The 72,089-nt window shown below is 38.7% G+C and overlaps 2 protein-coding genes across 5 annotated transcripts; both read left to right on the top strand.

Annotated features, from left to right (window-relative positions):
- The first annotated feature begins 28,496 nt into the window (after window positions 1–28,496).
- On the top strand, window positions 28,497–46,688 carry Nt5c1b (5'-nucleotidase, cytosolic IB). 4 transcript variants are annotated; one of them, XM_052186117.1, is made up of 10 exons: window positions 28,497–28,529; window positions 31,656–31,745; window positions 32,068–32,241; window positions 32,810–32,941; window positions 34,084–34,548; window positions 34,776–34,943; window positions 36,542–36,671; window positions 39,548–39,670; window positions 40,054–40,238; window positions 46,359–46,688. In XM_052186117.1, the coding sequence occupies exons 1-10, from the start codon at window positions 28,497–28,499 to the stop codon at window positions 46,686–46,688; spliced, it is 1,830 nt and encodes a 609-aa protein (XP_052042077.1). The 4 variants fall into 4 exon arrangements, with proteins under 4 accessions (XP_052042077.1, XP_052042076.1, XP_052042079.1 ...); XM_052186116.1 differs by having other exon boundaries at window positions 34,084–34,596; XM_052186119.1 differs by lacking the exon at window positions 32,068–32,241.
- A 731-nt stretch (window positions 46,689–47,419) lies between these two features.
- Window positions 47,420–52,303, top strand: Rdh14 (retinol dehydrogenase 14). The gene is made up of 2 exons (XM_052186120.1): window positions 47,420–47,866; window positions 51,290–52,303. Exons 1-2 carry the CDS (start codon window positions 47,459–47,461, stop codon window positions 51,905–51,907), a joined length of 1,026 nt encoding a protein of 341 aa, XP_052042080.1. The 5' UTR covers window positions 47,420–47,458; the 3' UTR covers window positions 51,908–52,303.
- The last annotated feature ends 19,786 nt before the right edge of the window (window positions 52,304–72,089 follow it).

Below are 72,089 nucleotides of genomic sequence, written 5' to 3'. Positions count from 1 at the left end.
GGGAACTTGTGCTTGAGAGAAGATGATTCTCCCTCTCCCAGGAGCCATTTGCAACCTAGGAGTAGAGTCTGGTGGACTTGCCCTTGTCCCCATTGACACGGTAAAGGGAATGGTTCAAGAAATTTATTTGTTGTGACTTCATGAGTACCACTTCCCTGTCATCTCTAGAAGACAATATCTTAAAGGAGGGACTCTTGACTTCTGACTCTTAAGATTTTTCTACGGCTATTCTCAATGTTTCCCTGAGCCTTAGATGATAGAAATATTTATATAGGCTCTTGGATTATCTTGAAAGTTCAATCAATCTTCACATAGCATTAGATTCAAGAGAAGATGGTTTAGTTTTTTTTTTTTAACAAAACAGTATTTATAAATAATCTATTTGCCACTCACTGTAGATTGAATACTGTAAACAGAGAGAATATTATCCCATGATTCCATCAAAAGAATATACTTGAAGCCTAAAGCTTTCTGCCTCTTAGGAAGTTCCTAGGTCAATAAGCCCATGATTTCCTCTCTGCCTATAGGCAGACCAGGTACAGTGTAAAAGAGAGGAGCTAGCCTGCTGTACTGCTCACTCAACTACTCTTTTGTTCACTACCCTTGTCCTAATCTTCACTCCTGGATCCCTGTTTTTTTTTTTTTTTTGATTTCAGATTGCCTATCTACTAACCTGATGATTTCCACATGTTATCTTTACCTTGCCTCTTGATCTTGTCAGTCTATGCTATCCTAGTATTTGACCTTGGTTTCTCTCAACAGCATTGATCCTGTTATAATGTCTCCTGTTAATAATTAGTATCCTAGAGAATTCTACAATCACCAATTATCCTTAGCTTATTCAAGTAATGAAGACAAATATTTTTATGATATTCCAGTAGCTTATGAAATGGCTTGAATATAGTTTGTCTCTTCTAAAAATCAGATTGATACATAATCCTCATTGCCAGACATTAGGAAGTGAGATGTGGTCTAGGATCTGCCTTGACTGGATTAGCTTATTCATGTTACAAAAGATCTCACGGATTTTCTCAAGGGTAAGTCTTCCACAAAATTCAGTTTGTGTGGATCTATTATTTTCCCTCTATCTAGGCTATTTTTTTCTACCAACAAGAAAGTCATCACCAGGACACCCCATTTGAAACCAATACCACAACCCTAAATCAATTGTTCTATCAGTGTGTGGTAGTGTTTTTGCAAAAGAAAAGAGACCAAGACTAGCTTATTAAGTGCTCAAGTCATGCAATGCTGCTAATCTTCCTCATTATCTGGTTATATTTTAAGTGTTAATGAAGTATACAGAGATAGAAGCATTTTCATCATCCAGGATCATCATTCATTGTTCCTGTCTTCAGTAAGTTATTATCAAATACCTACAATAGATCACACACAGAGTCAGGAGCAAGGATGCAGCGGATTAGACAGCAAACAATTTAGCAGAGATAAACATTTGACAAGTAATTATAAATTATTTGGAAACTCTGAAGGTACAAATAGTATAGAGTTGCATATTTTAAAAAGGAGACACTGCTTATCCCCAAATGCCAAAAAATAATCCAGATAATGGAGGAAGTGAGGGGAAAAGACTTAGTAGCATTTCACCTAAAGTTCAACTTACAAATCAAGCCATCTGAGACTGGCGAGAGTAACTGTCCAGCTACCCTTCGTTGGTAATGGCTAATTATCGTAAGCCTCTCTGCCTTGCCATTCACTTACTGGATGGAACTTTTCACAATTAATGGGTAAACTGGTGAACTTCAGACAAGCAATCAAAAATGGATTTATAGTATTAGATAAATATATGAGGCTACATTTTAGTGCTAACTGATAGTGAAGAAGTCTTAACTACTGCAAACAGAAACATAAGGTAGGGTGTCTCTCAGAGATTATTAAACCTTAATATATACCTAATGCCCTACCCATGCGATGGGAAAAGATTTATGCATATAGAAAATTCCAAAGAAAAATAGATTTTTACAGATATAATTAAGGACTTCAAGCAAATGAATTTTAAAAGTCAAGTTCATGCTCTGGTCTCAGTGAGATTATACTTAGTTCACGTTAATTATGTCTCTATTACTTTCTCTAACAGCAACTGAGATACTCAACTTCTAAAAAGAAAGGTTTACTATGACTCATGGTTTTAGGAGCTTCAAACCCTGGTTCGTTGGTCCTATTACTTTGTACTCTCTGGTAACATGGCCCCAACCATGGCAAAAATCTATGGTAGGACAAAAAAGCCTGCCTTATGACTGAGAAGTAGAGGACAGGAAGAAGAATGACCTGGGGTAACATTGCCCCATTCAAGAGTACAAACACAATAACCCCTAAAGACCTCCTCTTGGCCCCATCTCCCAAATATCTATCACTTCCCAATAGCATCTTGCTGAGGGTCAAATCTTTAATTTGGGGGCATTAAAGTTCCAAAACACAGCAGTGGGCTTTGCTTTGTCATAAGAGGGTTTGTTTTTTTAACTTTTTTTATTAGATATTTTCTTTATTTACATTTCAAATGTTATTCCCTTTCCTGGTTTCCCTATCCCATCCCCCTGTCCCCTGCTCACCAACCCACCCAGTCATGAAAGTTTCTTACAGTAGAGTGAATGTTTCAAATGGTCTCCTGGTGAGTATCAAAGAAAAAGTTTGACTTCTACAGCTGCAAGGGAATAAATTCCACCAACAACCACTTGGACTTAGATGAGGACTCTGCCTCTGATGTAATGATAGTTTCAGCCAGCACCTTGATTACAGTCCTTTGAGACTGGACAGAAGCTTTCAGTTGAGCTGGGCTCATACTTTTGATACATGGAAACAGACAATCAGATAAATGTTGTTTCAGTCAAAAAATATTTATAGCACTAGAAACAAACATCATATCCAGGCCTACTGTACAACCCTGCACAGGTTTATCCCCAAATAAAGAAGGCTGCTTTCTTCAAGCACATAATGACAGTGTATCAGCACAGACTGCTAGAACAAAATATTACCATTCAACTAGCTTGAACTACTGGCAATTATTTCATCATGGTTTAGGGGCAGAAAATTCCATGTGACAGTAGGGGTGGCTTGGGGCACAGTGTTTCTCAGTCACTTGCAAATGCTGACCACATTCTTCCTTCAGCTTCACCAGGGCTTGCAGTTGTGTTCAACCAAGGAAGGAAGAAAGGGTAGGGTGAAGGGGTTGGGGGGGAATCCTGTATCTTTTCTTTATTTAAAGACATAAATTTTACCAAATGCAGGCCCCACACCTGTAAAGTTATTTAGTCTAATTGCCTTCTTCAAGGTCCTATCTGCAATCCATAACTGTGATTCAATTGGAGTTTAGACATTCAGCATATGAATTTGTAAAGTGTTACATAGCAGTTTCCTACAGGATTAAAACTGGCCCACTTGGAGGGGAGTTCCTTAACACCTAAAATGTTTACAGGTGCGTGAAATAACAGGCTATTGAAAATAGAGGTAGTTAGGCTTCTTAAATAGATGTTCAAAGTACCTTCAGGAAGTTCCTCATGCTGACAGGGTTTGCTAGGCCCCTACCTCCCCCAACATACCTAACTAGTAGAAGACTTAGAAGCTGAGCTAGCTGCCTAAGGGAAGTTCAGACCATACCAGCTTCCTAGAAAAGGCAGAGATCAGTCAGGCTGCCTGTAAGAAGTAGAAACCAGCTGAACTACCTGGAGGAAACTGAAAAAAACCAAGCAGCCTAGAAGCAGCTCAGACAACTGAACTTCACGATAATCATCAACAAACCTAAGAGTCTGGTAATTATCCGAGTATGAAAGATGAGAAGAATACCAAACTGAATTTAAGGTTTTTTTTTTTAATCTTGGAGAGATTAAAAAACAGATAGGGCTGACAGAAAGTGAATTATTAATTAAGTATAATTAATTAATATTATTAATTAGTTTTCTTATCACTATGACCAAATTCATGAGATCAAAGTGAGGCAAAATTTTCTTTATGCTCATAATTTGAGGGTAGGGAATGTAATAGTTTCTTGGGCCTGGGACTGGAAGGAACTTCCTATGTCCTTGGGTTGAGACTAGAAGGAACTTCATATTGAAGATGAGGGGTGGTTACCTCATTCTCACCAGGAAGCGAAAAGGTGAGTCTAAGAAGAGATGAGGGAAAGATGGAGTCCCATGTACAGAGCTCCTGTGACATATTTTCTCCAAACAGGCAGGAAGTTTCCATACCTCTAAATAATCCATTCAAAGCTTTAATCTCTTAAAGAATAGATCCACTGTTTAAGTCTGAGTCTTCATGATCTAGAAATATCCTCAAGAACACACCCAGCACAGCACTTTGCTACTATTTGAGAGATCTCCTCACTTAGTCAGTCGACAACCAAAATTAACTATCATAGATTGGAGGGATGGCTGAATAGTTAATGTTACTTGTGGCTCTTCTAAAGGAAGCCCAGAACCTATAAGGCATGATGGGTTGATTTGCTCACATTCACCTGCAACCCCAGACAATGGATCTGACACTCTCTTTCTACCTCTGTGTGTACCTGTGAACTCCCATGCATATGTACCATACATAGAGACATGTTTTCAATAAGATAGTTGTGAAAAGATTGACTATAAATTCTTAAACAGGATATTGTACTTTATTTGGGTGAGAACTGTCTAAGAAAAGAGGGGCACAGATTTTTTTTAAATTAAGAATCAACAAGCCATACAAGAGTAGTATTCCCTGTGGGTTAGAGCAGTGGTTCTTGATCTATGGATTGTGAACCCTTTGTGGTCTATTGACTCATTCACAAGAGTCACATATCAGATACCCTGCTTATCAAATACTTACATTATGATTCCTAACAGTAGTAAAATGACAGTTATAAAGAAGCAATAAAAATAATTTTATGGTTGAGGGTACCATAAACTTGAGGCGCTATTGTGGGTTACGGCTTTAGGAAGGTTGAGAGCCACTGGGTCAAAGAGATGGCTAGAGATTAAAAGCATTTGGCGTTCTTTGAAAATTCAGTTCCCAGCACCCAAGCATAACACTTTACAACCACCTGCACTTCCAGAGATCCAATACACAGAGAGAGAGAGAGAGAGGAGAGAGAGAGAGAGAAAGAGAGAGCTTTTTAAGTTAAAAATGTAATATTTACTTGTAAAATGATGCAGACTAAAAATGCTAAGGATCACATTTGAATTTTTAAACAATTCTAAATAAATTAAATAACATTGTATACATTTAATCATTAAAATATTATTAATTACAGAAAACCTTAATTGAAACTAATGAGAAACTTTCATTTTCTACCTTTATTTTGTAAATACTTTATTGACATTAAAATGTATTTATTTGTTTATTTATTAAATGGGTTTGAAATATTTCCACATTCTGTAATGACTACAGAGTGCTAATGAGAACATGCATCCTTTCACATGTTGTACATGTAAAATGCACTCTTAAAATTTTTGAGAATACTGCACATTGTTGTTATCCATGGTCACGATACTATACAGCTGAATTTTAAAATTATGTATACATGTTTCATTTCCCAATAATCAAGCTATCTATCTTATTGCATTTAGTAGGGTTAGAGAGGCAAAAATGATATGAGTTACTAAAAGCTGAAGTATTCTGTGCATTAGTCTTCACTAAAACATTCCACAAAGAAATTGTGATAGTGAAACAGTATTACTATTCATGAGGGTGGATATGTGTGCATATGGACTATGTATGTACATACCATGTGTCTATCAATGCTCAGGGGCCCAGCAGGAGCACTGCTTTCTCTGGAGCTGGAGTTACAAACAGTTGTAAGCCTTCCTGTGATTGTACTTAGAACTGAATTCAGGTTTTCTAGAAGAGCAGCAAGCACATTTAACTGCTAAGCCATGTCTCTACCCTGTGCTTGCTAAACTGAATTGTCGACTAACAAGATTAAGACCTACCTAGGATGTTAATAAGCTCTGTGCCATATACACATATACCTCTGTGTATATGAGGGTATTTCCAGGCATGTAAAATGTAACACTTGAGAGACAGCATGGTATTAAAGGGGTTTATTTTTTGTTCTTAAAATAAGATATAAATGCACAGATCTCAATTAGAGATGTACAATATCCACGTTTAAAATCAATATAGAATGCAGAACAGCTTAGTGACATAATAAAGTACTGTTTACATAGGGGTAGGTTATTAGGAAACACACTAGTCTCACTGTCAGATCCCTGATTTCAGTCTAGGACAGTTTTAAGCTTTAACTTTTTCTCAGATAAACCGTTGGCATGGCTAAGGCATTGGTCTGAGACAGGTTAAGAAGCCAGTTCTTACATTTGTCTTCAGCTTTGTCCTTCGTCATGGTGATTAATTAGCCATTCCTACTGGAAGTTATTATTAGCTTCATTCTACATGGAGGAAATTTGGCTTTAAAAGAGTCTGCAATTGACCCTGCCCCGTTTACTGTCACAAGATGATAGATCACAATCCAGAACAGTCCAGCTCTAAAGCATGCTCCTTCCGCTACATTAAGCTTCCTTCCTGGGTCTGCAAAATCTCATATTTCATCCAGTAATCTCTGAATGTATCCAGTGATGATTTGCTTAGCATCTACATGTTCGGCTGCACTCCGTTAAAAAAAAAAAAAAAAAGAAAATGAAAGGGCACAGCTCCTACTTAGAAGAAACCTAGAGCTTTTCTGAAAAGAAAAGGGAAATAATGAATGGAAAAGCCAATGAACAGAGCAACCATATTAGTAAAGTTGGCCAAGTTGACAGACCCAATGGCAGGTTATATTATTCAGTTTTCCAGACCATCACAAAATGCTAAGATCAGCAGCCTACAGTGGGAAGAAGGTTACTTTGGCCCATAGTTTTAGATGGTCTGGTACACTGCTGCTCATCCCTATCAATTTGAGGATCATATAATGAAGGCAACATGTGTTGGGGCAACGCTATGTACCTTTTGGCCAGGAACACAAATAGGAGAAAGAGGGAAGAGCCAGTCTCAAGACACCCTTTCTTATTTCCAAAGACATGAAAATCTCTTGGTAGGTGCCACCATCTACACATTCTACTACTTAGTCGATTTGCTCTAGTGGCCAAGCCTTTAATTCATGTACCTTCAGGTGACTTTTAGAGCTTACAGAGAAGATATGTAAAGGTATGCAGAAAGAGACAGTGTGAAAACATGACAAGTGTGACTATGCAGGTGACATTCTACAATCTTCCACCTGAAAATTACAGACCCAGGAAAGACACCAGTATAGTTTTAGTAAAATCTTAAATGTCTGAGAACCAGACAAGACAATGTTAAGGAAAGTAGCCTGACTGTGATTCTGTACCAGCATCTCTGATGTGCATGTGTAGGAGAAAGATGAATGTAGTAGCTCGAGTAGACAGAAATAATGTCTTTATTCTTTGTCTAATGTCTTCTATCATTGTGTTCTATTTAGGTCTTCACCAGATTGATGGGAGTAGAGTTTTTAAATTGATCTACCAAATTCTATGCTAATCTCCCAGAAATACCATCTGTAATTTCCAAAGATATTGTTCTATCAGATATATTGGCTTCCTTTCACCAAGCAAAATTAAGACAGAATTATTCATCACTAAAGGAAATAAAGGATATATATCCATTATTTTGTATAATATATATTATATAAGTATATACATGTATATAAATGTATATATACATGTGTAAATGTAGTTTAGCAATCCTGAGATTGTCAGTGAAATATCCAGTTACAAAGATAGAGACCTCCATTGGTAACAGAGTAGGATGTCTTGAAAATATGAGCATGAGTGTATTTGTGGAGAAAATGGAAGTGATACTTGGCCCGACACTTAAGAAGGAGACAGTGTAACCACAAGTATTTTCTTCTATTCCTACCACTATGTTCTAGGGGTGGACCCTCTATATGGCATATCTTCTGAAGAACTGATGTTGAAATTTCCCTAAGCAGAAAGCCCTAGTCTTGTGCTTTGAACATTCTGGATGTCAAACTCTGAGGACCCCATTATTTGGAGAATGATATAGAGTATTTTCCTGCACTGGGGTAAACTATGGTATAAGGAAGGACAGAGAGAGACATTTTGTTCTCACTAATTTTATACCTTACTGATAGTGTGGTTACTGATGGTCAAAGTCGGCTTTCTAAAATAGAGTCGTTTTTTTTTTGGTCACAGGCAGGCAGAAGTCCGTTGACAATGTTTGGGGTAAGAGGGAAGACAGAGGGAGACAGGAGAGCATTATTGACAGAGGGAACTAAATAAGCAAAATATGTGTGGGGAGGGGGAAGGACAGCATAGAGAACCATCAAGTACAAAGCAACTCAAAGTTTATTAGAAGCAGAAGTCTTATGTGCTTAGATTTTTTTTCTATTCTCCCTGTGGTCTCTGCTTCACCTAAAACTTAGCTGCTATTGGTTGAGTTGTACCTCCACCCACTGCTTATATTCTAGCTCCAAGTACATTAAGATGTGATGTCATTTGAGAAATAAGATAGCTACAGAAGGGCATAGTCAGATCATATGGGGTTCATAGTAGCGAAAAGAAAGCCTTATCTCCAAGATGGCTTCATCCATGAAAGCCAGAACTTAGACATGGACATATGAACACAAGGAGGACACCATTCAATGATAAAAAACAAATTGGCTAGTTTTTACATGCCAACAAGTAGCAAAATCTGACAGAAAACCACCAGAAGTTAGGTAAGAATGACAGAAGAGCCCTCAGAAAGAACCAGTCTAATGATACCATGTATTACATTGTTTGCTGTTGTAAAAAAAAAATATATATATATATACCCAATAGAAGCAACTTACAGGAAAAAAAGTTTATCTTTTATACCCTATAGTTTAGGATATACAGTCTACCAGGTGAGGAAAGATATGGTGACAGAAACAAGAAGTAGCTGGTCATCCTATGTCTGGAGATAAGAGAGCTGAGGGTGGGCTTTATGCAGTCCAGGTTCCAAGCCCATGGTAACCCATATTTAGTGTGGGTCTTTTCACCTCAGTTAACCTAAGTCATCTTTCAAGGGCATGTTCAGGGATTTGTCTTCTTAGACTCTAGATTTTGTGAAGTTAAAGGTCAGTATCAACCATCATGCAACCCGTTTATATGTAGCGTCCAGAAGGTGAAGCAGTACATCTCCATCTTGAAGACACTCAACTGTGAGACTGCTATGACCCTCTGTTATGAACTTCCTGCTCATCTTCCCTTGTTACCTTTCCCAGGAAGCAATTCTTTTAAAAACAATTTCATATTTAAGTAGAGCTCATTTTTATCATGTCCACCTTTTCTTCTTCCCCTTACAACAGCTCCCCTGTGCCTCCCAACAGTCCTTTCTCAAATTTCTTTGTCTCTGACTCATCTAAATTATTATTGCTGTTAGTATTGTACATATGCACATGGATGTCACACTGAAGTATTTTTCTTTCTATCCCTTGAAAACCTTAGTCTTGTCTTTTCTTCTTTGAACTCTTAAAATAGTGTCTTGTTCCAACTATTTTTCAAGGAGACATGGAGTTCACTGTGCTATAGTTCTTCCTGTATTTATCTTCCTCCCTGACATACTGGAAGCTCCAACTTCAATCAGAGAGATAATTTTGAAACCTGATACACGATAGAAACTCAAATCATATTTTTTGGCTAGAAGTGGCCTAAAAAAAGAAGCTATATAAAGCAAACTGTGAGACTATAGTCTCAGCTAATGCCATTTTTTCTTTGCATTGGGTGTTGCCTTGAAGTTCCATTTTGTTTGTTTGTTTGTTTGTTTGTTTTCTGTTGACAAATTCTAAAATTGTCTCTCATGATGCAAAGATGAGTTAGACATAGTCCATGACTGTAAGGATTTACTGTCCAGTAAAGAAATCTTTTAATAAGTTATCCATGGTATTTTCTAGTAAGTAGTAAATGAGAATTATATGCAGGTTTAATATTCTGGGAAACTCAAAGTAGACAAGTCTAACCAATGTATGAGGGTGGATGCTTTGATAAGGCATCAGTAACATTGGAGCCTAGATGAGAAAAGTGGTTCTCCCTGCTTTCTTTTGGAGGTGATGGGGTGTCTGCTAACACACAGGCTTACATTGTTGATCTTAGCATTTCCTGCAGTGTTTATTTGGACAGTTCAGGATTTCACTGAGCAGCAGGTGATTAAGCATGGATTTACTGAAAAAGGATCAGTAGGTGGCAGTTAGAAAATAACCACCACCTGTAGTCAGTGCTTACCCCTAGCAGGACTAAGAGCTGGAAAATCAGCAGGGGGAACTGCTCCAATGAGTTTCAAACAGATTGGAATGTAGGTCCTCAAAGTGCAGTTTCAGGGGCAAGCAGCTGCCACTGTGAGCCGCTCACATGGCTTCCACCCAGTTCTTCAGTTGGGGCTCCCAGGGACACAGTGTTCTGCAGGCTTCTGGCATGCAGAGGAAAACTAGCTCATTTTTTCAATCTTGGAAGCCATTCAATTTAGTATGCAATTGTACCACGAGACAACGACCCCTCCTTCTCCCTCTATCCAAGATTTCAAGAGTTGCCAGAGCAAGCACCACAGAATTGTTGGCGTGAAAATCAGAGGTTTATTTTCATTTCCCCATAATTGAGGAGACCAAGCTGTAGAGCATCAGCAAAGGTGGCTTCTTCTAAGGTATCTCTTTGGCTTCTGAATATCCAACCTTTGTATGTGTTCACACGTTCTTCCCTCTATGTTCTCAGAGGTCCTAATCTTTCCTTTGCATGTACAATTAACTATGAATTTGAACTGATGATATCAGGTCATACAGATTGCATTTTGAAAGGTTGTACTAATATACAACCTTCTAATTTTTTTCTTTAAAAAAATGAATAGGTGATTTTCCTGCATTTTATCTGTGCACCTCATGTATACAGTGCCCATTGTTGTTAAAAGAAGATATCAGATCACTTAGGACCAGAGTTATAGTTTTAAGTGACATGCGGGTGCTGGGAATTGAACCCAGGTCCCTTAGAAGAGCAGCACATGCTCTTAACTGCTGAACCATCTTTCTAGCCTTCTATGTATAATATTGTTGTGAGTTCCTGAAAGGATTTTTAAGGCATGAATTTGAAGAGGACAATAGTCCCCAAACATCCACTTCTGTATCATGAAGTTCTCTATCTGCTAAAATAAGTTTTTACATTATACATTTGCTATATTATACCAATTTACAAATTTCAATATTATTGGTGTACCTGAAAATGTCAGTAAGTTGTGGTCCTGCTCCCAATGTGGTGCTATTGGGAATTGGTAGAAAGCCACCCACTAACTCTCTTAGTTCTTCTCCATCAATACCTGTCTATCTTTATGTCTCCACATGGTGTGAGATCAGGGAATTTTGCTCTGACACACATTTCCACCATGATGTGCCACCATCCTTAGAAGAGAGGCACTGAAGGCACTATGTCTGTAAACCTCTAAGACTTTGAACAGTGCCCTCACATTCTTTGTTGCAGTGATGTGAAACTATCCAATACAATGAAGGCTTTCACAATTGTGTGGGGAAGGTGATCTTGCAATATGTTTTACCATCTCTTCCAAAAACCTAAACACTCTCTGAAGAAAAAGAGCCTGAAAGGTTAGCTACTGAAGAAGGAAGAGGTAGAGGCACGAACTCAAGAATGTTCCATGAAGACAGACAAGAAAGATATCAACAGGAAGTGTGCCTGAGAAAGCATTTTCTGGAAATTGCCAAGAAGTTTCAGAAAAAAAAAAGACAGACTTCCAAGCTTCTCCTGGGGTATGGGTATTATCTCAGTGGTGGCATCCCTTAAGAAAGCTGACTATTCCTCACTTGGCAACCACCAATTGCCAATATCTCCCTGTCTCAGACTGAAACTTCATGAGTGACACCCCAACCCATGCTTGATTTTATACAAGTCTTATGGGTGCAGTGCCTCGTGCTGTGATGCTCTGTGTACAACAGCCCTGCCAGGTTCCATTGCAGTATACTGGGCTCTTATAATCTTACTGCATAATCGTTCTTGAGCCTTGGTGGGGGCAAAGTATGAAATATATGTGCCATTTAGAGCTGACTACTGCACAGTATGTTATTCTCCGCATGTCAGCTGGTTGTAGGTGTTTAGTATATAGACATCTATTGAAAAGAAGAAGCCTCTCCTCGGAGGGCCGAGAGATGCACTAATCTATTAGTATAAAGATAAGGACTTGTAGGGAAGTTCATCACTATTTCAACTTAAAAAAATGAATTATCTCCTCTAGGGATTATAACCCAGCAAAACACAAGGTTTTGGCCCAGTTGAGAGTATCAAGCATGTGTTCAATCTTATTGTGTGGGCCTTAAACTCAATCATAAAATAATTGGTTAATCTCAAAATTTTCCTGCTTGCTATTGCTCAAGTGTGCATAACTTCTCACAGTACTTTTTCCTGTAGTTTTCAGAGTTCATGGCTGGGTAAGACTGTTAAATATGCTTCTGTTCTAACACTGTATACCATCTTCTACTACTGTAAACATAGCCAATAAGGATCTTTCAGTTGATACCTTTCAGGTTTGTACTGGTTTGAATTTTCCATGTTCTTAGATTCAAGAACAGGGTGTTGTATCACACCTAATTTTGTGTTATCCTAAGTTCGAAGTCCTTGAAAATTTAGATCTGCTGTACAATTTAAACAAGTAATGACTTTCCTTCCTTCTTTCTCTCCTTCCTTCCTTCCATCCTTTTTCTGTCCTTCCTGCTTTCCTTTTTCATTCTTTCTGTCTTCCTACCTTTGATAGCTAGGATAATAAAGAATCTGAAAATCTAGGATGACTCTTCAAAGTCACAAGCACTCAAAACTCAGACAAGATAAAGTTGAGATTTATGGCACTCAAGTAAAATGTGGTTTGTCTTAGGAGTTACTCAGGATTGAACTAATAGAATCCACTCACATGTTAGTGAGGCCTTGGTGTGTTCTGCTCAACATGGAAGTTGGCCATATTTATAGTGTTCTCTCTAACCTATAGTCCATGCCCCTAAAGCAGAGAAAGTTAAACTGGAGAAATAAACCAATAGTAATCCTCATATAGACTGATTCCAAAACCATCTTTTCAAGAACTAAGTGACTCTATTCCCAGAAAAAGTATTCATTTCTCAACTAAGCCACAACTTCATAGAAAGGATGAAAGCATGATACAGGGGACATTGAAATATGTATCTAGCAAGTTTGCACAATTCACACAAGTTGGTAACCTAGTTGTTCAGTGTTGACCATTCACACTGTCAACCTTAAGTTCAAGGTCCACAGTTTCTATACAATAAGCACTCTAATGAAATCTCACTCTCTTTATTATGTTACATAATTTGGTCTCTAAATCCCAGTCTCTCTGATTACAACTCAATTATTCCTTGACAAGCAAGCACATATTTGGTGGGTTGAGTTGCAATAGCTAATGATAGCTTGGCTATCCATTTGGATTTGGGATGGGTTGAAAATTAAGTGAGGATGACTTTAGAAAAATAAATACCAAACTTTCGGTATATTACTTAAAATCAGAACAATGAGACAACACCTGCCTGTGGTCCTAAGACTTGAAAAGAAGAGGCAAGAAGATCATCACAAGGTGGGCTGGTTATATAGCAATCTCCAGGTTAACCAGAATTACCAGAATTCTCTTCATTTCTTCATTTCTGTTCTCTCTCTCTCTCTCTCTCTCTCTCTCTCTCTCTCTCTCTCTCTAGATGATAAACATGTGCTGCATGATAGTTAGATAAGATAGATAGATAGATAGATAGATAGATAGATAGATAGATAGATAGATGATAGATATACAATAGTACATACAATGAGTTAGATGAATGGTTTCAATGAAACGTTTCATATACCTTTCAATCCCCAATTTATTCATTAGCAAAAGAAAAAACAAATAGCTTTGGGTATGCCCAGTAGAAGAGAGAGAGAGAGAGAGAGAGAGAGAGAGAGAGAGAGGAGAGAGAGAGAGAGAGAGAGAGAGAGAGAGAGAGAGATTCAGTAATACTTTAGTCCCATCTAAACAAATATAACATGGGAAGAATTGGACAAATTTTCTTGCTCCAGATTTATGCACTAAATAATCCCCATGTACCCCAAGGGAAGGAGAGAATAGAGACAGAGAAAGAAAATCCACAAGCATGCTCCTTCCAGCACAAAACAGGAATGAGAAGTTTAGGGAACGTGGATTGTCAAGTACTGGTATTAAAGACTAATGACACCATCAAGAGATTTTCAATTTTATAACTAACTACATTTTCTGAAATACATTTAGAGAAAGCTAGTCTATACAAATAGATATGGAGTAATACACTAATTTTAATAGTAGGACAGGAAAATAACAAAGTAGTTAGAGAAAAGGTATATTAAATGCTCTCTGGCATGACTTATAAATGTTTCTAGTGAAAAAGAAACTGAGACTGCAAAGGTGATTATTTTAAAGGCACCAAAATTGGATTACAACATAATCCCAACAAACTATTTAAAGGTTTGTAAAAGCATAGACTCTAAAAAGTTCACTTGCATTTTTTATGACATATCTTCAAAATATTCTGCAATAAATGTAATCATCAATGAAGTAATGAAAGTCTTACTTTTTGCTGATCCTTTAACTTTTCCAATTCAAATAATTGAATTCATTCTTTATCTTATATTCTAATTTAATAAAATGAAAATTGCTCATACTCAAGTATCATTCTTTAATATATTAAATTAAAACAAAGCAAACCTTGTAAGCCTATACAGCATATTATTATATACATAAAAGTAAATGTTCACATCGGTATAGACATACCCAATAATTTTATATCAGTGAGAAAGTAAATATTATCCCACTGTAATTTATCTACAAAATTGAGATGAATGTCTAAAATACCTACTGCTTCTATAGACTATTACCAATTGCTTCTGAAAGATATAGCACTATTAACTCTTAATTATTCAGAAAGAATATAGTGGGCTCAATCAGATTTGAAATTCAGATTTGAAACATTTAACTTGTTTTCTTCCTTTGTCTCTCTTCATTCTTTCCTCCTTCCCCCTTTTTCCTCCCTTCTTCCCTCTCTTCTCCCTTTGTTTCTTCCTTCCTTCCTTTATTTCTTCCTCTCTCTCTCCATCCCCCTCTCTCCCTCACTCTTTTTCCCTCCCTGACTTTCTTCTTTTTCCCCTTCCTTCCTTCCTTCCTTCCTTCCTTCCTTCCTTCCTTCCTTCCTTCCTTCCTTCCTTCCTCCCTCCCTCCCTCCCTCCACTCCTCCCTTCATCCCTTCCTTCTTTCTTCTCTCCTTCCTTCCCTCCAGTCCTTCTTTCCTTCTTTTCTTTTTTATAATCCAACCAAGCAGTTTGAGGAATGCTAGAAAATTGTTTTACCACAAACTTAAACTTACAGTCCACAGTATTTTTTAAACCATTTGGGAACTAACTGTTCTATGAAAGTTTTCCTATTTATCTGGCACATTAATTTAGCCACTGTCATGTGTGTGTGTGTGTGTGTGTGTGTGTGTGTGTGTGTGTGTGTCTGTGTGTGTGTGTGTGAGAGAGAGAGAGAGAGAGAGAGAGAGAGTGTGTTGACATATAAAGGCAAATATTCTACCACTAAGCTATATTCCAACCCTATCATCCTAAATTTTTAAGTATTAATCTGGCAACCTTATTCATAATTTCCTTTCAAAACTACATTCTCTGCTCTGAATATTCAACACTTAAGTTCCTGCAGAGGACAGAACAATTGAATTAACCAGAAACCAGTTCATCAAGATAAAACTAGAGCTTTCTAATTCAAATAGAAACTCCCAGAGAGGATACTTAAAGTGACTCCATGCTTGTAAAACTTACAGTGTTTGCCACACTGTAATTGCTTTTGTGGGCCTCTCCCAGCTCCCATCCCTGTTGCACAGTCTCAGATAAACCAAGAGCAGCAGGGAATCCAAGTGTCCTGATTTCCAACTAATCCTAAAAGGGATGTCTCCAGTCCCTTGTTTGAGACCAGCCCCAGCTGCACTGCTCTATCAATGGATCAATGAAAGTCGTCAAAAGACACTAGGAACATGGCTTACCAGAACAGGGAAACAAGCAAAAACAAAGTATTTGGATTGTGACATTGTTTGCAGTGGATAGTAGGATGTATACAGGAGAGGCAGTAGCCAGAGAGCAGACACTGTAGAATGTGCAAAGGCCACATTTATGCTAAGTATCAAGATCATTCACAGAAGAGCTGAGGGCCAAGGAAAGTCACAGAATCATTTGTGTCTTAGTAATATGGGGCAAGTGTACAATTAAAAATCAGTGAGATCAGAGGTTGACAGTAAATCCAAGCAGAAAAACAGGAACAAAGAAGGATAAGAGTGAGCAAAACTCTGAGTACAGTCTAATTGTAGAGATTCCTTAACTTGTAATCCCGTGGAAAGACATGGACTAGGAGGGTAACTTCTTATTGAGCTTAGGGCTAGTACTTACTACAATATGGAGAAGAACCAAGGTCAAGGGCTAGTGCAAAATACTTTTCCTCATAATGCAGTACAAACGAAACCTGCCTTCTCAGACCACCAAAAGTTCTCAGAACAGAGAAAAGTCAGCTCCAGAAGACTCTTCTTGAAGCAAGAGCAAAAGTTGTGACTTGAAAGTAATGCTTTTATCTTGAAACAAGCATTTTAACAATGTGTTAAAGGCACCAAACAGATATGTTACACTGACAAAAAGATACCATGCTGGTATTTTCAGTTTGTTTATTTTATATTTCTTCTAAGGAAGAACACAGTTCCCCTCTCCGTAAAAGCCCCTTCCAATCAATAATGTGGTTAGCTTCAATTTTAAGGAGGTTTTTAAATTAACACAGGATTCTCCAGTTCATTTGTCCCAGAGAAGTCCCACAGAGTGACTTTCTAAATATTGCTTTTGTCTGGGCCGAGTCAACTTGCCATGCCAGAAGGACATTACCACGAGGCTGCATCATGAGACAGCACCATCATAACAAAGCAGTGCACAGCAGAGCGCGTTTTTATTAATAACAGCAGAATGTAATTTCGTTGGCTTTAATTTACCATTTTCACATTTTACTATGACATTATCCAGATATAAACTGTTATGATGAGAAGCCATTCACTAGGGACCAAAAAAAGTTACAACTCTGCTTTTGAGAAAAAGACTTTGCATATATCAGTGAAGGACAAACTAATAAAGATTGTTCTGGAACTCCTCTCTTTATGACGATTGACTTATCAGCAATAGTTCTTGCAGCACAGTTGGAAATTAAATAATTGCCAGAAACTGTAGATATTTGACTTGGCAAAAACCCTAGGTTTATCTGATTTATTTTTGTTAGAATTGGGCCCTGTGGATATTTAGAAATGTTTCATGAAAGAACAGTAGAATATAAATGAAACAAGCAAAAATCCTCTTTCAAAGGCTGCCTTTAACTCCATCCTCACTGTTGTGATAACACAAATAAACCAAGACAAACCTTTGGTGATGGTGTTGGGTAAAAACACTACTCTAAATTAAAACATTATGGGTTACCGACATCTGGATATTTTCTCCCTCTGCGTAATCATTCTCACCCACTCGATGTGTGCTCTTTGTCAGTGGGCACTATGGAATGACACGGAGCCTTGGAACACATGCCTGGTATACAAGGCTACAAAACAGGAAGAGCCTTACCCTGGTAGGCTAGCTTTCCTGACCTTTGAATGCACTCTGAGACAAAGCCATCCATTGTCTACTGAGTGCAGGAGACAAGTACTCTGCTAAGATCCTGGCTCACTTTAGTAAGGATGAAGGCTTATAGTTTTAAGTTTTGAAATTTTGTGCCTTAAAGTAGATGCTGGGGCATACAATGTCCTAAGCACTGTGGGAAATTCAAGGACATGAAGATTCTTGGGATTCTACAGTTTTTTTTTGAAAAGAGAAAAATCTTGTAGACATTTGTTAGTATTATGGCTAAGTTTGGAATACAGTTATACTCTCTATGAAGCATGTAACTCATGTTTAAGTCTTCAACAATAACTTCTCCCTGATAGTGTTTAATTTGTACATTTTTAAAAGATTTATGAATATTTTATGGGTGCATGTGAGTGCCTACATTAATGTATCCATGTTATGTATGTACCTGGTACTATTGAGGCCAAAGAGGGAGTCACAGGTGGTTGTAAACTGTCATATGGATGATGGGAAATAAACTCAGGTATCTGCAAAGGCATCAAGGGTACTTAACCTCTCTAGCACTGAATTTAGTAACATTTTGAGGACTTTTCTTCACATTCCTAAAAACCACTATGATGTACCCTAGAACGCCATGAGACAAAAGGATCTTGGCATGAGAGTAACCTCAGGAAACTGATTCTGACCAGTCATAGATCCACATTTACTCAGATATTCCATTGTATTCTTCTGGGCAATTTAAGAACTGTATCTAGAATTTTAAAAAGTCACATCATTTAAGAATATAATGATATATATGATAAGAATATAAGGTATTGGGCTAAAGGTATAGGGTACTACCCCTGCTTCCCATGAACCTTTATTCTACTCAAAAGTCTGATGAACATGCTCTATTTCATTAGAAGGCACTAAGAAAAACAATCCAAGCAGAAGTTGCTAAGAGCCATGGAAGCCAGGAGCAAGTAATATTTGATCTTCCTGGAATATACTGCTAAAGATTCCCAAAGCAGGTAATAATAGAACTATTATTTGGGGGATGAGTACATTATATCAGATAGAAGCAAGTAATAGTTTCCTTGAAATTGAAAAATGGTGGAAAGAAAATAATTTAAGGGAAGGGAGAACATGCATGAGTCATTTGCCCATGTACATTTTGAACAATGGGTACTCATTGTGGGTTATTCAGAAAGGGTGGGAATTCTCCTACCCTCAATGCCTAAGTAAGAAAAGGGAGCAGAAAGCTTATATTTTGTTAGCAGAGGACCATCACTATGATAAAAGACGTGGAGTGTTTTTAAACAGGTGAGTTACAATGGCAAAACTGAAAGGTTGTTTTGGCATGTATGTGAAGGTAAAACATTGGGAAATATATATTAGAGGCAGTGAGAGATGAGTGAGTGTTCTTAGCTTACTCAAAAACATCTCATGGTACAGACATATTTATCTCATGTGTGCCTTTGGAGTAAAGCCAAAAGAAGGGAATTATAAATATAGAAGCAAGGAATATTTTAGTAAACCCTGGATAGCTGAACTTCAACAGGAGATATAAGTATAAAGTCGTGGCTTTTAATGCCACAAACTAGTAAGTACACAAGAAAATATAGAAATAACAAGATTTGCTCTCATTCTCCATGTGTACGTGTGCATATGTGTGTATATGTGTTTTATCAGAAAAAATACTATTGTTTATATATCCACCTACCAATACATCTACCTCAGAATAATTATAGATTTAATAGGATAAAGTATAAACAATAAATTACATAAAAATCTCTGAGTTCTGTTTTTTTTTTTTTGGTAGTTTCAAATGTGCACGTATGGAATTTCTTGTTCACAATAGCTCATGGTCATAAAAAGAGTAAGACATTTAAATAAATATCTAAGACATAAGGTGTCAATGAAATTTTATTCGCACCACATTAGCCACCTCAAATAATCTGCTTGTGAAGTCTGCTCCCAAGGTAGAAGTCTCTGTTGATGTGATGAAACCCTCCTGTCCCTGCTCAGGGTTCCCTAAGACAACAAACATAGAACAAAGAGGTCTTTGGGGCCCCAAGATAAATCCATTTGGACCACACCAATTTTTAGATATCTTCAGTCATGATGCAAGCTCATCCTTAAATTTCTTGAGGATTCTGCAATTCTGAGACCACTAATCAATTATTGAAGATGTTTTGGCTGACAGTTAAAAATGTACAAATGGGCAAATAATAATAAAATAAGATTGAAGTCTTTTTTTTTCAGGTCTGGAAAGTCCCTCCTCAAACATTCTTCTGCTCTCTGACCAGATTTTCAAGTGAGAGGCATAATACTTTATATTTATTTTTTAAAAACAGATTTTCTATAGGTATCCCATGCTAGGATTCTAGGCATGCACTGACATATTCTCCTATTTTTTTATTACTTTGGGAAATAATTACATGAAACATTGTATCATAGGCATTTGGGGATGCAAAGACAGACATCCTGGAGGCTCTATCCTCCAAATCTGAAAACAAAACAATCAGGATAAGTTATTCTAATCTGGCAAATTTATAGCTTATTGTAGACATTGCCTAGGATAACACGAAAGGGCCCATATGTGACACTGGATATGCAATGGGTGGTATATGGCTGGTTTCAATGAACATCACATAAACAAGACCAAAGATAGCTACTAAATATCAAAGAGAAATATTCAGGAGTCTAAAGTCAATCCAGGGACTGTGCCATCTACAGAAACCAAGCAAAAGGGAAGCAGTGGTGCCTTTTACAGGGGAGAAAGTGGTAGGAACTCAAAGGCATTAACTGGAAAAGAGAGGGAAGCTGTTTATGTCAAAGCCAAAAAACTAAACCATCTCAAAGCCAGAAACTAAACCATTTCACTAAAGCTCTGTTTGCCCATTTGCAACACCAAAGTGCAAAATCCGAGCAGGACCCTCTTTGGGACTCTAGCCTAAGATACACTGTAGTCAGAAGCATTCATCACAGATGGACACTTTGTAGTTATGTCAGTGGGTAGTAAGGTGACCTCAAGAGTAAGCTGCTGGCTCCTCAAATAGCAAACACACATATTTTCTCACCATGGAGGGGGCTGTTGCTAGGAAATCACACAGACCAAGAATTAAAAACAGGCCAAAGAAAAACAGAGAGAGCATATTCCCTGTCTTTTGTCCATAGGTTACTCCAGTTCAGAGCAGGGCCCTCTGTAGGTGGCCTTGGGATCCAGAGGAAAATCCAGCCACAGCCCCTGAAACATATTCACACTTCTCTTGTCCCCTTTGCCTTCTGCTGTCAGGATCATTATCATTCCTATTTTATAAAGGAGAAAATGAGAGGTGAGAGTGAGAACTTACCAAGACACATAGCAAGAAACAGCCTATGACCCCAAGCTATAATGTTGCTTCATTCCTTAGCAACATATCACTCAAGGAGGAGAGCAGTGTCACCTAGGAGGTCAGTCTTCCTAGAAGTAAGGACTACTACCATGAAGAAACTAACATAGTGAAAGTGAAGACACAGCATAATGGGCCCTGACCATGGACTGATGACTCAAATTCTCTGCTTCTTTCTCTGAAAGATGTCTAATATAGAAATCATCTTGCCGCCCACCCCAATTCCTTCTTAGACCTTAGGTCTCCTTAGCAAGTCAGTAAAGTACCAATTTGTCCTTAGCCAGAAGGCATTGTCCTACATTGTTTTACTAAAAGCTTGGCTTTGAAAACCGAAGCATTAGGTGTTACGCAGAATGGGTCTACACAGAGACCAACTCAAGAACACATATCTCTATGTCTCTATATACTGTATTTCCATGTATAACTGCTGCCGCACCATGTAGATCCATAAGACCCATTTAGCACTTGCCTCAGATGACCAGACTGAGCAGGAAACCCCCAACCCTGGAAGAGGCATATAGCAAGGTGATTAATGATGTGAGGTAGAACTGGCTGAGGAGGGAAGTTCTTCGCATGCTTTTTTGAAGAGAGCTCTAGCTGGTATGAGGAAAGAAAGGTGTGCTTTCTAAGTAGGAGGTGGCAGGCAGCACTTAATTAGGGTTTGGTTAAGGCTGTTGGGTGTTGAAAATTCCTGCTAATGGCTGTTACTAATGGGAGAAATGGGATCATTTGTTAATTTTACTTATGAGAGTGGGGATTGAAGGCAAGATAGAAAGGGGGAAAAAGGTGACTATGGACCATTTGGGTTAAACTGAATGTAAAGTGGAAAAAACAAGTCAGGAGTTTTGCAAAAGAAGCAAGACACCAATTTCACATAGGGACCAAGCTATCTTGTTTTTATATAAACATAGTCATTGAGTTCTATATAGCCAGGCAGATTTTCAAGCCCTTTGGCTGTCTTCCAGTTGATCTATAGATAGATTTTAAATACTGCTTGTCTTGGAGGTATGTGTTATTAAGAATGTCTGAGCTAGGGATATAGGCCATTGATAGGATGTTTGTTTAATATTTGACTCTTGAACAGATATTCTGCCACTGGTTAAAAAAAATCTATGAACTTCCTATGTACTTTTACTGCCATGACTACATTAGCTATTAGAGTGGTGTGTGTGTGTGTGTGTGTGTGTGTGTGTGTGTGAGAGAGAGAGAGAGAGAGAGAGAGAGAGAGAGAGAGAGAGAGAGAGAGAGAGAAAGAGAGAATGAGAGAGAGAGAGAAAGTCAGAGAGAATGGGAGTTTAGTTTCTATTTTACAAGTGAGAGGATTATGAATATATTTTTGAAAGTTTTATATTTTATAGAACATCTTTACATTTGAGATCTCCCCTTAGGTAGAATATTTTCAAATTACCAGTGTTTTGCAATAAATATATAAATAAATAAATGAGTAAATAAACAAACAAATAACCTTTTCTAGTCCATTAAAGGCATGCTATCTCAGTGTTCCTAGCAAGAGTTATTTGGCTCTCTGACTCCATGGTAACTCCTGAATGTATGAATAACCAGTATAGACTGAATCAAGAACTGTGAGCTTCAAAGACAACTTATTGTTCACTTGGGATTTCGGAAGAGCACACTCACCTTTCTGGATAGGCTCCTTAGAACTTATGTTCCATAGCCTTGGCCAACATAAGTGTCAAGCTGATGTCACCATGATTTAAGAAGAGACTGGTATAGACACATTGGCCTTCAGTCAAAGTTTTAGACAAGGAATTTCCACTTACCAGCCTTTGGCAAGAATATTCTGCAAATGTGCTGAAGCAGGGACCACATGAGAGGCTTCTCCTTAATAGTACCATGAGATTGGAGAGACATAGCAACACTGGGGAAACTTGGAAACTGCAAATAGGTCTAATTCAATTCTTTAGTCTCTGTAAGTACACTGGATTTCACATGCCTTAGCATGATGACTGATGTAGAAGACAAATATACTGGAGAAGAGAAAGGATGGTTAAAAATGATACCCATTATAAGTATTAGAGGCCTTTAGGGCAGAAATAGAATCCTGACTCTACCAATTGTCACTTTGGAACTTAAGGCAAATTGTGTTGCTCTATCCTACTTGGTATTATTTTTAAATGGAAAACAGTATGAGCTATATACAACACATCTTCATATGTTTAAGAGTTCTTGTGCTCATTGTATTTTCTCAGCCATGAATATTTCAACCCAAACTCAGAGTAACAACATTCCCTGAGGTTAAAGCACTCAAGTACTTGCTGTGAACCCCTAAGATCCTCAAGGAACTTTGATAATTCACACCCTAGAGGCACGTCGAACTGGACATAATAATGACCCTTTGATAGAACACAAACAAAACTCCTAGATTAACCATGTAGATAGTAGCCTGGTTTTGTTTGTTTGTTTGTATCTTTGTTTTGTTTTGTTTCTTTTTTTCCTCAGAACCATTAGATTTAAAGTGACATAATATTAAATTAGATAAACTGGGCTTGGTGGTATAGGCCTATTATCCTGCATATCCGAATAGGAGTCAGGAGGATAGGGAAACTGAGGCTAACCTGTTCACATAGTGAGACCCTTTCTCAAAAGGCAGAGTGCAGGGTTTCAGATATTCTTTGACAGCAACCATGAGAGACACCCCCATTAATACAGAAATCAACTAATAAGAACATATAATTTTTATTTTTATATTTAATTTTGGAAATATTTAAAATCTGTCTTTTCTATATAAATTAGGTAAAAAGAATTCCTTTAGGTGTAAAGAAACATTAGACCTATTTATTTCCAGTTTGGAAAATAATGACCTCAGAGGAGACAGAAGACAAGAGAAGACATACAAATAAAATAATCTAAAGGTCTTAAGTATGTAATCCAAAACTTAGGTACATATTTCCTTTCTCAGGCCATTTCTTAAAAAGCAGGACTTATCTTCAAATCAAGTACCCAGAATTATTTCTATTTACTGAATGAAAAGTGATCATCATTGATTTCATCTCTAAGCATTTTTTAAGTAGTTTTCTACTTTAAAAGCTTGAAAGGGTAAAGTCAATTAAAGAAGTATGTGGTAACATCTTGGAACAGTGTGCAGCAATACCACAGCCAGGATACTGACATTGATAGAATCAAGGTACCAGAACAGATCTTCTATGTTATTTGGTTATAGCTACATCCACTTGCCCTGACTCACTTTTGAACCCTAGCAACTATAAGTCTGTTCTCCATTTCTACTACTTGACTTGTTAAAAACAGTATTCAAATGTAACCACACAGTCTATTACTTTTGAAGATTTATTTTGTCTCTAGAAAGCCATCTAAGTTACTGGCTGTATTGGTAGTTTGCTCTTTTAATTGTTGACTAATATTCCATGGATAGATACATCATAGTTAAACTATTAATTAACATATAGCAATCTTATTTTATAGGCTCTCCAGTTTAACTCTGATGCCTTCTCTAGTATGATAATGAGAAGTCTCTGGATAGCTTGCTTATAAAAGTAAGTGAGAAACAGAAATATAGTTAAGTGTAGTAGAAGAGGCAGATACAGGAGGACCACAAGATCAAGGACAGCCTGGACTATATACCATGTGGGAGCCAGAGAAATTTTCTCAGTGGTTAAGATCAAAGGACCCGAGTTTGATTTCTCACACTCATGTTATACAACTCATAAGCAATTATAATTCAAGATACATGGAGATCCAATAGAGGCCACAGCAAAGGGAAACAGATGGGGGGAAGGAAGTTGAGGGGAGAGGTGGGACTATGTTGGGTAGAGGGGCATATACATGGAGGCAGGGGGAGGGAGGAAGGGTAGGGAATCGTTTGGGAGGGGGGCTTTTGGGAGGGGGGAATTGGGAAAGGTTTTACCATAGGCAATGTAAAAAAAGATACAGGGAGATCTGATACCTCTGACCTCTGGGTGTCTCTCTCTCTCTCTCTCTCTCTCTCTCTCTCTCTCTCTCTCTCTGTCTGTCTTTCTCTCTCTCTCTGTCTCTCTCTGTCTCTTTCTCTCTCTCTGTTTCTGCCATCTTCTGCTACATATGTGTCAAGAGCCATGGGTCCCTCCATGTGTACTCTTTGGTTAGTAGTTTAGTTCCTGGGAACTCTGAGTACTGGTTGGTTTATATTGTTGTTCCTCCTATGGGGAGGCAAACTCCTTAATCTCTTTCTACCCACACCTTATCTTCTACCTATGCTTCTAAGTCTAACTTTCAATATTACAACACATTTAAGCCTGTGTTTCCACATCTACAAGAACACTCACTGTAAAACAGCGATTAATACTATTGACATATTTTTATCTGTTCATGTATCTTTAGACTCAGTAAAGTTAGTAGACTTGAAACATAAAAACTATTAAGGCAGCAATGCCACGTCTCACAATGATGATTTCTACAGAACTGAATGAAACAGGGTAGTCATGAGAAAAAAGCGAGCCTTGATGTCTTCCCTGGATGGTAATTCCTAGTTGTATGACTCAACCTTTGCCTTGTACTTTGAAAAGCTCCAGAATAACCAATAGTCTCCTAACATCTCCAAAATTGTCAAGTGATATCACTATTGTCCCTGAAAATAAGAGTTAGAGAGAGTATGGCCAAGTGGAAATTATGTCCCAGAAAACATTTTGAAACAACCACCTAAGCAGAACAGTGCCAACCCAAAGGGTAGATCATCTTTGTAACCATAGCAAGAACTAAAAAGAATTTTCTCCAAATAGATGAAGAATGCAGATTTACAACTCTCCATATTTGTGGTTTTCCAACATTCCTTTCCAATTCTTTTATGGATTTCTTTTAAAAATTATATACAACTGAAACTGGCAATGGTAATTAAATCATTAAAACCAGTCATAGGTAGTCTTAGAAGACCACAAACACACACAAAAAAAATGTCATAATGATGTTTCAATTTGCCTTTATGAGCAAGGTCAAGTTCTAGAGAGAAGAATCCAAGCCAAATAAATTACTTACATCCTATACATGTGTGTTTTTCCATGTTCAGTAGAGGAGTTAAGGAATAGAGAAGAATAAGGGGAGATAAATAAAGAAATCTGAAAATAAGCATGAAAGAGCTCTTTAATCTCACCTTCAGGGTTTGAAACAAAATAATGTAGCTATATATTTAGATCTCAACTCCTAAAACAATTTTAAGTACCTATTAGAATCCTATTCTCTTCTGTACTATGTAACACTGGAAATATTTAATTGCTAGGTTAGCAGATGAAGTAGAGAAGAGATCAGAGAAGCTGATCTTAGATATGTTGTAGAAAGGTCAATAAGAAAGCAAACTGATTTAAACTCTCATCTCTATAACATCTTTCTTCTATATTCTGTAGAATGTAGGCCAGAGATTTCCCAGTGTCTGTCCCATGTCAGCTGTCTACGTTATTCTGCTTGTACCAGTAAGTCTACCAAGTAGGGAATGGGGGAAAATCACAAGACTGACAGTTGATTGTTCATAAACCTTTATCAACAATAAGTATTCAATAAATCCTGTTCTTACAACTATATTTCAGTAGTTGCTAAATTATTTAAAATTATGTAAGGAGCAAAGATTATGAACAAAAGAATAGTTAATGTTTATTTTTCAGTTATAAATTCAGTTATTTCAACAATCACACTAAATTTGTGTGTCGGGGGGGACTTCATTGACAAGAGTAACAATGGAGATTGAAGTTCACTGCTGGTATGCTTTCTTCAATTCCTTCTCTACCTTATGCTTTGTTTTGTTTTTATTACTTTCTTCGTTTTATTTTGGGGTTGTCAGCATTGTTGTTGCTGGTTTGCTTTTCTTATTTATTTGTTTCATTTTGGTTTTTTTTTTTTTTTTTTTTTTTTTTTTTTTTTTTTTACTTTTCAGGCTTTTTAATAGTCAAATGCAGATGTCTGGTTCATATCAGCTCCTTCAACTGCCAATCCTGGTGGTAGGGAGGGCTTCAGCTTTTCTGTCTTCTCCTTGTCTGTGATGACCAGGGTGTAAAGGTATCTGCTCCAGCAAACTTTGAACTTCACATTATCCTATTTCTTCTTGATCTTGATGGATTTGTCATCTTTCTGCCAAGCTATGAGCAGAAAGTCCTTGATATCCCCAATTTTTGAGACACAGTGACAGATGCTCAGCTCTGGCACCTGAATGGAATGGAGAACGGAAAAGACCAGAAAAGGATCCTCCTTATGTAATGAGACAAAGTCTCTCAATGAACCTGTTGCATTTCACATAGACAGGATAACAAGCCCTTAGAAGCCACCTGCATTTGCCCTGCTCAGTGCTAAGGTTAAGGTGTTCCCACCCCATCTGGCTACTTGTAGGAGTGCTGAGGATTCAAGCTCAGATCTTCACGCTTATCCAGCAAGCACTTCACTCATTCAATTCATCTTGCCAACTCCCACCATACATTTTAAATGTTCTTCCAATTATTATCTAAATATTTTCTCCATTTTGTAATGGAGAGAAAATTAAGATTATTAAAATTATCCAAACTCTTTGAGGTTACATAAAGGTATTGTGTACATTTATGTAGAGAGTGGTGGCATACGGGGATTCAAAATTAATGCCTGAATGATATATGCAGTAAAAGATTATTTAGAAAACTTGTTCTAGTCAATTTTGACAATCAGTGATTTCTAGGAAGGTCAGGAACCTGTCTTTCTCTTTTAAGGTTTCAACAGGCAGGACTGACAGAACACATGTATCTTACCTACATTTGTATGAAGATTAAAATCAGAACAAAAGCATAAGAAGATGGTTTGACTCTATAAACCAGAGTCTGGGGTCTGTTTTTGGTTTCACTTTACACAACAGGGGAAAATGAATATTTCAAAAGCTAGGGATTGGGCTAACATAATGAACGATAGACACAGATACTATAGGCAAGGACCTGTCCTGTCCAGGAATAGAGAACAGCTTTGACAATGACAAGAGTCTTTGCCATTGTGAAAGAAATCACACACACACACACACACACACACACACACACACACAAATATACACACACTAAAGCGAAGCTCAGAGCCAAATTCTACAACTAGAACCAACTCTCAGCTGCCAAGGTGTCTCTGCATCTGTGAATTTGTGAAAACACAAATGCCTGAACCTACAAATGAGTTTCCATTCATTTCAATCAGAAGATGGACAAAGCCAAGGATAATAGGTATGATGTGTGACAGAGTAAGGCTTTAAAAGACATAGCTATAACAAAGTTGCAAATGGATATTGCTGCATAATGGATATCTGAGCAATTTACACATCAATTCCTACAGTTGCAAGAGATGGCAGTAAGTAAATATGCTGAAACAGGAAAGGCCACTGCTCTCTTCACAACAACAACAAAAACAACAACAAAATCTAAGTTTATGTGTGTGGCATCAGTTAGTTACCATGGAATCACACATGATGTCATAAATTTGACATTCTAAATTCAGAGCTAGACTGAGCCAGCGAAGTGATAGGAAATGGAGCTGGGGAGATGAAGACCATCATAACAACAAACGAATTCCATCATTTGAAGAAATGAGCCAAACATCCTTGAAACAAAAAAAGAAAGTGAGTGAGTGAGTGAACCACCCTAAAATCTTACCAGAAATCTGAGGGCATGTAAGCATTAGTCCATTTTTACTCTCTGGGAATGCTCTGCAAAAACAAATAAGTCTAGATCACAGAGACATGTAAAAGGGAGTGGAGACAACAGCAGAAAGGGGTGGAGTGGGAGAATGTAGGTCAACCTAGCCTGTCAGCCTGTGTTGAGCATATGCTTATAGTTAATATAAAGGAGTAAATACAATGACTCTATAGGAGATTTGGACAAAGACAAAGATGACCGTCTGCCTATGGTACTACATCAAGATTGGGATGAGCTGAGTTTGGGAGATTATTGAAGAGAAAATGGCTTATAAAAAAGTGTCCCATGAGTGGAGCATAGAAATAGGAAGTAGTAGGAGTTCATCCTGATGCTCCTGGTCTGTTTGAGTGAAGATAGAGTTGACCCAGGAAGAAAGCTTAATTATGCTTACATTCAACAAAAGAGACAACTTTGGAAATGTGAAGGCTTTAAAAGCCACGAATGAGGACCTGAGACCTGACACAGAGATAAAGAATGGTTAGATTTAAGTATTTTGGAGGGCTAGAAGTGACAGAATAATTTGGAGCCTGAAATGGGGCTATGGGAGTTAGTGGAGAGAACTCAGGTCAGTTCAATAATTTTGCAGCTAAACCATTCCTTGAAGTCATATTCTCATTCAAGTAACATGGAGATGATGATTCCTGGGCATGCACAGGGAGTAAATGGATGAACACAGAAGTTTCTCAAAGTCTTTGGTCTAATTTATGTATGTACGGCACATCATAATTAGACACTTAACACTAATATGAATCACAGCACACAAGTGAATTAACATGAAACAAATAATCTTCTGGTATTCTGCAATCAAAATGCAAACACCAGTATTTGATTAGGTTTCCATGAAATAAATGGTCATCCATTTTATTTTCTATATTATTTGTTTACATTCCAAATGATTTTACCTTTCCAGGTTCCCCCCTCCCCATAAGTCCCATAAGCCCTCTTCCCTCTGCCCGTTCTCCAATCAACCCCCTCCTACTTCTCTATCCTGGTACTCCCCTACAATGCTGGATCAAGCCTTTCCAGGACCAAGGACCTCTCCTTCCTTCTCTTGGGACTCATTTGATATGTGAATTGTGTCTTGGGTATTCAGAGCTTCTGAGCTAATATCCACTTATCAGTGGCTGCATTCCATGTGTGTTCTTTTGTGATTGGGTTACCTCACTTAGAATGATGTTTTCCAGATCCAACCATTTGCCTAAGAATTTCATGAATTTATTGTTTTTAATTGCTGAGCATAGCAGCCTTATTTATAATAGCTAGAAGCTGGAAAGAACCCAGATGTCCCTCAGTGGAGGAATGGATACAGAAAATGTGGTATATTTACACAATGGAATACTACTACTACCCGGTTTTGATTTTTACCTATTAGTTTGTTAGTAGGAAATGCCCGGTTTTTTAAAAAACTAGATGCTGAGAGAAACTTGACATTAAGAATTGATGTGCCAGTTTTCTGAGGAACCGCCAGACTGATTTCCAAAGTGGTTGTACCATCTTACAGCCCCACCAGCAGTGGAGGAGTGTTCCTCTTTCTCCACATCCTCGCCAACACCTGTTGTCTCCAGAGTTTTTTACCTTAGCCATTCTGACTGGTATAAGGTGAAATCTCAGGGTTGTTTTGATTTGCATTTCCCTAATGACTAATGATGTTGAGCACTTCTTTTTTTTTTTTTTTTTTTTTTTTATTCGATATAATTTATTTACATTTCAAATGATTTCCCCTTTTCTAGCCCCCCCACTCCCCGAAAGTCCCGCAAGCCCCCTTCTCTTCCCCTGTCCTCCCACCTACCCCTTCCCACTTCCCCGTTCTGGTTTTGCTGAATACTGTTTCACTGAGTCTTTCCAGAACCAGGGGCCACTCCTCCTTTCTTCTTGTACCTCATTTGATGTGTGGATTATGTTTTGGGTATTCCAGTTTTCTAGGTTCTGGAGGACCCTGCTATACCGCTCCTGGGCATATACCCAAAGGATTCCCCAGCATGCAGTAAAGACACATGCTCCATTATGTTCATAGCAGCCTTATTTATAATAGCCAGAAGCTGGAAAGAACCCAGATGTCCCTCAAAGGAGGAATGGATACAGAAAATGTGGTATATTTACACAATGGAATACTACTACTCAGCAATTAGAAACAGTGAATTCACAAAATTTTTAGGCAAATGGTTTGATCTGGAAAATATCATCCTAAGTGAGGTAACCCAATCACAAAAGAATATACATGGAATGCAATCTCTGATAAGTGGATATTAATTAGCCCAGAAGCCCTGAATACCCAAGGCACAAATTGCATAACAAATGACTCCCATGAAGAAGTATGGAGAGGGTCCAGATCCTGGAAAGGATTGACCTAGCATTGGAGGGGAATATAAGGACAGAAAAAAAAGGAGGGAGGTGATTGGGGAATGGATGGAGAGAAGAAGGTTTATGGGACATATGGGGAGGGGGGATCTGGGAAAGGGGAAATCAGTTGGAATGTAAACAAAGAATATAGAAAATAAAAATATTTAATAAAAAAAAAAAAAAAAAAAAAAAAAAAAAAGAATTGATGTGCCAATAAATCTGTAAAAGATTAAAGCCCTTGTTTGTAAAAATCAAATTAATACTTGTTAGGGTTAGTTATATGAGTTTGTGTTCTATGTAGAAAATGAAAAGTTTCATAATTAGCTGCCTTCAGAAAATCATAGGGGGAAAAACACTTATTCTGCATATATAACTTTATACTTAAGTCCAAATGCTGTTGACCCCTGGAAGATTTTCATTACATTCCTCATGTTTATCGTTTTTAATGATAAATACTGCTCATATCATGAACCCATAGAATGACTGAGTCATATAACAATATGCTTCCATATTTTTTTATTTATAAAATGTGTCCTTTTCTTATACTTGTTGGAGTGGAGGAGGAATCATAGCTAAAATTTGCATATATTTTTGATGTTGGCCAAGGAACAAAGTTTATGTTTTATTTACTCTGTTTTAATTTCCAAACCCAAGGTTTCTAATGTCTCTGAGAATAAACATTAATAAACATTCTTTGTTTCCATATTAAGAATGAGCCTGGGATGAGGTACTCAAAAGAGAGTCTAGATGCAGAGAAAAGAAAGGATTCTGACAAAACTGGAGCTCGTCTGAGCACTCAGGTGAGCTACCCTGCATAGCACAGCTGAAAGAAAGCAGAAAACACAATGGAAAAAAGGGGGGAAGCTTTGGAAGAGACATGTGAGTGCTTCAGGTGTGCACTGAGTGGTAACTAAGGTCCTAGAGAAGAGATTAAGGATACACTCAGGAGAAGCTGGCCCTTGCCCTCCCTCCAGTCCATAGCCTCCCTGTTCAGGCAGAATGAGAAGTGTAGAAAAATACAGTCTCCTCCAGTTGGCCAACAGGAGGAGACTGGTCCATTGAGATCAGGGGGGAAGGGAAGTCTGGCCATCACATTGACCCATTTTCTGCACAATCTTTCAGATGAGGCGTGCAGGCTATCCGAATCACTCGCTGAGATGTTGCCCCATGCGGTATCACCACTCCTGTAGACGCTGCCTTTGTGCAGCTGAGGGAACTAGCCCCTGTCGCACAATACGCATTTATATTCACATGTGCCTGTTGTGGGAGCAGGGCCGGCAGATCACCATGATCAGGGTGAGCAGAGATCGAATAACTAATTTGGGAGGGGAGTCCCAGTCATCCTGGGTAGGGGAAGGATATGGGATAGAAAATAGACTACTTGCCTCTCCAAGGTGTCATCATGAAACAAAGGTTGGCAGGTTGTATGCACATATGTGCAGCTGTCACAGAGCCCTGCTGCAAGCTGTGGTTTGGGTACCGGTTGCCCTCAATTTACAATACAGTAGAAGCATAGATATATAATCTTGACCTAGAGTAGTAGGTTTATCTTTAAGGGAGGCTGTTGGGGAAAGGAGAAGATATGACTGAAGACTGAGCTACTACAAGGGTTTCTTAATGTTGGATGCTCATGCTTTTCTTGGAAAACTTCTACTTTGATACTTCATCCTGAAATTAGGATTGAGCCAAAGCAAGAACAGCACAACCAAGACCTAGACTGAATCAAGGGTCATAGAAACAGGACTGGGGGGCATCTTTCCAATGGTTGCTGCTGTTTTTAGCCTGACATGGTTATCCTATAGGCACATACATATAAGGAGTGGATGGTTAAGAATTAAGTATTTGGGTCTTTTCTCTTACACAGGGATCCCAGGAATTACCTAATTCAGACTCTCGAGGCTACGTTGTGCGAAATCAGTGGTCCCGAACATCACGGAGCCCATCTACGGGAGCTCCATCCGTAGATGAACCCAGGAGCAGGAATCCTGTTGTCAAGGTAAGCTAGTGATGAGAGACCTGGATGATAGATGATGACTTATATCTATTGGAGCTTATTTTTATGAAGCGTTTATTTCCTGTTCTGGATAAGTGACTTCTTGGTTAATTTAGCCCTTCCAGAGACACCCAGGCAAGCCTAAACTTACCACTGAGAAAAAAAAAAAGCACAGAATGGTCTTCCCAGTTGTTTATATTACAAAATGGAAGACAACTGTTTTAAATACTGCCTTTAGGTCTAGCTGTATGTTCTCTGTCCTGCATCCAAATATCAAACACAACTGAGTACCCATGGCTCTCAAACGAGGAAAGGGATGAAAGCAATCAAATCAAAAGAGAAAATTTAAATGCCGGTGCATGGGCTTTTAGGCCCTGAACGTGGCCTGACCACATAAGTGAATTTATGAAATTCTTTTCAGATGCCTAGAAAAGAAGAGATTCCCCTGTGCAAATATATAAACACATCCCACATTCCTATATTTTGTTGAGTTTGGTTCAATAATCTCACCAAGAATGGACATGCATGTGAAACAAACATAAAGTGAGTGTTATATGAATATGTGAATGTTTAATAACAACTTCCTGAGCTGTGTCAGTGATGCATTCTTTCTCTAGAATTGCCCCTTCTAATTTAGAAAGGTAATCAATTCCAACGTTATCTGATAGCATAGGGAGACTGAAGGCATATGATTCCCCAGTCTTCCCAACAATCACATGCACAGCCCCTGGGCAAAAGAATCAGGATAAGTAGAGCCTTCTAGTGTCTTACCCAATTTGCATGTGAAGCTCACTGAAGTCACTGAGGGAGGCGAGCTTTATGACTTATGTTGCATAAGGATAAGAGAACTTGACCTTATTTACTCAAAGCCAAATACTAGTTGCTGCAATGAGCACTTGTGATGACGCATGTGTGAGGTCCAGGGAGAGGTTGGTGGATGAGATTACAGAGAGAAGTCTATTTTAACAATAATATCCAATTTCTTGAGACTAGAAATTGCTTGGATGCTAGACTTAGTTAAAGGGGCTAGGATGAATTAGAATTCATTCAAGATCTAGGAACAGGCTAGAGATAGGAGGTGCGGTGTAGGAGACAGGGATGTGAGTGCCCATGGGTCTGAACTTCAACCTCCATTTCTTCATCAGGGTCCTAACAGCTCCGCTACCTCTCGAACTTCCTCTGCCTCCCCCAGTCAACACGACACCTCATCTCCACCTCAGATATCAGAGCAGACGGTTCAACAGCAGGCCCCGCAGAACAGACCTATCACCCAGCTGGACTCACAACCTCCCACACCCCCGGAAACAGAGCCCAACTCCAGACGGACATCGAAGATGTATGCAGGCAGTGATCCATGGGCTCCCAGGGAAAACAGAGAGGCTAGAGACTTGCAGTTGAGAGACTATGCACATAGCTGTGACTCAAGAGAAGGGATACCCAAGGCTAGAGAGTATCCGCGCACACCTCCTACTGAGTGGAAGTCCTATGTCCAGCGCCGCCAGCAGCAGTATGGCGCCTCTGTGGACGTTGACCAGGAAGGTGCGTCAGATGGCCAGCAGCAGAGGCAGCAGATGGAGGAAGATGAAGTGGATGAAGCCTATTGGACATCCGTGAGCATGCTGTATGAGAAGATCCCCAGCTGTGCGCGGCCCAGGCCGGTGAGGGTGCCTGGCCCCTGACACCCCTTGGTCCCTTCTTCCTGTCCCTCAACTCCATCCCACTTATGGTGTAGAGAAGCCCTTCTCAGCCTTCCCAGCTCAGTCCTCTATCCTGCCCCAGCTGCATTCCTACCCCTTTCTATATGTGTTGACTCTCCTTTCCTTGACCTTCTCTGCAGCCCAAACCCAAGCATGCCATCACGGTTGCTGTCTCTTCCCGGGCACTTTTCAATATGGTAGATGACAGGAAAATCTACGAAGAAGAGGGTCTGGAAAAGTACATGGAATATCAGCTCACCAATGAGAATGTCATCCTGACCCCGGGGCCAGCATTTCGATTTGTCAAGGTACTGTGTGAACTGCCATTCACTCCCATCAGGGACTCTGGATAACAAGAGAAAGGGCCCAGGCAGACCTTTGGGAGTTTGTCCATTCTCCCCAGTAATCCCTATACCATCTTTATAATTCTCATCCCATTCCAGTTGACCAAGTCCCAAAGATGCCTGGAATTGCTGAGAAAAGGATATTTTATCCTGAACCTACCATTATGAGTCGTGGCTTTCTTATATGGAGCCCTAGTCATCTGACCTTTAAACAAAAGCTTGTTTCCTCCTAGTTGGGTAGGAAGTAATAAGGAGTTAATGGTCCTGAGTAGTGGAAAGAAAATGCCTTATTAACATGACGGAATTCACTTGTGCTGGTCTGACCGTAAATATGTTAAGAAAATCAAGAATATCCCAACACTTAGTATCATGAATGTATACTAAAATATGTAGCCCTCATAACTAATCTTCTGCATATGTTATTGGATTATTACACAATCAATCATATAGCCACGTGAAAGCAAATGGCACCTCTATGGGTTTGGAGTGAAAGATATTTGCAGGACATGTAGAAGCATGGAGAGAAACCACCCGTCTATGAAAAACACTTAAAAATGTTTGTAAATAGATTATACAGCTGGAAAGAAGCATGTGGTATTTAAAGCTGGCGTTGTTCTTGAAGAGCCCATGACTTGTTTCCCAGTCCTCTCATAGGGCAGCTCACAACCATCTCCAGCTTCTAGACCAATGGTTCTCAATGTTTGGGTTACGACCCCTTTGGCAATCCTATCTCTCCAAAATGTTTACCATACAAATAATAAGAGGAACAAATTTTCAGTTATGGAGTATCAAAGAAAATAATTTTATGATTGAAGGTCACCATACCATGGGGAACTGTATTAAAGACTCTCAACTTTAGAAAGTTTGAGAACCACTGTTCTAGACTCTGGGAGTACCTTCTTTCTTTCATATGCGCATGAGTGCATGCACACACACACACACACACACACACTTTAAAAAATAAATGAAATGCCAAAAATTAAAATTAAAATAAATAAGTCATGGCCTATGATCTTCCATCGAACATTTAAAAAATGAGATTATCAGTTTGCTTCGATCTTCTTTCTGCGTGAGAGACGAGCAAATTCCCAAGTGATTCCCAATTTCTCACAATAAAATCAGGATTTACAAAGTTAAGGAAATAGACAGATAAGACATATCATCAAATGTATACACTGATCTTTTCCCTCTACCCACTACTGAGATCTCTTTTTTTGATTCGTTATTTTATTTATATTACATTTCAAATGTCCCCCTTTCCAGCTTCCCATTGGCAACCCCCCCCATGCCACCCCCTCTCCCAAGATAATTCTACTAAACAAAATGTTTTAATACCGTCATGTAGTCATTCACATTTGTGCCATGGGCATCAATTGAAGCTTATGTGTAGGAGTCAAAAAACATAGAAAAGATGACATCACCGTGTTTTAAAGGAGCACTGATTTTTCAGTCAGGACTCTACAAAGCTTGATTCTGACCTTAATGAGGTGTTTTTCTTCTTGTTCCCTAACACCCACCACCTTGCCTGCCCACTTTTATACATCTGTGTTTGCAACCTGCAGGCACTGCAGCATGTCAACTCTAGACTCCGTGATCTGTATCCTGACGAACAGGACTTATTCGATATAGTACTGATGACTAATAACCATGCCCAAGTGGGAGTACGGCTTATAAACAGCGTCAATCACTATGGTAAGTAAAATAAATACCATGTGGAAGACCAGCTCTCAGCCCTGCAAAAAAGGAGCCATGATTTTTTGCTAACTGTGGCTTAAACCATTGCAATGTCTTTGATACCAACACCCCCTTCTGCGTGGGGAATGTTTATTTGCCTATGTCAGAACAAGAAAGGCCATGTTCATTTTTAACTTCAGCACAGAGTTGGGCTCAAAGCTCTGGACTTAACTTGTCAAGTGTGAATTTCAAAGTCTTAATCCCAGGTCCTCAATATATTTCTCTGCTTTATGTTTTTCACTTCTGAACTTGACTTCAAGGAGCCGTCAGCCCAGGGGTTTTTTCTATGAGATCAAACTTTTTCCTCACGACAGATCCCTGTTACAGGTTTAAAGGTTTTCACCTCCCATTTCAGCTCTTAAAATTGGATGCTCCTGGATGTTCTCTCTCTCTCTCTCTCTCTCTCTCTCTCTCTCTCTCTCTCTCTCTCTCTCTCTCGCTCTCGCTCTCGCTCTCGCTCTCGCTCTCTCTTTCCCTCATCTCTCTCCCCTTCCTCCCTCTTTCTTTCTTCCACCCTTCCTCCCCGCTCTCTCTCTTTCTCTCTCTCTCCCACACACAAATCCATATTTTCACCAGAAAATCTGTCTTTATTATTTTACGTAGAAGATTACATTGGTGCTGATTTTCACAGCTTTGCCACCAATGTGCGTTTCTTGTAAAATTTCCTTTTGTTTTTCTACTATGAAATGACCTAACAGTCTCTTTGGGATGCCACTGTCTTGTTTTCTAGTAATGGATTTAGTTGTGAGTAAGTCGCATCAAAATCAAGTTTTAATTATTCACCTAGAGATTCTAGGTTTAAATTAGGAATATTTATAAATAACCAAGGTGTATTATAAGTTATTGAGTTTTATTTTACTTCACGTGATCCTGTTTATAATATCTGAAATGCATTTAGTAATTCAACCTTCATAATGTTATGAATTGAAGAGAAAATGTATGTCAAAGGCTCCGAGGGGCATACAATACTCAGCAAATGAAGCATATTAGGCTCTTCCCATATATAGCACAGGCTAGCTCTAGATCATCTTGCCTCAGTTTCCCAGAATCAGACTTCAGGTGTATACCATCACAATCTTATTGATTTAGTAAGGGATACTGATATGTCTGTCCTGAAGCATGTTACACCCTGAGGTTTCCAGTCTCTGGAATCAGTTACTCACATATGAGTTCTGCTGCTTAAACATTTGGAACACCTTCCTATCTGATCTTTTCCATGGAATTACAACCTTTTCTCTTAGAAGAGTTGGCTATTTCCCTCTTTAGAGTACAGAAGACAGTCTTTGCCTATTTCTACTGTGGTCTTTTTTACCATTCTCACTCCTGGCTCCTTAGGAATTTGGAATCACTTTGAGAAAAAAGCCAATGTTTTCATTCAGTTTTGAAATCCTAATACCACTACATATTTTCTAGAACATTATATTGATGTTATTAGTGGTTTATAAGGTCTACTTTTGAATCACTAAAAGCCAAGATTGCATCAAGTGAAAAATTTATATTTTGTTGACAGCAAAGCATTCTACCTACATTGGTGACCTATGTCCTTAATTCTTTGGAAAAGAGCCAACCAGATTCCATATTTTGCTTTATCTAGCATAGTTTATCATAAATTTAAACACATTTTTGAATAAGCACATAGGTTTTTATCATATGCATGAGTCTCACATTGATGAATATATTTTTTCAAATATAATCTTGAGCTTAGATTTTTTTATACTTAAATCTTTACTAAAATTTTGTGGATTCCTTAAAATAATATTGTCAGAAAAGGAAATCTATGTTAAAAGGTATAACTCTCTAAGAACTCTCAATTCATACTATTCAATCAACTATTTTACATAAGAATTGTACCTTGGACCTCACGAGTGCTGGTCAATGGTCAGAACTGGGCTATATATCTTAGCTCATTACATCTCTTTCAAGACAGCTTATACCAATTCATTCTTTTATTCATTGTATATGTGGGTAAAGCATTTACAAGATCTTTTAAACAGTCAATTTTCTTCTTTTTAATTGTTGAGAGGTATTTAAAAGTATATTAGTTGAAGCCTGATGGCATAGGCTTATCATGCTAATGTTTCAGAAGACTACAGCAAGAGGAAGGAGGGTTGTCTTGGATTCAAGACCTACCTAGGCTACACGGCAACACAGCAAGTTGAAAAACCAGTATGGGCAACTTAGATATACCATAATTAATGATTTTTACAAGTTAAATTGATGTTCATTAGTAGAGATGTCAGTTAATAGTCCATTTCTAATAGCTGTAATCTAATATTCTAGACAAGAAGGAGTGAAATTTTTAGATTATCTTTAGAAAATAATTTAAATCCTGGGGTGACTTATTATAAAGTATTGCAATGGAAAAATGTAGAAATAGTATTTAAAATGGGGCCATACTTTAAAAACTCCGTTCAATGAGCAAAAAGGACTTAACATAGTAATTTAAGGAAAAGGGAGAGTTAACCTAATGCAGATATTGTTAAACATGTTGGGATGAATACCACCCTGTGTCTTTGAACTAGTAGGTTGGGCTAGTCTTTTCAGTATCCTTTTCTATAAAGAGAATCATGCATGCTGCTTTGAGTAAATTGACATGCTCTGTATGAATATGCTCCATAAACTATAGTGTGCCAAACCTAGCATAAAGTATCTCAGAAGTTTTATAATATTGGTACTATGAAAGTCATTTTCAAATTTCAAAAATTTATAACATTCAGTTAGACCTAAAAATGAACTCACAAGCATTTACTTACACCTCTTATTCCTAAAGTAAATGGCATTTGGATCAATGTTGTCTCTTTGATCATAACACAGCCTTTCTCACCTGATAATAGGTCTACTGATTGACCGCTTCTGTTTGACGGGTGGGAAAAGCCCCATTGGCTATTTGAAGGCATATCTTACCAACTTGTATCTTTCTGCGGATTCTGAAAAAGTACAAGAAGCAATAAAAGAAGGTAGTGACGTGGGTCTATTCTCCTAGCTCATGAGGTTTGAACTTGTGGTCAGTTACCTTGTGTTTCAAACAGCTTTAGCTGGCTTACTTCTTATTGGCTCTCTGCTGAGGCTTTTACACACGTGGCACCCTTACTTGTGTTCCATGAATATTTGTCCTTCCTAAAAGAAAAACATTTTCTGTGTTTATTACACAGCTCATTTTCACCTCCCATTCCTGTGTAAACAGAGTCTGTGCATATTCTGAGATTTGTAGTTGTGGACAGGGATGGAATTTTGTGGCAATAGCTACAGAAGAAACATCACTGTGGGGGAAAAGATTTTACTGGGAGAAACTAAAATCCACAGGCTTAAGAAGAATACTAATATATCCCTATGATGTCAGGCATTGCCTCTGCGACCATGTATGCTGGAGCCAAAGACATGGCTTATTGCGACACTCAACTCCGCGTGGCCTTTGATGGGGATGCTGTCCTCTTCTCTGATGAGTCTGAACATATTGCCAAGGATCACGGGCTGGACAAATTCTTCCAACATGAAACATTATTTGAAAATAAGCCTCTTGCTCAGGTAAGATCACCAACCTTGACTTTCACCTGCTTTTCTTCCAACATGTGAATATAGATATTGTTCCTTGTGATGACTTTCAACTGTAGTTGGCTTCCTCCACTCTTTGCACTTAGTGCTCCTTCGTTTGTCAATTCCTCCTTAGGTTGGAACATGTACTGCTGACAACTCTGGTTGTGAATTTTACCATTCTTTTATATATCCTCTTGGAAACACTTCTGCGATCTTCTGTTACTGATGAGTAAACTTCAAGTTACTAGTGACACACAGGACTGTGTACCAATAAGCCATTTCAAAACCTTAAGCCGTCAAAACCGTAAGGTCATGTCCAATATACTCACTGCTCTGTAAGCATTTACTTGGTCTGTCAGACTGTGACTTCAAGTTCAAGAAAGACACTTCAATTGAAAAGAGCTTCAAGACTGAGATTCTGTGTCCAAATAAATAATTAGCCTTCAACATTTCTTACAAACCAAAAACAAGTATTGGGGGATTTTGTGTGTTGGTCTGTATTTTTCTTTTTCTTTTTTTTTAAATCCATTTTAGGAAGTATTAAAAATTTAGATCGAAAAGGGGTGTTTCAACAGAAGAAAATTGGAAACATGAAAATGAAATCCAAGTTGAATCTGAACTGACAGATGATCCAGTTTTTATTCTGAATCCGCTCCATGTTCAGTAGCAACCCTGAGTATGGATGGACCTGCAGGCCTTGCTCCCTATCCTTCAAAGGATGTTCAGTCTTCCAGTCTTAAGTAATGTAGCTACAGGATCTTTTCAGTATTCTTTGTCAAGTTAAGGTGCTGCCAACCACTATGCATTTTTGAGGATTTGTGGAATGGATGTTGGGTTTTGATTGATGCCTTCGTACCATTCATTGAAAAAAATCCATTGATTTGGGAGGACACTCATGTTAATTCACTGAAGGATCTTAACTCCTTGACGCAGTTCTGTACTGCATGTACACTGGAGAAGGTCATAAGAGTGTCACCCGTTTTAGACATTCCTGGATTCAGTCTGAGAAGGTGTCTGCCTATATATACATACATTATATATATATATATATATATATATATATATATATATATATATATAGTAGTCTATAGTTTGCTATATCTCACTTGAGTAGTAAAGTAATAATGATTAATGATTTCATAAAATGCATGAAAACTATGTAAAGGTTTGATAAACCTTTCTAGACAAGCTACCTAGAACCAGATATCATTTTGTAAAAACTTTTTAATATGTATATTATTTTAGTATATACTCTATATATTTTAACTCTGTGTGTGTGTGTGTGTGTGTATGTTGTAGGTGTGATAGGGTTAGAGCATGTGTGCTATGGCAAGGATATGGAGGATAGGGGACAATTTGTGGACTCAATGTTAACATTCAATCTAGGCTCCGCCTCCACAGTTACTTAGCAACAGCCTATTAGGCCTGGCTTACTATAAAAGGCATGGTTTGCCCTCTCCTGGCTCTCTTATCCTCTTATTCTCTGCTCCTTCTCTCCCTTTCTCACTCTTTTCCCTTCCACCTCCCCACCTTCTCCACTGTTTCCACTGTTCCTGGCCAGCCTCTCCCTCTTCCTCCCTTACCCACCTCTCCCTCTCCCACCTCTCCCTGTCCCTGTCCCTCTCCCTGTCCCTCTCCCTGTCCCTCTCCCTGTCCCTCTCCCTCTCCCATCTCTCCCTCTCTCTCTCTCCCTCTCCATCTACCTGTCCCTCTCTCTGTCCCTGTCCCTCTCCCTCTCCCTGTCCCTCTCCCTTTCCCTCTCCCTGTCCCTCTCCCTGTCCCTCTCGCTCTCCCTGTCCCTGTCCCTGCCCCTCTCCCTTTCCCTGTCCCTCCCCCTCTCCCATCTCTCCCCCTCTCTCTCCCTCTCCATCTACCTGTCCCTCTCCCTGTCCCTGTCCCTGTCCCTCTCCCTCTCCCTCTCCCTTTCCTTCTCTCTCTCTCTGTCTCTACTCCCTTCCCATCCCCCTTTCCCATTCCCTAAATAAGCTCAATTCCATATTATACCCTTTGCATGGCTGGTAACTCAGTGGGAAGGGATGACTCAGCATGGACCCATGGAGGCGCCCCCTTCCAGCTTGCCATACCTGGCTCTATCAAGCATATCCTTGACCCTTTCTTTTTATATAAAAAGCAACACTCAGTGCTCTCATTCCACCTTTATGTGGGTTCTGGAATTTGATTCTGGTCTTCAGGCTTATACAAAAAACGCTTTCTCTCCTAAGCTATCTTGCCAGACCTTGAAAGACTTTTCTCCAGTGTAGCCATTTAATTTTTGTTCTTCGCTTCATTCCTTTCTTCTGTTTATTGTTTGTGCTCCTAAAAAATTAAAAATATCATTTATAATTTCTATAACCATAAACTTGTAAATGTTTTACTGTGTTTTTTAATGTTTGTAGAATAGTTAGTTATGTGTCTCCAATTTCATGTCCAATATTATTAATTATTGTCATTTTCCTTTGTTTTATTTCATTTTATTTTATTTTGTCACTATGGGTAGTAATTTACCAATTTTATCTTTTCCACAAGGTAACTTTCCTAATATTTTTAGGTCACTGATTTTGTGTAATTTTGTCTTTTTTTCCCCCTAAATCAACCTCCCAGACATTCAAAAGTGATGTCATTTTATTTCAATTCAAAGTACATTTGAATTTCTTTATGACTTCCTCTTTATTGGGTGGATTGTTTATAGTTAAGGTAAATTAACTGCCAAATATTTGATGAGGTGTTTTTTTTTTCCCTTTCACATAGCTCTGTTACTCTTCACATGTCTTCCTCCAGTGTAACCAGAAAACCTATTTTGCATTTTATGTTCTTTGTTATAGTGTACTTTGGGCTGAGACAGTTATAACCTGCTGAGTGTGTCCTATGTATTGTGAAAATAATGTATTACTGATGGTCCATTCTACAAATGTAAATTAGATTACATTAATTAATTAATTAAAGTCATGCTGCTAGCATAAAAGGGTGTACGTGTGTGTGTGTGTGTATAGAAGTAAGGGATGAATATCAGCCATTTTTCCCTGTCTCATGTTTTGAGAGACTCTCTGAACCTTGAGTTCACAAGTAGGTGGATAGCAAACTCTGTCCATGCTTCCATCTCTGCCTCTCTGGTGCTAGGATTAAAGCCCTACACTACCACACCTGGCTTTTTTTTTTTTAATGTATACAACATTCTGCCTGCATGCCTCCAGGCCAGAAGAGGGCACCAGATAGATCTCATAGGCTCAAGTTGGTGAAGTCATTGGGTGATTGTTCCCTCAGTGTCTGCTCTATCTTTATCCCTGTTCATCTTGTATGTATGACAGATTTGGGGTTGAAGGCTTTGTGAATGGTTTGAATTTGAGAATACCACCATGAATCAGGTACCCAAGAGCCAGAAAGACACATGTGGCATATACTCACTTGTAAGTGAGCATTAGCCATAAAGTGCAGGATAACCCTGCTCCAGTCTACAGACCCAAAGGAACTGGATAATAAGAAGATCCCAAAAGAGGATGAATGAATCTCTCTCTCATAAGGGGAAACTAAATGGTCATCAAAGATGAATGGAAAGAGGGAACTGGGTAGGAGAGGACATGAGGAGGGGAAAGGTGATAGTGATCAGGTATGGGGACGGGTGGGATATGCATGGGAATGAGAATGGACACAGGTTGGGGCATCTCTGGAACTAGCTGGAAGTCTGGGACAGGGAAGGATACTGGGATGGAGGAGTATAAAGGGAATCTATGGGGGTGAACCTATCTGAGATTCTTACCAAAGGGAGATAATAGAGACGGAAGTGGCCACCTCTTATAGCCAGGCAGGACTTCCAGAGGAGGGAGAGGGCATCAATATACCCACCAAACTCTCTGTGCTGTTCCATCTTTCTTACCTTCCAAGCTGCCACAGAACATTCGACTAAGCTCTCAACATTAAATGGCTTTCCTAGACCAAAGTTCTAAGATTCTCCACAAAACATGGACAGGTACCAACTTATATTAGTGATTTTCTTTGTTTCTTTGTTTGATTGATTGTTTGTTTGTTTGGTTGGTTGGTTGGCTGGCTGTTTTTGGTTGTTGTTATCCTTGTTTCTGTTTTGCTTTCAGTTTTTTTTTGTGGTTGCATTTGTTTGTTTGTTTGTTTGTTTCTTTTTTTCGAAGAAAGACCATGACCAAAAAACTAGTTGGGGATGGATGGGTTCATTCACCTTACACGTCTGTCCATATTACTGTTTATCTTCAAAGAAAGAACAAGAACTCAAACAGGGTGGAACCGTGGAGTCAAGAGCTCAGATAGAGGCCATGATAGGTGCTACTTACTGGACTGCTTTCCTTGTCTTGCTCAGCCTGCTTTGCTATAAAACCCAGGACCACCAGCCCAGGGTTGGCACTAACCACAATGGACTGGGTCCTCAGTCATCAATCAAGAAAATGTTCAAGTAATTAAGATAATGTTTACAATTGTATCTTAAGGTGGACATTTCCTCAGTGGAGGCTCCCTCCTCTTAGATAATTCCTCTTAAATAATTTGTGTCCAGGTGTGTCAAGCTGACAAGTAGTCAACATGGTAACTAAGGCTTTCCTTGAGCTCTGTGATGGTTTGTATCTGCTTGGTCCAGCAAGTAGCACTATTAGAAGACGTGGCCTTGTTGGAGTAGGTGTGTCACTGTAGGAGTGGGCTTTTAATACCCTCATTCTATCTGCCTGGAGGTCAGTATTCTGCAAATAGCCTTCAGATGAAGATGGAGAACTCTCAGCTCCTCCTGCATCATGACTGCCTGGATGCTGCCATGTTCCCACCTTGATGATAATAGACTAAACCTCTGAACCTGTAAGGCATCCCCATTTAAATGTTGTCCTAATAAAAGTTACCTTGGTCATGACATCTGTTCACAGTAGTAAAAATACTTACTAAGAAAAGCTCACTACCTTCAGACTCAGTTTTTCATATGGTGGGATTACAAATGAGTTTCAACATGCCTGACAATTTTGATCAATTTTTGCATAGTTTGAATCTCACATATTTAGGAAAAGTATATATATTCTATATCATATTTATCAACTCCTGTTTCTTATACAACACCTGTCTGATATTCATATATTCCTGGTTTTTAGAATAATGCTGTATGTATTGTATATTTTTCTGTACTTTTACAGCCATGTCTCTCTATTTATCTTGATTGTATATTTAACCATGTGTGTGCCCCTGTGAAGACACACTACAATCATCATGGTTTTAAAGTGGGCCAGTGAGATGGCTTAGAGGATGAGAGTGCATGCTTGTCACCAAGCCTGGTGAGCTGAGTTCTAATTCAGATAAAATATGAATCATGGATCATAAATATATGAATGGATTCATAAATATATGAATAGATTCATAAAATATGAATCTAATTGCGGGCAAAACTTCACTCAGGTAGAGGGCACAGTGAGCAATATGTTGATAATATTCTAAATTATCAAACAGCTTTTCACAAGCATTTCCTTGAGAAGACTAGTCCTATGGAACAAATGCTGCCCAGCATGTCAATAGTGGCATGCACATAATAAAAGGCATAAATGAGTATAAAATAGTTACTCATGGATGTAAACATAAAATAATGGTGAAGACTAAAATAACGTAAAAAGAAACAAATATTATGTCTTAATGTAGAAACTATAAAGCTATAAAGCTATATAGCTTTAAGACAGGGCTGGACTCAGGCCAAACAAATAACTAGCTAAACAAAGTGACAGTAATCTCAAAGGTAAAATGCGCAGCTCACCAACAGTGGGGTGCAATGGTGGTTTTGATGATCAACTGAAGTGCATCTCCCAGTTACCCGGGATAGTTCATGCCTATTGCCCTGGCTTACTGTTTATAGAATGTTCTTTCACCCTTAAAATATTTTTGTCTGGATGATAAATGATGCGGTTATCCTAGATTTATTCCAGGCATGCAAGGGATGGTTGTGTATCAGGAAATATCTGCACATAAATGCAGAGAGTTTGGCATCGTACTGTCAGCCCAGAATCACTGTATGTCAGTTAGCATCACGTGGATTTTAAGATCATCTAAGACACTGTTTTTCTTACAGTAATCACTTCTCTTTTGCTGACCCATGCACACCTAAGACTTATGTTCTCTTTTCAGGGTCCTCTTAAAGGCTTTCTGGAAGATTTAGGGAAACTGCAGAAGAAATTCTATGCCAAAGACGAACGATTGCTTTGTCCCATCAGGACCTACCTGGTTACGGCTCGGAGTGCAGCGAGTTCAGGTGCCCGTGTGCTAAAGACCCTTCGCCGCTGGGGTCTAGAGATAGATGAAGCTCTTTTCCTGGCTGGAGCCCCTAAAGGTCCCATCTTAGTGAAGATTCGGCCCCACATCTTCTTTGACGATCAAATGTTTCACATCGAATCAGCACAGAAATTTGGTACCATCACGGCCCATGTGCCTTATGGCATCGCTCAAAAACGCAACTAGGGATGGGGAGGAAAAATAAACAGTCTGGTGTTACAAATGGCACGTGTTTTGGATGTATAGAGTAACAAGGTATTTCTGAGAATTTGACCACAAAACTTAGCTCCTTTGGTGTTTTTCTTGGGTTTTTTTGTTTGTTTGTTTGGTTGGTTGGTTTTTTTTTTTTTTTTGAAAATATTTTGAACTGTCAAGCAAGCTACTTTTTTGTTTTTTTGTTTTTGTTTTTGTTTTTTGTTTTCTCGAGACAGGGTTTCTTGCAAGCTGCTTTTCTTTAAGCTAAGGATGTTGGATCCCGTTGCACCTATCTGTGTAAGTGGTAATGGTGCCTCTTTAGACAAGTTTAGAACTTTGATACTTAAGCTGTTTCACAAGAAGCTTAATTTCCAAAAAGCATTGCTCATTTTTTAATGTTAGCCAGCTGAATGAATGTTTATACAGCATCACCTAGAAAAGGTGGAATGAGTAGGATCAATAACACTACTGAAAACTGGGGCTGTGTCCTTTGTTATCTCTGTGTGGCAAGCATTTGACCAAATTAAAATGAGTCTTTGTTTGCAGGCTTCTACCAATTTTAACATTGTTCACTTCTAAATAAATCCCTTGGTGTTTTCATGCAAAGTTCCTAAGATGACCTCTATGGTCGGGCAACCTCAGGAGAAAAACTACAAGTCCCAGCAAGCCTCGCGCGCACTATCCCGGGACAGCAGGCGGCGCCCCAGAGTCCTTCGCGTGTAGGTGGCCCCAGCACTCCCGGAACCTGTGCGCAAGGCTTCATGCACCCGGCCCGGAAGGTTATGGCAGTGGCTAGTGTGGCCGCAGCGCTCCTGGCCGCACTGGGCGGGGCGCTGTGGCTGGCGGCCCGGCGGTTCTCTGGGCCAAGAGGCCAGCGGCGGCAGGGAGGCGGGGACCCGGGCCTCATGCACGGGAAGACAGTGCTGATCACCGGAGCAAACAGCGGCCTGGGCCGTGCCACGGCCGCTGAGCTGCTGCGCCTGGGGGCGCGGGTCATCATGGGATGTCGGGACCGCGCTCGAGCGGAGGAGGCGGCGGGTCAGCTCAGGCAGGAGCTCTGTCAGGCTGGGGGTTCCGGGCCCGACGCCACCGATGGCCAGCTGGTCGTTAAGGAGCTGGACCTTGCCTCGCTGCGCTCAGTGCGAGCCTTCTGCCAAGAATTGCTACAGGTGTGGGCCTAATGGAGCCCAGCCACCCTCGGGGAGGGGCCTGTGAGGCCTGGTGTGACCTTGAGAGTGGCCAGGACCAAGTAGGAAAGACTCCTGCCTGCCTAGGACCCTGCTGGGAGGAGGGACAGGTCTGAATAGGGATTCCTGGGAGGTCCTCAGAAGAAGTGAATAAATAAGCCAGTGTCTGGACATTAAGTTTTGTTAGGCAAGGACAGTCCAGGAATCACCAGCTGATCTTTGAATTGTTTTCCCCCTGTCAGAATTGAAATGTCTGCCAAATCTTAAGGTGTTACAAGGCCTGTGAGCACCGCTGGAGAAAAGCTAGCCAAGAACTTTGATTAGTCCCTTCGTTAGACTTTGCTTTCTATTTTTCTTTCTCATTTCCGTGTCCTAGTTTTGTTTGTTGTTTTGTCCTGCTGAAGTAGGAGGGGGTGCGATAGCCCACACCATCCCTAAACTTGGAATCCATTAATTGCCTGAAAAGGGACAGAAATAAAAATAATTTAATGCTTAGCTTTATGTAAGGTTTGATACATGCCAGGGGATATGCTAAGGCCATTTTTAATACCTCTGGCTGTTGTCAGATCTTGTAAAGCAAGCAATAATATCTCTGTTGGGATCGTAGGGCGGTGGCGGCTCCAAAAAAACCACACCAGGCCAAACAGTTCCACGAGAGGTTTATTGAGAGGGAAAGTGCAAAGGTGGCCTTGGAAAGAGAAGGGGAAGAGAGAAGGGGGTTCTCTTATACTGATGGTGACATGGGCACAGGTAAAGCTGAGCCCAATGGATTCTGGGAATATGGTGGTCATTGTCCTGGCAACAGGTTCTGGTTCCAACAGTCTCTACTTCATAATAGGAAGCTGAAGCATAGGAAGGTTAAATAATACCTTGTCTGTCTTCAGACTCCTTGCTTTAACCTCCTGTTCTGTATTCCTGGTGCTTGAAGGCTGAGGTGTATGATTTCCTTGGGTGTACAGTAAATATTCTACTGAAGTAGAAAGGCTGTGGCCAAGGTGACTTGCCAGAGGTAGATCTAAGGCAGACAGAGGAGGATGCTTTTCTCTTTTGGAATCTTTTGAGTCTAAAGCAGACGTTCTAAATGGCCTTTTTTTTTTTTTCTTTTCCATGATATACTTAGAGCAAATGAAATATCTGTAAGTTCATTTGTTAACATTTAGATATTTAACTCTTACAATTGTTATTACTAGAACTGTGTGCATGTTGGACATTGTAGTGACTTTTCCAACCTCCAAGTCAGAAGGACCCAGCCACCTTCATTCTTGTTCAACGTAAACTTTTTAAAATATTTTTAGCTTTTCACTTGCATTCAAGACAGTAGTTCTTAATAACTGCCAAAAAAAAGTACAGCTGTACAAAGAAACCATCTCATCAGAAGAGAGACCTATTGAACCACTTGGAGTTAGTAGTTATTGAGATAATGAATAGAGTACCACTCTTTCCCTCAAAGTTTAAGCCATTGTTCACCATGCTCCTATTGTGTTTTGAGGCATCATGTTGCTTATTAAGAGCCAGATAGAGAAGTTGGTATTTTGTTTTGTTGTTAGCATTTCATTTGCATGGAGCAAATCAACTAACAGTGCTTGTGTCTGGGAGACTTTGAAAGCATAGGAAGCAGGTCTTCCTGTCTCATTGATGTGTACATAGGATTGGGCATGCTCATTCCTGATACCATTGTTGTTTTTGGTGTCTTGAGGTAGAACCAATAAAAAAGAACACAAAGAGGTACCTAAATAGTGCTGTTCTAAGTATTTATATTCTTGATTGGCTCTGAAGTTCAGTGTTTATAATTAGAAGGAAAAAAATAGAGGTTTTGACATTCTACTGTTTGGTATTCTTGGAATTTATTCTATTTATCTCCTAGAATTTAAAAAATAGAAAATGATAAAGTCTTAAACCCAGCAAAGAATGATAGCTCAGAAATGATTAATTCTGGAATCCTTCCCAGAGGATTAGTGGAGATGAACACTCCTTTCTTGCCATATCTGTGAACTCATGCCTTTTTGAAGTTGATTGTTGGAAAACTAGAAGTCTTTTCAACAGGACAGAATGAGAAATAGTTAACCCGACAGGTAGCCTCTGATAACAGTTGTGAAATTTAACACATTTTTCTTTCACTTACTCCTGGAAAAAAAAACCATTAAGAGTTGAAATTTGACTTGAAATTAATTTAGTGATAGGTCATAACCAGGGCTTTACACCTGGAACATGTTGCACATTTGTATCCCTCTATCATCAGAAGAGACAGAGGAGCCAAGAAAGAGCCAAGGAAAAGCATTCTATAAGGAACTAAAAGACTCTCTGTAAAAACAGTACAATGTAGGACTTTAATTTTGGAAGATGTGGAGGTATGTGATCAAAGTACTAATCTGAGTATATAGGTCCTGTAATTTTGGACCCTCTCGTTTCTTAGGGAAGAAAGGACAGGGAAGCATGGTATCTGTTAATGCTCTCTTACTTCCTGTACTATTTTGACACTTGGGTAACAGTCCCTGTTGTTGTCAGTAATATATTTTTTTAATCAACCACTCAATGATTTTATTAACTTTTGTATCTTGATTTAATCACACTTCTCTCTAGTCCAAAGATTGCACCTATGACTTTCTCTTTGTATCAGTTTTAGGGAAGTGCACTCAGTTATTCTCTGTGTTGACCTTTTATACTTAACAGAATTACAGATTAAAGCATCTTCATTTACTGGTGATACTAGTAAGGTGGGAGTCACAGTATGCTTCTGCTGGATATGGTTGCCCTGCTTACCCTCTCAAGCTATTTTAAACAGCCCAATCAGAAGGCCAGACTAGGTTACTAATTATGAGAGTGGACCTTGGAATCTATGAATTTCATCTTCAGGCTGAATTTGACATTCCTCTTAGGAGCTTGTTGACACTGAGCAAGTCACCTAGGTTTACCTTGAACTTAGAATATTATTAGAAGTAACTAGGGTTATCTTAGAAAGGGACCATGTAGGCCCTATTAATCATGCAGCATCACTTTAAAAATATACTTTTTCACATTTTGAAAGTTTTTTTAAGTTTATCATAGGGACATGTAAGTTTGATATGATATACCAAATTTAACATGATAACACTATTTTTCTAGTTCATCTGAAATTAAGGTAAGACAGTCAGTCCTAGGATTCTCTCATCCCCAAATTTGCTATATTTGTTTTTTTAAGAAAGACCTTGATAATTAACATATAGTCAACATCTGAATGAAATGTGAACTATATATACTCATAATTACTAAGTTGCAAAAAGCATGGCAGTGCTTCAAAGAGTTCTCAGATATACTAAAATTGAGATTAGTTTTAGTCTCAAATTCTTCTTGTTAGTAAAACATAGATGAATAAACAATATGAAAAATGTGTATTCATATTTCTGCATTCTCTTCCTGGTTTCAAAGGAGGAGCCCAGGCTAGACGTGCTGATCAATAATGCAGGGGTTTTCCAGTGCCCATATACGAAGACTGAAGATGGGTTTGAGATGCAGTTTGGAGTGAACCATCTGGGCCACTTCCTACTCACCAATCTTCTCCTGGGACTCCTCAAAAGTTCGGCTCCCAGCAGGATTGTAGTCGTTTCTTCCAAACTTTATAAATATGGAGACATCAACTTTGAAGACTTGAACAGTGAACAAAGCTATAATAAAAGCTTCTGTTATAGTCGAAGCAAACTTGCTAACATTCTTTTCACAAGAGAACTAGCCCGTCGCTTAGAAGGAACAAATGTGACTGTCAATGTGCTGCATCCTGGCATTGTGCGAACAAACCTGGGGAGGCATATACATATCCCACTGCTGGCAAGACCACTTTTCAATTTGGTATCCTGGGCTTTTTTCAAAACTCCATTAGAAGGGGCCCAGACTTCCATCTACTTAGCCTCTTCACCCGATGTAGAAGGTGTGTCAGGAAAGTACTTTGGTGATTGTAAGGAGGAAGAACTCTTGCCCAAAGCTATGGATGAGTCAATGGCAAGAAAACTCTGGGATATCAGCGAAGTTATGGTTGGCATTCTAAAATAAGAGTAAAGATAACAGGACTATTTATAAGATGATCCATTACACCCTTGGTCAAGAATGGCATGTTGTGAGCATGTGCTACTTGAAAACAGTCTAGCTGCAATCATGCTGAGACATGCAAGTGGATATTTGAAGGACACTGCTACTGTTTGGGGCTAATGCAAAGTTCAGCAAAGATGTGGATCATAACTAGAATGTAACAATTCTGTTTCATTAAATATAATTGGGCAATTATAACTTAAAGATATTGGTAATTTAAAAGATACCTTAAGAGGGTTTGCAAAAATTTTGAGTTTATGGCAAAAATGTTCAGAATTTTTTCTGCAGTGCTTGTTGTGGAAATATTATGCCTAATGTGTGCACGCACATAAATCACTTGGAATAAATGTATGATGTAGGTTTTTCAGTGTGCATTTCTTAAAAGCAGCTGAATACAGTCTTTAATTTTTCCTCATTAGCTTTTCTTGGTCTTGCTATACCAGGATCTTCCTGTCACATCTTGCATGGTGCTCTCTTTCTAAACCTGCAGTCTATAACCTGGAGTCCTGATACACTTCCAGTTCTGTAATGGTTTTTCAGTTTTCATTTTGTTTTGTTTTTTGTTTGTTTTCCTTTTCCAGCTGTAAAATTTTTTTCAAAGAACTCAAACCTAATATTGAGTGTATAACTATAGCAGTGATACAGGGCTGGAATGTAGTTGATAAATCATCCTTACTTAAACTTAAGCTCTTTAGTTCTCACTGGAGACACTTCATGGACTGTCCGCATGCCTCCTACTCAGTGCTGTTGGATAGAAGGAAACCCCACAGCCCCAATATAGTGGACTAGATATGTAGAAATAGACTATATGAAATTTGCATTTTTATTTATACTCTTTAAGCCTAAACTTTACTCTTTATACTCAAATTTATACCCTTTAAACAGATAAATGTCTGGTGACTACCACTGTCCATCTACAGCTCTGAATGTAGAAGAGTAGTCCATGCCCTTGCTTTCAGATCATTATCTCTATATGTCCCTTAAGTCTGGACTACCCTTTTCAAGAACACAACTGACCTGTGTCCAACAGGTGAACCTGTAGACAGAATCAGTTCTTTATCTTTAGTTTCCTTTGATTTTAGTAGTTTGCTAAGGTAAACTAAATTTTCATTTCAAGTCCAGTTAGATAATTTAAAAGAATTGTCCAGAGAAAGTTTAGGTGTAGGTGACACATAGTGTAGGTGACAGGTAGTGGAAAAGTGCAACAAAAAATGAAGGGGTGTTCAGCAAAAAAATAAAAACTGAGCCAAATGGATATACTGCTGGCATCTGCATTATAACACCAAAAGTATCAGCTTAATAACTTCCATTGTTTTTCTGTCTTAACACCTCAAAATATTGGAAAAAGCAATGAAAACAAGTGAGAGGCAGCTCCATTTTGTTTAATGCTATTTGGGCAAACCTGTTATTTTCAAGAACATGTCATCCCTTGTTACTAATATTGGTTTTTTCAGACTGGCAGAATCTTAGCTGATCATGCCAAAGGTCTGTATTCTTTTAGAGCAGTGCCCTATGAATACAACAAATGATCCTCTCATCACAGGTGTTTCTATGGATATACTAGACAGAGCTACATCTTGTTCTCTGAAATGTATTTTTGAAGGTTATCCTACAAAGAAACCTGCTGAATTTGGAAATATGGACAGGAAATACACAAGAATGCAACTTGGAATGGAAGCTAATAAATCTGTCCAACACCTTGACTTCATTAAAAAGGAGCTCCCCTTTTCCTTCAATACCATCTTTTTCTGCCTGTGTTATGATACCTGATGCTTTTCAGGGGATTTAGACCCTTTGAGCCTTTCAGAGTTCTTGTTTGTGGCACCACAATAAAATAGGATATATTAATTTATTATGATGGGGAAAACTACTCATCTGCAAACACCAACTATTATGGTAAAATGAGCTGCCATTTGGAAGGTGTCTTTCCTACTTCTGTGGCTGATGGAATCAAGAACCCACAGCACCAGCCTACTACTAAGTACAGTTAGAAGATTATTCCAGCTCTTTGTCTTGTAGCTCACGTTTGATCATTCTACTTAAAAAGGAATAAGGGAAACAGTTCTGTTATCTTGATCTTTTTACATTTGGCAAATACTGGTAGAGCATCCCTGAACCAGATAATGAAATAAATGAGGTAAACCCCAATTTTTCCATTTTAAATATTGAATTTGTTTTTGTTGTTGTTTGTTTTTAACTGACCCATTCAAGCAGGTTGGTCCTAGAGTCAACATGTGCTGTTTCAACATCACCCACATTACTTAATCTAGGTGTTTCTTAATTGTCATATAAGGGAAAGGGATTTCATTTCTTAGCATAACACTACATTGAGTTTAAGTAATTATTTTCCAACTTAACTCTCCCAATAATCATGGTAAATTATTTACCATTTCAAAATGTTTTCCTAGTTCTCATGTTAGATATATAATATCCACTTTAAATTTTATTGATTTGTATAAGAGAAAGTGCATGCACATCTGAGCCAAAGCATATATATGAAGATTGTAGAACAAGTTTGTGGAGTCAGCTATCTTCTTCCACCTTTGCCTTGGTTTTGGAGCTCAAACTCAGGTCAACAGGCATCTGTCACAAGCACTGAACAATTGTGCTGCCTGATAAATGCCTACGTACAATAAAGGACTGTCAATGAATGAATGTGACAGAGAAAGCCAAGCATGTAGTGAAATGATAACACAATAATACATCTTTTCTTTCAAAAAATGTGCCTAACAGTGACAGTAGTAATAAGAATCAGTGATAATAATGGTTCAGTGAGTGCATCTGATGAAAGTGCTCTAAATCAAAGGTCAGTAACCAGGTTTTTGTTAAAATAAAACCTAGATGTGCTGTGTGTATTGATTAAGATGTGCATATTTAATGAGTTGTTTCCAATTCCTGTTACATAGTCTTAACATCTCTTTTATTTTCTCCAATATTATAAACGTGTAAAACCATTCTCAGCTAGTTCAGAATATTCTATTCAACAACCAGTGCCATCTCCCAAGGCTGGTACTCTCACAAACAGTTCATCTTTATGCAGCAGTTGCAGTGGTGCAACAACTCTTACTCTATGAAGCTGCTTCTGTTTTTCTATATAATTTTTAATCTTGTATGATTATTTGCTCGAAGACCCAGGAGGTCTAAAGAGTATATTTTTAAATCTATCTCCAGCTATAAATTCTGGTGTGAGGAATAGCAGTTATCTTCCTCCAACTCCTTCCTTGTACAAACCTGCTGGGTCTGGCCAGAGATCTAAGAAAAATCTATATTTAAATATTTAATTGATTCCAAATGTCCCAAGGAACACTAAAGAGAACATGTTACTAATCACCCTTCAGGAGCTGGGCCCCCACAGACAGCTTCAGATGTTCACAAGGCTTCTCTGGACAATGGGGAGTTAAATTAGCTGTAGGTCAACATAGAGGAAGGTAGTTAATTCCTAGAGGAAAGTTGGAAGGCATGCCTAGTTTTCTACAAACAGCAAGAAAGAGGTTTTTGCCAAGCCAGATGTTTAATCAAAGTAGAGTAGATTCACTCTTCAACAGCTACCATGTACAAGCTTACTGTAAGACCAGAATCCCCGTTCTTTCTGAGAAAAGCTCAGACAGATTCTCCCAGCATGTGAAGGTGCTAGGTTTGATGGCCTTCTCTTTAGCAGCCTGGTGAATCCAACCTTTGGTCATTGCAAGAGTACTTTGGAAAATCCATGCTGGAAAACTGTGAAACCATATTTAAAAAACAGTATCAGACCAGTTGTAATGTTTTAAGTAAGTTTATAATTTTGCATGAGACTAAATTCACAGGTGTCTAGGAGTTCTTGTGTCTTACATACCACAGGTTGGACATGACTGTGGACCTTTTGTTCCTTTTTATCCTATCATTTAAACAAGCAAATTATGTACCATTCACTTGTTCAAATTAACAAAATTTGAATGTCCTTTATATGTTAGAATTGGCCTACAGTCTGTCTCCTGGGGATGCAACAGGCACCAGAAAAAAAGTCAGCCAAAGCTATGCATGTGTCCTTGTGTGCTTGTTGGCTGGGTTTGCTGTTAATCACAGTACAATTTAATAGTCGTAACATAAACTGGTGAACTATGAGGTCAAAGAAAAGTGAATTTCTATGAAAATTAGTCTGAGAGTTCTCCTACAAAGAAATGAGGGTAGATCACTGGAGTTTACTGCTGAATAAAGTTATAAACAACTATCTTTTTCTAAAAACAAATTCTGTGAACACACTAACTATATCAGTACTCAATTCCTTACACATGACTTTTAACTCTGAATGCAGTTATCTTCTGCTTGTTTCCATTGTTTTTTTTTTCATTTGTTTAATTCGTAGGCAGACAAAACAGAAAGCTTTATTGTGACATTTTTATATACACCCAGAATTGTGCTGTGTACCTGTTGTCATCCCCTCTACTGCACTGTATGGTCATCTTTTAAAGACTGACCCAAAGGTTGGAAATCATAGATGTACTCTTTAGTGAAGGTCTAGTGCAAAGATACAATTCCAAGTGGATTTAAGCTCAAAGAGCAGCAAGGAGGGTGATTAAGCCCTTAGGCTCAAATGAGATGATGGACTGATGAATGGATGTGCCTTGGTTCAAGTGCAGGTAATAGTTTCATGGTGTAGATGACTCACAATTATGGTTTCCGACTTTCCTAAGCCTGCTCATGTAACCAGCCAGATTCAAGTAAGAAGGCTTCTACTGTGTAAAATACAGTAATCGCTGCCATTTCAGAAGAATTTCAGTTCGATGTGATTTGTGATACATATTTTCTGTGGGTGATTCAGAATTTTCCAAAGACTTCTAAATTTGGGGATAACTTTATTTTTTTAATGTACCACCATGCTGAATTGATGATCTGATATAATTAGTGTGGCTCAAACTTGTTTTTGCAGCTGCTGCTTCAGATTTAATTTCATTATCAGCTTTGCCTCTCTTTCCCTCGTTTAAAAAGTGCCTACTAATTATGTTAAATAGCAAAGTTCCTGAATACTTAAGATTTATTGTTTTAAGACGTCATCTTGTATTCAGAAGTTACTGTCTTATGTATGATGTGTTACAGTCCCATTGCTGATATTTGAGTTTGTTTGAAGACATGAAAAGTGATATTCATTCTTTCCTTTATAAACTCAAGCTTACAGAACAGTGTTTGTAGCTTTTTTTGTTGTTGTCATTGTCATTACATCACACAGATTGAATTAATTATCGAATCATTAGCAGAATGGAATGGGAATCCCTCCTAACAACCTCCATTCTCTTTGCCACCATGAAATTAATAAGATGTTTAAAGTCAAATATTTTGTGGTAAACAGATTAAATAGATGCAGTGATTTTTATCTGTAAGACCTGCATACATGTTGGCCTTTTAGCTGAACCTGGACGTTGTATGTATGGTTTGAAGAAATGTTCAGCCCTATCATTATTACCTTGTTTAAAAAAAAAAATATCAAAAACGATTTTCTGCCACCAAGCCATGAAAGCACAGGAAATGGCTTCATGTAGTAAGTGTCCAGGTCTAAGCAATCTGTTGACAGAAGGGGATTCTACCCAAGGGTTTCTCGCTAATGTAATCAAACACTTCAGAGCCTTAGCCCAGCAAGAGCAGGTCCACCCACCTCTGAGTTTATCTTTAGCTCATCTGGAAGAGTTTATTTTAAACATTGAACATTGTTTGCTGCTGTTGAAATGAAAGTGAGAGAGTTACAAGCTTTATTCCACAGCCATCTGGCAGATTTACTGATGGATCGGGCTCTTTAATCCATGTAACCCCGTGTGTGGGAGCTATTGTCTCTGTGTTGATCATGCAGCTGGCTTGGCTGAACTTTACAATACTCACACAAAGCTATCAAGAGCCATCCTATAGAAAAAATGAAGTCGGGTTGTTGTAAAAGTCACGGTGGCCTTTTGGAGAAAGTGTGGATGTATATTATCTTTATGCTTCTTTGATTACACATTTTCGCTCCGTGTCTCTCTTAGCAAACTGAGAAAGATGACTGTATGTGGATATTTTAGGAAACAACAGTTGAAAACTACAAAAACCTGACTCTGCTTAAAAAGAAAAGGAAGCAGCAGAGCAGAAAAGAAGGGAGTAATAATCAAGCAGGTGTTCATTGCAGGGAAAATGTGTCTGGCTGCATGTCCGCTCTCATTCTTTACATGATATAGGCTTCTTTGGTGATGCACATATTTCATACCTAATCTTTGTATGAACTTAGAGTGCCATAGTATCCAGAATTATAAGCAGTGTCTTACAGTAAGCACAGTTTATAACCAACTCTGGCAAACACTCATTTATTTATTTTTTTTGATTTGGTTTTTTCGAGACAGGGTTTCTCCTGTTCTGGAACTCACTCTATAGACCAGGCTGGCCTCAGAACTCAGAAATCCACCTGCCTTTGCCTCCTGGAATGCTGAAATTACAGGCGTGCACCACCACTGCCCAGCACACTCATAAATGTAAATGTACTTGAGAATCAAGACATTGTATGCAGAGTAGTGTGACAGCTAAACAGGTAAGGACACCAACTACCATCATCCATGGCCTGGGTTCTATCATATTCGCATGGTAGAGAGAACCAGGTCCCATAGGTTGCCCTCTAACTTACACAGGACTGCCATGTGCGTATACCCACACAAGTACATTAATTTAAGGCACTGTATGAAAATAACAGGCTTTATGGAAGATGGATCAGCTCACATGAATATATATATATTCTGAATATATATATACATATATATACACTGAATATGTATTATATATATACACTGAATATGTATTATATATATACACTGAATATGTATTATATATATACACTGAATATGTATTATATATATACACTGAATATATATTATATATATATATATATATATATATATATATATATATATATAGTGTATAGGAACATGGTCAGACATAGAATGTTAAACATTCAGATATAATCAATTGATACTCACTTTTACTCTTACCTAAAAACACTTTGTTCTTTTTCTTTGGCTCTTTCTTTTTTCTTCTGTTTATTTGTTTTGTCCTATTCCGATTTGTTGTTTTCATTCTCTCTTGTTACATTTATATAATATTAGGTGTCAGTGCTCTAATAGGAGAAAGAAGGGTTATGGATTTGAGTGGGTGGGCAAGAAGAAAGGATCTGAGATGAGTTGGAGGAATGGAAAGCATAATCAGAATGTGCTGTGAGCAAATAGAAATTTTCTACGTGAAAAATGAAGTGGATTAAAAAAAATCTTATGAACAGTTGCACTTAAAAACAAGAGCCAGGGGATGTAATTCACTCATTAAAATTGCCTAGCATGCATGAAGCTCTAGGTTCTATCTCCAGGCCCTCATAAACTGTGTATGCCAATGTGCCACTAGTCTAAATGGTGATTTAGGAAGTAGAGGCAGGAGGGTTAGAAATTCTAGTTCATCGTTAGCTGTATAGCTATAGCTGTATAGCTGTATTTAGGCTAGCTTAAGGTAGGTAAAACCTTCTAAAGCATTTTTATAAAGCCAACCCAGAAATAACTGCATTGCCTTTATTGTGTATAGAAACATGGAAATACCAAGAAAGAAGCCTTCTTCCTGCCACTATTGCATACTTCCTACTGGCAAGAAAGATCATTGGAGCACTCACTTCCTTTGGCTCAGCTTTGTTTCCTGTGTTTCATCTGTTTGTTTCGATGTTTCGATGACAAGGAGGCCTTGGGGGCATACTACTGGTGATTCTGGAAACTCATGAAGAAAGGTGTTGAGAGACAATGACAGTGCTGGTGATATCCTGATCCCATTTCCTGATTCTGATGCAGAGTTCTCATGACCCAAGTTCTAAGTTGTCATTCCAGCAGAAGCCTCCAGCTTCCTTACCTTCCTCATTATGGTAGAAGTAGCTTTACCTCAATGATGAGTTCTTGTCATATTCTCTGTAACTCATCCCTTCCTTATAGACTTTTCCATTATTTTTATTAGTATTAATTATTTTATTAGTATTAGTATTAATGCATTTTTGTTCCTTTTTGTCTTAAAATATTCAAGATAGACTCTGCTTCCAGCAAATAAAATAGACCACCAGGATTACTCACCTGTCAATGACTAAATGACCCTGGTATAGATAGATGCCACAAGTATAGAAATTGAGTGTTTTTAGAGCTCGAAGGGGAAGGAGACATTGAGCTGGGGAGAAAGGTAGCTAGCATGCCAACTCTTTGGTGAAATTAAAATTATGCAATGTATAAACCCCAGCTTAGCAGCTTTCAGTGTTTAAATTTGTTGATATTTGTTGATGGTGACAAACAAACAAACAAACAAAAATGAAAGAGAGAAGCGAAAGCTGTTTTTGATTCTAATGAGAAAATTTGTTTAGAAAATCAAATGGCGACAAGAATATTTGAGCTATAAATCAAAGCAGAGGAAGTGAGTTCTTTTTTTAAGTTTTTTATAAATATGTACATTTATTTATTTATTTATTTATTTATTTATTTATTTATTTATTTATATTACACATGTTGTCCCCCTTCTTGGTCCCACTCCAAGAGTTCTTCACCCCATCCTTCCTCCCCTTTGCCTCTGAGAGGGTGCTCCTCCACCCACTCACCTTCCCTCTTTACCTACCCACTCCCCACTTTACCCCCTCCATCCCCTTTCCCTGGCACATCAAGCCTCTACAGTATTAGGCACTTCTTTCCCACTGAGGCCAGACAAGGCAGTCCTGTGCTACATATTTGCTGGGGGCCACAGACCAGCCCATGTATACTCTTCAGTTGGTGGCTTTGTCTCTGGAAGTTCTGAGGGGTCTGAGCTAGTGGATACTCTTGGTTTTCCTATGGGGTTGCCATCCCCTTCAGCTCATTCAATCCTTCCCCTAACTCTTCCATAGGAGTCGCCAACCTCAGTCCAATGATTGGCTGTAAGTGCACCTGACTCAGTCAACTGCTGGTAGAGCCTCTCAGAGGACAACTATGCTAGACTCTTGTCTAGGACAGCCATGCTAGGTTCCTGTCTGCAAGCACAATTCAGTAACAGTTTCAGGGTTTGGTGCCCACTGTGGGATGAATCCCAAGTTGGGCTTTCACTGGATAGCCTTTCCTTCAATGAAGGCCTAAGTGTGGATGCTCCAATCCCACATAGAAGGGGGAACAAAAGAATTACAAGAGGCAGAGGGAAGGAGGGACCTGTGTAGGCAAGTAGGAGGGGAAGAGAAAAGAGGAGGCAGGACTAGGTACTGGGGGGAGACAGATGAGAGACCCAGAGTGCCAGGAGAATGAATGGAAATATGCAGCTCTGGGAGGTGGGGATCAAGGGGTTGGGAGACCTCTAGAAAGTCCCTGAGACCTGGGGTGTGACAGACTCCCAGGACTTAATGGAAATGATCTTAGCCAAATGCCCAACAGTGGGGAAATAGAGCCTGAACCTCCACTAGATAGACAGGACCCCCAGTGGAAGGATGGGGTCACTGACTTACCTTCAAAATTTTTGACCCAGAATTGTCCCTGTCTAAAAGAAATACAGGGACAAAAATGGAGCAGAGGTTGAAGGAAGTGAATGTTTGGTGACACAACTGGTAATATTTGTATCAGGTGAATCTTTGACCACAAAGTGTACACTAGCAGTGGCTCTTCAAGAAGCCCCTGGACTCACACACAGTGCCTTGTTGGCTGTTGACCTTACTGAAACTGTTTTCTCTTTCAATCCTTCTCAGCTTCCATTTATCGCTCTATATATCTCTCAGAGACAAAAATGCATCCATATTATTAAAAAGTTTGAATAGGAATGATATTTACAATGAGATTGGCTGACACGTGAAAGGCTCCCCATCTATAGAGCTATACCCATACCTAAAGTAAGAAGCTGTCTGCTTGAGATGGCTATTTTATCACAGTTTCTTTCCATCTAAGAAACACGTGGCATACCACAGGCTTCCTTCACAGTAATGTGGTTGAGACTGTAGAATGTAGAATGACTTGTGGGGGATATCGCCTCATAAGTGTCTGAAATATTGAGAGTGCATGAGAAAGACATTCATAATGGAATCATCAGGAGTACTGAGTTCGTCTCTGCTTCAAATAAAAGCAGAGAAGTCAAGGTAAGAAGTGAGTCAAAGGCCAGAAAGAGTGGAACGTTGTGACTGCATGAAAGTCAGGCACTTGACTGAGTCATTCCTGTCTCCTTATTCTGGCACAAGTGACCCTAATTCAATTCTAAAACACTGGGTTATGTTTTTTAATATTGAGTTATTGATAAGTTAATCAGGAACCTGAAAGGTAAAATGAGTATCGCTGCTGGGCAGTGGTGGTGTATGCCTTTAATCCCAGCACTTGGGAGGCAGAGGCAGGAGGATTTTTGAGTTTGAGGCCAGCCTGGTCTACAGAGTTAGTCCCAGGACAGACAGGACTATACAGAGAAACCCTGCCTTGAAAAACAAACAAACAAACAAAAAACCAACAGCGAAAAAAAATGAGTATCACCTCAATGATGCTCAGGAGCAAGTTACCCTGGTGGCAAAGCTGTGTTTTACACTTTCAGCACTATGTTAGTGTTTGCTGTTCAGTGACAGAAAGAGTAGAGGATCCTTCTGGCTGAAAGAGGCACAGATGGGTTCTCTGGAACAGCCCTACGCAACAGTAGAAGGGAACAACTTTCATCATTTTTTGGTAACTATTTCAATGGTAATTGAGAGGATGATGGAAGCAGGAGTGTCTGTGGAGAAGTCTTACAAGAGAAGTTACAGAAGCTGCAAAAGTATTTCGAATCCTTCCAACAATTCCTCTGCATACTTCTGTGTATCAGTGAAATTATTGGTTCCCTCCATCTTGAAGTTTCTGGGGATCGAAAGTGTTGCAGTGAGCAGTCTGCTTATGCTTGATTAAACATGACATTCGAAGGTCGACATAATTATTTCTACAATAACCTGTGTGCATTAATTTCATCCCTTAATAAGTTTCCATGTGAAATAATAAATGAAAATTTTAAGGGTTTTTTATTCTTCTTACAATAATAACACATTCTTTGTGAGCCTTTTGCCCAAAGATCATCACTTAGTAACACTAAAACAGCATGTGATCAAACTCACTGGTGAAATCTCTCTCTAGTATAAGAACCATTTCTATGAGAGATCTTCCTTGTATCACCTCTAATACTAAAAGCAATGTGGTATGCAAGGAATTTTTATTTCTCTATTGTGAATAAGAAATTGCAATTCAGGAAACTAGTGATTTACCTAACTAAAGCTTGATGAGCCAAAGGTTTAACTAATTCTTTCAGGATGTAGTCTGTGACTGCTTTAATACATTAACAGATGATTCTTTTAGGTCACCAGATACGTTATATAAAATGAATTAAAATTTCCTGTAAATTAAAAACACTAATATATATTTAATTCTCATCTTTATAATTATTATTTTTCTATCTTTCTCCTAAATATATGCATTTCCTAGAAATGGTATTATTTTAGATAAGATTATTTCTGCCTGGCAAGTCAAGAATGTGTTAATTTTTTCACTAAGTATACTATATTTAGTTTCTCTGTCAACACAAGCTAATTGAAAAGGTTTCTGCATAATATCCCAAGTGTAAATTATTTATCAGAGTGGTTAAATAACCCAGTGCCCAGCATAATGTTCGTCTTCTGCCAGAGGGAAATATATCATCTTTCATGGCTTCAGAGAAATTGAACAAACAATGAAGATGTCTGAACTAAATCATAATGCAATGATCAAAAGAACCATGTTATAGCACTTTATAGTAAATACATTTATTTCTCTTGCAATGTAGCCCTTTTAACTCTCCAACATCTGCTGAGAAGTTGGACATTAAGCATACCCTATTAGTGAAATACCAAGTAATTAAGACCTGCACTTATTTAGAATACCTTTCCTATTCTGTAACTGATAATATACCTGGCATAGCAATATTATGTCACATTAGTTTTCTAAATAAAGTGAAAAGTATCAGAAAAAGGTTTTTTGTTTGTTTCTTTAAAAAAATAATTGAAGGGTCATTGGCATTTGGTTATAATATGATAAGTTACACAGACTAATCCTTGTTTAAGGACAACTCTGGATGAAATTTCATGTACTCTTTTAAACTTCAGAGAGCTGTAAGATAATGAGATGATTTTTAGATCAAAATCAGGTCAATTTAAATAAATGAATTCATATGGACTAAAAAAAAATCACTTTTATCAAAAAGGCCTCTGCCAATGTGGAAAACAATTTACACAAATTTTTGGCACTTGAAGAACAATAGAAGTGAAAATTTACACAATGCCAGACATCTACAGAGTTCACATTAAACTGGATTTTGAATGACTATCAATACCCAACAGGAATTCAGGCACAAGAATTGTCCTCTGACCCTCTGCCTATAGTTCAGACAAAAGTATCAGATGCAAATGGTAAAGTAATAACAGTACTGTAACAAAGTTAAAGTGTTGCACCAGACAGAAACCTGTGGAAGAGAAGGACTGTAGTAATATTGAAATAAGAGCTCTGTAAATGAAAACAGAACTGAAAAAAGGCTCAGAAATGGAGTCAGCTTCGCACAGTAGAAGTGAGAAATGGCAAACAGGACGATCGGGAGACATTACCAATATGCCATGAGAGACCCAGGGAGAGGACAGAAACAGAGGAAAATATACAGAGAAATATAGCAGGACCAGTAAGTAAAGAAGGTACTGAATATACAGAAATAAAATGATAGGGAATGAGGCAGGGGCAACATTTATAATGATATAAGAAGTGATAAAAACAGTAATTCAGTTTCAAGAAGACTAATTTGAAATAGGAATAGTAAAATGTTACATCTTAAAACACTAAACACACAAACACACACACACACACACACACACACAGAGAGAGAGAGAGAGAGAGAGAGAGAGAGAGAGAGAGAATCCACAGATACTACAGAAGTTTTAATCATGACAGCCCAAACTTGAAGCAGTTGAGGTGAACACGTGAATAACTAGCAAACTGTGTGTGGTATATCTGAGCAATGAACCAGATGCTCATATATCTGAGCAATGAACCTACTAACAAGATGTGTGCTGCCCAGCCTATGCTGGGGCCATAATATAGACTCAGCAAAGAAAACACCACCCTGTATGAACCTGAGGATACTGCTTTCTGCAAAATACAAAATCATAGAGGCAGCAAAATAATCAGTGGTCACCAGAGATAGGGAAGTACTAATACACAGAGCACAAGCAAGATTTCAGCCATCTTAATTGTACATACTAGTCATCTGTCAAAAGCCATGAAAACCCACCGGGAGTGAATCGTATTAATAGCAACAAAGAAAACAGTCATATCTAAATACACAATGAAGAAATGTCCAGAAACAAGAGACAGAGAAAGTCTAAGAAGCTAATGAAAGGACTTGACAGATCACCTTTAAAGAATGGGCAGCTACCTTCTAAGCAGCAGTCATTTGTACCGGAGACCACAGCACGCCTAACAGAAATAACTGCCAACCTTTTGCCTACTCCAGTCAAGCTGTTATGTCCATAGTAGATATGAAATTAAATGTTAGCTGATGTACTAAAACAGGATTGGCCACAACTGAACCCTAAGGTCATTTCACAAGGAAGGATACCCTAAGGTATCCAAAATAGAGGACTATGCAGAGAATGCTGAAGCTAAAACTCAGACGTATATTAGAACACGAGAATGTAAAATAATGTCAGTGCACATGAGTGTGTGTGTGTGTGTGTGTGTGTGTGTGTGTGTGTGCAAATGGCAAACTTAAAATGCCTAACAATATTTAAACCTAAGCAATTTTCTGGATAATAAAAATACTGAGTTCAAAGGTTCTAACATTTTTTCCATTATCTTGGAATCAGATAAATGTAATGCTTGACATTAAAATTTGCAAAGAACACATGATGTAATACAGGTGGTCACTACATAAATAACAAGAAGGAAGTTTTTCCAGTCTCACAAAGCAGAAAATCAAATGATGATCCAACTGCAACCAGGAGGGACTGTCTCTAGGCAACTAGGAGAGGGGTCTCAAAGCCCACGCCCCAGTAACTCATTTACACCAACAAGGCCACACCCACTCCAACAGAGTGACATCTCCTAATAGTGCCATTCCATAGCCCAAGCACATTCACACCACCACAGGATATTTCAAGCAATTAGTATTTAAATGAAAACTGGCACAGCTTTTTAAAGGCACCCTTAAACCAAGTCCAAAAGCATTACTGTCAGAGATGATATCAGGTTAATAAAAATTTTAATTTGCCCTTTTATTAAATGTTTCATGAACTTAATTATATAAAAATTTCAATAATATAGCCTCAAAAACATTAAAAATCTGAGAAAAGCCAATAACTATATTTACCCAGGGGACTGTTGTATTTACCATCAGAATGAAAATTTTATGCATCAGTTGAGAATTATGATAAAATATAAGTTATAATAGAGAAGATTTAAGCAATAATTTAACAAAATTTATCATATGGACACAGATAGTTTATTGGATAGACATTGCCTGTATTGATTGAAGGATATATTATCTGTAAAGCTCCTGAAAAGATTTCAGAAAGTGACTTCATACTGTTTGTAGAGCACGTGTTAACTTATACCATTGGTTTGGGAGTATATGGAAAGTCTCCTAAACCACAATTTATTCAAGAAAAACATCAGGAGCTAAATAATTAGTCATTGTGTGACCAGTTTTCCTGGGGAGACACCACCCATATATATAGTCATTCCAGATAGGGAACCTGCAACAGACCAAAGTACCAATGTCACCAAGCTTCAACTTGGTGGACCATGAGTTTTATTGGGGTTATTTTGAGAAATATGGGTTAGAGGATACTTAACAGGAGCATAAATGACTCAAAGACAGTCACATTTACAAAGCTTAGCCTGGCATAGATGGCAGCTCCCAAAAGTTGGAAAATTCCAACAGGTTGGAGAATGTCTTCCAAGTAACTCATTGTTCTAAACCCCTTCCAGGCAGCAGGTTGGTTTCTGCATCATTGGGAAAGCTGGTTTTGTCTCAGTCTTCTTTGCAGCTATCAAGTCTGAGAGTGAGTCTCAATAGCCTTAATTGCTTGCTGAGGTAGAAAGGGGCCTAGCGAATTGGGTCAGTTTCTGGAACTTCCTGAAGGTATTTTGAATTGTTTACCCGGTGTTAAAAAGAAACGGAATGTTTCAATCACAAAGGAAACTGATACACAACATTAGTAAACTTGTATATTTGAAAATTAAGAAACATATTTCTAAATGAATAATGAGTCAAAAGAGAAATAAAATGGAAGCTTAAAGATATTTTGAAAAACCGATAATGAGATGATAGCCTCAATAAACAAATTAGAAAGAGAGGTTAAGGAGAAGTTAGTTGTGTGCCAGAAGTTAAATAAAATTGTTTGGTAAATTAAAATAGCAATTTAAAGCAAGTAAAATGGTTCATCTACCATTCACAATGCTTCCACAACCAAATATATGGGGTTGTTTCCTCACACCAAGCAGTTCCCCAATGCTCTTTAGTGTTCAGTGATTCGATACTGAATCAATTTTTCCCAGTCAAGACTGTCCAAAATTTTATTTCTGAGTAAAAAACATGGCCACCATATTCATACTGTTTCAAAATTGATCACACATTGGATATTCATACATTCCCTTCTCAGGTTACTGTAACATCTCATATCGCTCAGAAATCTTTACTTATTGCTACCATTTTATTGTAAAGGATGTAGTAAAAGAAATGAGAAACCAGGTGATAACATGTGACAGGACTTTTCCTGTTCAATTAGTTTAAAGTGCAGCAGGAGGCATGTGATTGGACAGGAAAAAGGAGGCAGAGCTAAGAGTTGCAGAGCCAGGGAAGGAGGAGGGAGAGAGGAAGAAGGAAGCAAGATGGAGAACAGACAGGGAGAAGATCCTGATCTCTAGTGGTTTTAAATAGTCACAAGTAGGTATGGTTATTATATACGGATAGAATAATTTGGATAACTTGTCTAATCTAGGTGGACAGTTCATATCATTATCATTTGGCTCTGAAATTATTGTGTGGGCATCTTGTGAATCAAGAATTTATTGATATATAAATCTGACTGGTTAATTATAAGCATCAAGAGTTTTGATTTTACCAGGGTATTGTGCTATCTAACCATGAGGTGGGCAGTCATTGCATGAGGCTGAAATGAATGGCAGATACCCCACCAAGGGAAATTAGTGAGTCCGGTGGAGACATCTGGGGGTCCTGGGCCAGAGAGTCTGCCAAGATGAGAACATCCTGCTGGACAGGTTACTGAATGTGGGACCACCATCCACAGGGGGGTTATGGCTGACATAACTAGAGGCTCCAGAGACAAGTGAACCTGAGCTGGGAATACCTTGACCAGTCGCTACAGAGGTTAGATAGAGACAGAGGTGATGGGACCATGCTGGGGAAGAGAGAGTTGCCAGCAGTAGCATGGGAAGACTGTCAGCCATTTTTTAATATAGATTATTCATGAAAGAGAAACAAAAAAAGTCAACAGAGATTCAAATAATCAATGCTACTCTTTGAAAAGGCCAGTGAAATTGGAGAAGGCACAATAGCATCACTGGCTGCCATCATACCCTTATGGATACTATCCTTAGAATTGGCCCTGCTTTCGATAATTCTTGAGTCTCTTCCAAGCTCCTTCATGCTACCTGGTCCCATCTTTGCTTTACTCACCATTCTACTTCAAGAGATCAGGTTTTTCTCTACCTGCCCTTGATAATAAGACAAAGCACGCCATAACTGAGTTGCTTAATTCCACAGCAGTGTGTACTGATGGGCAATCAAGAGCCTGTGATTTGAGTCTACTGTATCGTTAGCATCAGCTGAAGGCTAATCTGTGCATCTACTTGGGCACTCATTCTTATTTGAGAGCCAGTGCCTGGGTTTTAATGCTCTGCCTGTTCTGTTTTCAATTTCTAACACCTTTACTTTTGACTCTGGGTTTTGCAATGCAGTCCAGTAGGATGATGGAGTATTCAGTAGAGCTCCATAGAAAATCTACCTGTATCATACCTATTGTTCTTTTAGGATGGGTTCCTAGATGCCTGGTTCCTTACCTTATCTTTCCATTACTTCTGAAGGTGCCTCTGAGTCTTTAGTTCTTTGCCACATATGTCTCTTTGAATAACACAACTCTAAAAGTCAAAATCCCCAACAAACCAATTGTAAAGAGACTACAGAGGAAAGGGTCAAGACAATTGAGGCGGGAGAATTGTTGTGAGTTTTAGGTCAGTTTAAGATTTTTATTGAGTTCACAGTCATCATTCTAGGTTATTTAGTGAATTCCAGACCTGCTTTGCATACTTAAGCAAACCTTATTAAAGAGAGAAGTAAAGAAGGGAGGGAGGGAGGGAGAACAGGAAGTTTTTCTTTGGGCATAAGAACAATGGTGTCTGCATTTTCATTTTGTACTGGATTGCACAAATTAGGTAGCCAGTCCCAAACTGGCAGCATGACTAGGTTGAGGGACCAGCTTACGGGATGATTTGTCTATCTGGCTAGATATCTGATGCTGGCTCCAACACTAAGCCAGAGCTGTTGCCTAGAGGACCTGGTTCCTCTGGATGTCAGCTTTGGCATGAACATGAACTTCTTGGAGCCTGGCTTCTGGGATTCCAGAGCAAGTGTTTCGGGGACAGCTAGCAGTTTCCTTGGGTCTGGGACTGAAAACTTGCAGCATCACTTTTGATAGGTGCTACTGCTGAAATCTGTCACTGAGTCCAACTAGATACAAGCATAGGGACCAGAGTTCCTGCCTTCTCTGAGGTGTCTCAGGCACTTTGTGATAATCTACAGGGACATGGGGGGTAGAAAAGCATGGGGAGGAAGGTGGGGTGGGTGATGATCACTGGAAAGTAGGGACCAGGAAAGAGTCTGTGGGGATGTGGTAATGTGACCTCTTGAGAATTACAATTCTTTCTTTCCTTTTTATTTTTTATAATTACTTTTGAAAATGTAAAAAGAACATGGGTTCCAGATTTTTAAATTTATAGGATAGCAAAGAGGAGACCAGAAACTCAAAGAGATAGCAGCCTGTAATCTTATTTCCAAGATATATTTTGGACTTTACGTATAAATACTTAGATCATTTTCATAAGCACTATGATTTTTTTTATTTTTATTTTTTGTTTTTTTTTATTCGATATATTTTTTGTTTACATTTCAAATGATTTCCCCTTTTCTAGACCCCACTCCCCAAAAGTCCCATCAGTCCCCTTCCCTCCCCCTGTTTTCCCACCCAACCCTTCCCACTTCCCTGTTCTGGTTTTGCCCTATACTGCTTCACTGAGTCTTTCCAGAACAAGGGGCCACTCCTCCGTTCTTCTTGTATCTCATTTGATGTGTGGATTATGTTTTGGGTATTCCAGGTTTCTAGGTTAATATCAACTTATTAGTGAGTGCATACCATGATTCATCTTTTGAGTCTGGGTTACCTCACTTAGTATGATGTTCTCTAGCTCCATCCATTTGCCTAAGAATTTCATGAATTCATTGTTTCTAATGGCTGAATAGTACTCCATTGTGTAGATAAACCACATTTTTTGCATCCGCTCTTCTGTTGAGGGATACCTGGGTTGTTTCCAGCTTCTGGCAATTATAAATAGGGCTGCTATGAACATAGTGGAACATGTAGTCTTATTACATGGTGGGGAATCTTCTGGGTATATGCCCAGGAGTGGTATAGCAGGATCTTCTAGAAGTGAGGTGCCCAGTTTTCGGAGGAACCGCCAGACTGATTTCCAGAGTGGTTGTACCAATTTGCAACCCCACCAGCAGTGGAGGAGTGTTCCTCTTTCTCCACATCCTCACCAACATCTGCTGTCTCCTGAATTTTTAATCTTAGCCATTCTGACTGGTTGAAGGTGAAATCTCAGGGTTGTTTTGATTTGCATTTCCCTAATGACTAATGAAGTTGAACATTTTTTAAGATCCTTCTCCACCATCCGAAGTTCTTCAGGTGAAAATTCTTTGTTTAACTCTCTACTCCATTTTTTTTTTATTTTCTATATTCTTTGTTTACATTCCAAATGATTTCCCCTTTCCCGGATCCCCCCTCCAAATATGTCCCATAAACCTTCTTTTCTCCATCCATTCTCCAATCACATTCCCTCCTTTTTTCTCTGTCCTTATATTCCCCTCCAATGCTAGATCAATCCTTTCCAGGATCAGGAACTTCTTCATACTTCTTCATGGGAGTCATTTGTTATGCAATTTGTTCCTTGGGTATTCAGGGCTTCTGGGCTAATTAATATCCACTTATCAGAGATTGCATTCCATGTGTATTCTTTTGTAACTGGGTTAACTCACTTAGGATGATATTTTCCAGATCAAACCATTTGCCTAAAACTTTTGTGAATTCATTGTTTCTAATTGCTGAGTAGTATTCCATTGTGTAAATATACCACATTTTCTGTATCCATTCCTCCTTTGAGGGGCATCTGGGTTCTTTCCAGCTTCTGGCTATTATAAATAAGGCTGCTATGAACATAATAGAGCATGTGTCCTTATTGCATGCTGGGGAATCCTTTGGGTATATGCCTAGGAGAGGTATAGCAGGGTCCTCTGGAAGTGTCATGTCCAGTTTTCTGAGGAACCGCCAGACTGATTTCCAAAGTGGTTGTACCATCTTACAGCCCCACCAGCAGTGGAGGAGTATTCTTCTTTCTCCACATCCTCGCCAATACCTGCTGTCTCCTGAGTTTTTGACCTTAGCCATTCTGACTGGTGTAAGGTGAAATCTCAGGGTTGTTTTGATTTGCATTTCCCTAATGACTAATGATGTTGAGCACTTCTTAAGGTGTCTCTTGGCCATCCGAATTTCTTCAGGTGAAAATTCTTTGTTAAGATCTGTACCCCATTTTTTAATAGTGTTATTTGGTTCCCTTGGGTCTAATTTCTTGAGCTCTTTGTATATATTGGTTATTAGCCCTCTATTAGATATAGGGTTGGTGAATATCCTTTCCCAATTTGATGGTTGCCGTTTTCTCCTTTTAACAGTGTCCTTTGCCTTACAGAAGCTTTGTAATTTTATGAGGTCCCATTTGTCAATTCTTCATCTTAGAGCATAAGCTATTGGTGTTCTATCCAGGAAAGTTTCCCCTGTGCCCATGTCCTCAAGGGTCTTCCTCAGTTTCTTTTCTATTAGTTT

This window comes from Apodemus sylvaticus, chromosome 6 (genome assembly GCF_947179515.1).
Source record: "Apodemus sylvaticus chromosome 6, mApoSyl1.1, whole genome shotgun sequence".
Taxonomy (NCBI): Eukaryota; Metazoa; Chordata; class Mammalia; order Rodentia; family Muridae; genus Apodemus; species Apodemus sylvaticus.
The sequence above is the reverse complement of the archived record's forward strand: the minus strand, read 5'-3'. Positions and strand labels throughout refer to the sequence as shown.

What these genes read in the sequence shown, in the direction of transcription:
- Rdh14 (XM_052186120.1), top strand. Translation starts at nt 47,459, where the DNA reads ATGCACCCGGCCCGGAAGGTTATGGCAGTGGCTAGTGTGGCCGCAGCG. An exon ending in TCTGCCAAGAATTGCTACAG is followed by an intron (nt 47,867 to 51,289) that starts GTGTGGGCCTAA and finishes CTGGTTTCAAAG; the next exon opens with GAGGAGCCCAGGCTAGACGT.
- Nt5c1b (XM_052186116.1), top strand. Translation starts at nt 28,497, where the DNA reads ATGAGCCAAACATCCTTGAAACAAAAAAAGAAA. An exon ending in CAGCATTTCGATTTGTCAAG is followed by an intron (nt 34,944 to 36,541) that starts GTACTGTGTGAA and finishes TGCAACCTGCAG; the next exon opens with GCACTGCAGCATGTCAACTC. An exon ending in AAAATAAGCCTCTTGCTCAG is followed by an intron (nt 40,239 to 46,358) that starts GTAAGATCACCA and finishes TTCTCTTTTCAG; the next exon opens with GGTCCTCTTAAAGGCTTTCT.